At 44.7% G+C, this 72,089-nt stretch overlaps 1 protein-coding gene across 1 annotated transcript; it reads left to right on the forward strand.

The window, feature by feature from the left end:
- Window positions 1–8,202: 8,202 nt before the first annotated feature.
- On the forward strand, window positions 8,203–57,485 carry GYPC (glycophorin C (Gerbich blood group)). Its single transcript, XM_030579429.1, has 3 exons — window positions 8,203–8,575; window positions 46,980–47,030; window positions 53,008–57,485. Exons 1-3 carry the CDS (start codon window positions 8,542–8,544, stop codon window positions 53,202–53,204), a joined length of 282 nt encoding a protein of 93 aa, XP_030435289.1. The 5' UTR covers window positions 8,203–8,541; the 3' UTR covers window positions 53,205–57,485.
- Window positions 57,486–72,089: the final 14,604 nt, after the last annotated feature.

Genomic DNA, 72,089 nt, shown 5'->3' on the forward strand with positions numbered 1-72,089 from the left:
GTCTGTGTCAGCAAAAAGGATGAAGAGTCCCTGCGGCACCTTAGAGATGAACAAATTTATTTGAGCATAAGCTTTTGTGGGCTAAAGCCCACTTCATCAGATGGATTGCATTGCTGGCACATGCCCCTCTGCCATGTACATTGGCCAAACCAGACAGTCTCTACACAAAAGAATAAATGGACACAAATCAGAAGTCAAGAATTATAACATTCAAAACCGGTCAGAGAACACTTCAACCTCCCTGGCCACTATTACAGACCCAAAAGTCCCAATTATTTAACAAGAAAACTTCAAAAACAGATTCCAACAAAAAACTGCAGAACTGAAATTAATTTGCAAAATGGATATCATTAAATTAGGCTTGAATAAAGACTGGGAGTGGATGAGTTATTACACAAACTAAACTATTTCCCCATGCTAATTTTCCCCCTACTGTTACTCACACCTTCTTGTCAACTGTTTGAAATGGGCTATTCTGATTATCACTACAAAAGTTTTTTTTTCTCCTGCTGATAATAACGCACCTTAATCCATCAGTCTCATTAGAGTAGGTATGGCAACACCCATATTTTCAAGTTCTTTGTATATATCTATGTAGATCTATATATCTTCCTACTGCATTTTCCACTGCATACATCTGATGAAGTGGGCTTTAGCCCATGAAAGTTTATACTCAGACAAATTTGTTTGTCTCTAAGGTGCCACAAGTACTCCTGTTCTTTAAGCATCTGTGTATCTGCAAGACTGGAGTCTGAATCATATTTTGCTTTTCATGACATTAAACAACGTATCACATCAGAAATTTTACTATAAAAAAAAGAAAAATAATCCAAGTGCTGTGAGTTTTTTTAATAATACAACTATGAGCAGTGTGAAAGATGCCACTCAGACATCACTGAGTTAGAGCTACCACAGAGTTATTTATGAAAACTCTAATAATAGGAATTGTGCTAAGAAACAGGGCTTTTGGGTTTGCTACAGATATTCACTCGGTGCTTTGTTTTTATCCATTGTAACTAAGTCCTTATTTTAGCACAGACAGGCTTTGTGTTAGGATGGTGGGGTGTGACAGTGACATTTCCACTGAAGTATCTCTGCTTTTATGATGAACATGAAGCAATGAAAGGCAGACGGGAACCAAGACAGATGCCTGCGAGTTCAAACATCAAATATGATTAGCATCTCTGGGCACAGTTATGTTAATCTAATCCTTGCAAAATTTATCAAAAGCATTTCAAGCCCTGGCTTGCTTTGATAGATAACTACAAATTAATGCCCTGATCTTTCAGGCATCTGCGTGGAGTTCATGGGAGGCTGGATGTGGAGGGGAATGGAGGAAAGAACCTCTCCTCCAGTACAGGAACATAGAAGGCAGACGTAATCTGGTACCCTGTTCTCCAGGGTGTGGCGGTATCTAGCACTGCCATAGCTAGAGGAAGAGTGGAGTCATAGTCAGTACCGAGGTGGCATTATAGTTTAAGAGGTGCCTTTTGCAGGCATAGTTAGCTCTTAAGTAATAAACCATATCAGGATGTGCAGGCTGTCGGTACTCACATTAGATATATTACTGAGGTATGAGATCAAAAGTCATTCTTTCAGCCATCTCCAAAGTTCATCAGTAGCCCAGGAATATGCACCTTATTGCTATTATTATACCAATCCTTCATTTTAAACTCTATGGACCAAACTTGGCTCTCAGATTTCTCCTGGGAGCCGATCGAGGTAGCACACATAGAAATTTGAAATGTACCATGTCTACACCTACATTCATCCTATTTGCTTGTCTTGACCCCTGTTTAAAACCTCCAAGACCCAGCACTCCAGGCATGTCACGGTTAAGTTCAGCCTCCTTCCAGGCTAACGAAAGTCCAGCTAAGAATCCAAATTAACATCCAAACATGATCCTTTGGCCCCTCTCGAATGACAATGAAGTACTTGACTCTACACTCCGACTCCAGGGCACTGCTGCTTCCAGGAGGCCCTGCTTTCTAGCTCCAATGCCTCCTCTCCCTGGGGACTCAGCAGGAATTATTCTAGGAAAGTTCTGTGGCCTATGTTATGCGGGAGGTCAGACTAAATGAACATAACTGTCTCTTCCAGCCTTTGAGAGTCCATGAATCTTCCAGGAACCTCCCTGCTTTTTACAGGCCTATCCTGCCCCATGTGGTTCCCCCCCCAGCTTGCCTGCCTGCTGACCTTTTGCAAGTCCTTCCCAGAGAGAGGGAAATCCCCTGGCCATCCTGACCCTTTCACATCTGGGATCACTAACGTGATTAAGCCACCCACTCAGGTTCAGCTAGAGGATAACTGCTATGCCCCAGGCAAGGCTGAGCCCTGATCCCCTGATCCACAGCTGGCCTGTGATAGCCTGATTCTCAGGTTACCCTTTTGCTGCACTTGGGACAGGGAGGAGGGGCTAGGGTGGGGGGGAGCAAAAGTGGCTTTAAACAGCTGCCCTGCAAGGGCCTGTTTGGCCACTGAGATAAATTAGAACAGCTTCGAGGCTGCTCTAGCTGATGCTGTGCTTCTCATGACCTCCTCTGGGCCTTGAGAAGAAGATAAATCCATAGTCCAGTGGACTCTGGCAATCTTCCCACCCCACCCCTAAGCTGCACCCTATACCAGAGGTCTGGGAGAATGGCCATTTGTGGTCCTTACTGCCTCTCTGCACCAACCAGGATGGCCCTCTGTGTGGTGGGTATTCTTAGGGGACTATTTGCTCCCAATTTAAGGCCCTAGTCAGCTGTGGAACCACATAAAATGGACTTAGTGAGATGTTCACTGTCTTCCATGAGCACCATTTTGAAAAACTCAGCCCCGATTTAACAAAATGCTTTGGCTATTTGGGAGCTTAAGTTAGGTGAATGAAACACAGGAAGGATGGGGCAGTGGTTAGAATGCTAGCGTGGATCTATTTTCAATTCTCTGCTCTGCCACAAATTTCCTGCGTGGCCTTGGGCAAGTCACTTAAGCTCCCTGTAAAATAGGAACAGTTGTGGTCTCTCTTTCCCAGTGGCATAAAGGAGACTGAATCTAAAACAATGTAGGCCAAATGAAGCTCCTTGGTGGTATGGACTATTGGGAGTAGTTCCGATGGAGGTAGATTAGTGGGCGGAGTGCAGGTGAGATGGTCAAAGGTGTGTGTGTGTGTGTTTCACCACTGCCATACCAGTGTGATCCCTCTACAATAGAGTGGCACATAGTTTGTAAAGTTTTGGTGCTTCTTCAAATGGTAGTGTCTCATATCAACTTTCCCAAAACAACCAGAATGATAAAAGCGCTACACAGGCAAACAGGGAATTTTGTTTCCGTATTTTCAGGAAGGATTTGAAGGCTTCAGAGATGGACAGATGAACAAATGTCTCCACCAAGGGGAAAAAAAAATCAGTTAAATTGCCCTTTCCTCTCTGGGTTAATGGAGACACTGTGGGCCACGGTGGCTGAGGTATCGGCCAATGAAAGCCCATCATGCAGGCTTCTCAACCTACCTTTGCTATTGGATAGATTGGATGCTTCCAGACAAATACTGTAACCTCTGACCAAAAAAGGCTTTAAACTACTGTTTAGTTGCCCTCTTCCATAAGATTTTCACTGCCTACAACAGCCACTGGATGTAAGGGTGAGAGTGGGGGTCAGACATGGGGGACATGAATGGCCAATCATATTGTTTGAGTCCCTCCACTTCCCTCCATGCTTCCCTGCAACCTCTGCTGCCCTCAAGGCAGTTGGCTCTGGGGTCAGAGGAAGAGAGAACACTATCCCTTTCTATGTTCAGTATTCTTCTCCCAGACTCTTTGGGAAGTGCTATGGAACTGGGTGGGCTCTCTCCACTTTAAAGCTCAGACCCTTCCCATACTGGTGGATGGAAAAGGTCCATCATCCAGCAGAATCGCTGAGGTTCTACTTCATGGTGGTTGAGAACAGGGTACTAGGGGCCTTGCAAAGTGGGCCCCACACCCTTACAAGGGATCCCAGCACAGCGGGCAAGCAGGAAGTGGGGCTAGAAAATCCACTAGAAAGGAAGGATTGCCTAGTGGTTACAGTGGCCTCCATTGCCTTAGAGGATCCGGATTGCATTCACTGTTCTGCTACTGACTTCCTGTGTACTCCCTGGGGCAAGTCACTTGTGCTCAGAGCCTCCAAAGGTACCTGACTCCCATGGATTTCAGAGGTAGTTCAGAGACTGAATATCTTGAGGATCTAGGACTTGGTCTTGCCTTGGTTCTTCATCTATAAAATGTATGGTGATAATAGAAGTTCTCTTCCTCACGGGGGTGTTATGAAGATAACTAGAGCAAACGTGGCCAAGAACATTGTGAGCTACTACGGTAATGGGGACCATATCTCACGCCTTCAGGGCAGGGACTATCTACTACTCTATTTGTACAGTGCCTGGCACAATGGGGTCCTGCTCTTGTCTGGCCCTGGGGCACTACTGTAATAAACATGATTAACAGTAAGTACCTAAAATTAGATAGATATCGGGATCTTCCATTCCTTTGGCTTAGCTGTGGCCCGGCAGGTCAGATTCCTTCCTCACAGCAGAGTTCCCCTGTGTCCAGACATATTACTCAGGATGGGAACTGAGGCAAGATTTGAAGCTAAGCCCAGATCTACGATTAAAATGAGATCACTCTAGCTACGTTGTTGACGGCTGTGAAAACTTTTGCATTCTGTGTGACATAGTTAGATCAACGCACCACCCTGTGTAGGCAGGTGGGTGGAAGAATTTCTCAGAGAAGCAGATGATCTACCCTGCCAGAATAACCCCTTTCACTGACGTAAGACGCATCTACACTATGCTACTACTGCATGGCCTTAGTGTAGACACACCCATGCCTGTCAGCGCCTCAGCCTCCTTCCTTCCCTCTGTGTAGATCCAGAATGCTCTGTGCACTCCGTGTGTTTTAGGCATAGAATGGGGAAGCAGAACACAATGGGAAACAGAATTCTAGTCAGTATTTTCCATTCATTCACAGGTGTCTGTCCACACTACATCAGACCTTAATCTGGTATAAAATGATGTAGCTCTACAGCAGCTAGCGGAGTCACATCAGGGGGTTTTGTCCCTCTGGCACTTGCCTTGACATGCTCTGCATGCCAGGGAGTATTCAAGAGTTCTCTAAACACTGTGAGGGTATGTCTACACTACGGGATTATTCTGATTTTACAGAAACCAGTTTTTTAAAACAGATTGTATAAAGTCGAGTGCAGGCGGCCACATTAAGCACATTAATTCGGCGGTGTGAGTCCATCTACCGAGGCTAGCATCGATTTCCGGAGCGTTGCACTGCGGGTAGCTATCCCGTAGCTATCCCATAGTTCCCACAGTCTCCCCCGCCCATTGGAATTCTGGATTGAGATCCCAGTGCATGATGGGGCAAAAACAGTGTCGCGGGTGATTCTGGGTAAATGTTGGCAGACAATCATTTCACGCCCTTTTTCCCTGGATTGCCCTGGCAGACGCCAGAGCATGGCAACCATGGAGCCTGTTTTGCCTTTTGTCACTGTCACCGTATGTGTACTGGATGTTGCTGACAGAGGCGGTACTGCAGTGCTACACAGCAGCATTCATTTGCCTTTGCAAGGTAGCAGAGACAGGTTACCACCCCCGTTGCACTGTCTGCCATTGTAAATTGGTGATGAGATGATGGTTATCAGTCATTTTGCACCATTTGCATTTGGAAATTGGCAATGACGGTTATTAATCCTTTTGTACCGTCTGCTGCTGTAATGGGTGCTCCTGGCTGGCCTCGCTGAGGTCGGCTGGGGGCGCATGGACAAAAATGGGAATGATTCCCCAGGTCATTCCTTTCTTTATGTTTTGTCTAAAAATAGAGTCAGTCCTGCCTAGAATATGGGGCAAGTGTACTAAAGAACCAGAGAGCACAGCTGCTCCGGGTCAGAGCCCCAGAGATCCCGCAGAAATGATGAGCTGCATGCCATTCTAGGGGGTGGCCCTGCAACAACCCCACCCGTTGCTTCCCTTCTCTCCCAACCCCCCTGGGCTACCATGGCAATGTCCCCCCCATTTGTGTGATGAAGTTATAAAGAATGCAGGAATAAGAAACACTGACTTTTTAGTCAGATAAAATGAGGGGGAGGCAGCCTCCCGCTGCTATGATAGTCCAGACAGGACATTAAAGGGTGTGGGGTAGAAGAGCGCAGCCTCCAGCGGCTATGATAGTCCAGGCAGGACAGAATCTTCTTTAGACATGAGGGGGGGGCTGATGGAGCTCAGCTTCCAGCTGCTATGATGAGGACGGTTACCCAGCCTTCTGTACCGTCTGCCGGGAATGACCAGGAGTCATTCCCATTTTTACCGAGGCCAGCCAGGAGCACTCACGGGCTGATGATGACGATGGAGACCAGTCATTTTGCACCGTCTGCCATCAGGAAGAGGATGCTGGTGTTCAGCGCTGCAGCACCCCGTCTACCAGCAGCATGCAGTAGACATAGGTTGACATTAAAAAAAGACAAGAAACAATTTTTTTCCCTTTTCTTTCGAGGGGGGGAAGGGTGTACATTGAATACATACACCCTGAAACACCCAGGAAAATGTTTTTGACCCTTCAGGCATTGGGAGCTCAGCTAAGAATGCAAATTCTTTTTGGAGACTGCAGGGACTGTGGGATAGCTGGAGTCTTCAGTACACCCTCCCTCCCTCCATGAGCGTCCATTTGATTCTTTGGCTTTCCGTTACGCTTGTCACACAGCACTGTGCTGTGGCCTCTGTCTATCATGGCCTGGAGATTTTTTCAAATGCTTTGTCATTTCATCTTCTGTAACGGAGCTCAGATAGAACAGATTTTTTTCCCCATACAGTGATCAGATCCAGTATCTCCCGTACAGTCCATGCTGGAGCTCTTTTTGGATTTGGGACTGCATCGCCACCTGTGCTGATCAGAGCTCCACGCTGGGCAAACAGGAAATGAAATTCAAAAGTTCGTGGGGCTTTTCCTGTCTACCTGGCCAGTGCATCCGAGTACAGATTGCTTTCCAGAGCGGTCACAATGGTGAACTGTGGGATACGGCCCGGAGGCCAATACCGTCGAATTGCGGCCACACTAACCCTAATCTGACATGGCAATACCGATTTCAGTGCTACTCCTCTCTTCGGGGAGGAGTACAGAAATCAGTTTAAAGAGCCCTTTATATCGATATAAAGAGCTTTGTTGTGTGGACGGGTGCAGGTTTAATTCGGTTTAACGCTGCTAAATTCGGTTTAAACGCGTAGTGTAGACCAGGCCTGAGAGTCTGTTGCAAATGCTGCTGCTGATGTGAGTTGTTTACCATATCAGTGCCTGCAAACAAGGTTTTTTGGGTTGTTTTTTTTTTTTGATTTGTCATGTACATCCCACTCCACCGTTATGGAATAAATATTGTCAGCCAAGTACATAGCAGTGCATTTAGCAGCAAATCACTTAGCTGGCTTAACAGAAACAAACTGCACCACCTTTGCATAATGGGAAATTTCAGTCTTGATTCTGATTTTCCTGCCCCCGACTTTGAGTCAAACTGTTACTGTGTTGTTGACATCGAAGGCATGCTGTGAATTCATACTGACCCACACAGTCCACGAGAACTGAGGATTGATGAGTTCTTGACAAAACCACTTGGGTCTGATTCTAATGAACTATTAGTAATAATAATGATTAATTAATAATTCCTTGTATTTTGGTGGTACCTAGAAGCCTTAACCCAGATAAGACATTGTGTTAGGTGCTGTACAGACAGTAAAAAAAAACACTGCCTGAAGACTGAATAATCTAAATAGAGAAGAAAGAAAATGTATAGGCAGTAAGAAGTACTATCACCCTCAATTTACAGATGGGAAACTGAGGCAGGGAGAGACTTGTCCAAGGTCACACAGGAAATGCGAGGCCGAAGCAGGAATTAAACCCCACTCTCCTGAATACCAAGCTGAGTCTCTTAATCACTGGCTTGATCCTCCCTCTTATTTACACCAGTGTAACTACTCCGATTTCAGTGGATATATTCCTGATTTATGCCAGTTAAATGAGAGGGACAATTAGAATCTCAGGGCAGAGGCTTGCAAGCCAGAATGGAACTTGAAAACCCCAATGTGAAATCATCCCAGCATTCCTCCATTTTTTTGGCAGTGACTTATCCACCTTTGGGTTAATATCCATGGGGCTGGGACGCTAAGCTGGATTGTGATTGAAACCAATCACTTTTAAAAGCATTTTCTTTCTACTTGTTGCTCAAGATTCAAAGTTCCTGGAAGGGAGAGGGGCTGGGATACGTCAAACTTGAAAACAGTTACTGCTATCTGAAAGTGGGGGCCCCTTCCTGCTCATGTGAGCTGGAAGGGCAAAAGAGAATGATACATATGCTGTTTCCTTTTCCAGTTGTGAAGGGGTCAGGAATTCAGCAAGGAGTGTCTGAACAAGTGTTGCATTCTCCTGGGTCCTTAGTCTCTTCCCTGCCTTTCTGGCCGCTCTGTTTAATCCAGCCGGCGATTCTGAACAGGGGGAAAAATCTGTCAGCACAAATAAGGCATTTCTGAAGGCGTAAATTATGAGTGAACAAAACAATGTGACACCACCGCCATGTGAGTACCCTGTTTTTTTCCCTCCCTGCAATAACAGTGAATTTGCATGTCTGTTCTTTAACCAGATGATTTTTAAACATAGTTCAAGTTCTTGCAACAAATTTCCTGGGGTCTCCTTAAAGGAAAGAGATATCGATTAAACTGTGTGTGTGTGTGTGTTTGTGTGTGTGTATGTGTGTAAGTTACAAAGGGAATTGAAACAGACCTCTGCAAAGTTTAATTCCTGAATATAGCATATGAAAATTTGTTACATTTCATTCTAAGTGCTAGTTTAGAGAAAATATAAAGTAAATGCTTTTCCCGTAAGGAATGAAAATATAGAGAATTCAGAAGGCTTAGTGTCTCTCTTCTGAGATATTATTATTTAGACACACCAAGCTGTCTGTATGTAATATGAGACGCAAGCCAAAAACTGTCAGTCTATATTTAAAGTTACAATGCATATTTGCTTTGGGAACTTTAGAAACACAGTCTTAGGGCAACTGAATTGTTTTCTCACAGTAATGTTAGAGGAGGAAAAATTCAACGCTGACATAGTTCTGTTGATTTCAGTGAGTGGCGCAAGAGAGAATTTGGCCCAGGGAGTTCAAGCAACCGTGCCATTTAATCACCCCACAGTAGAATATTTGGGGGGTAATATTAAAAAATTGAGGGCCAGATTCTGATCTGCTGCAAATCTAGAGTAACTCCAGCGACATTTATGGAAATACTTTGGGTTTCAATGGTGTAACTGACAGCAGACTGTGACCCACAGTCCAGATAACTGCTTTGGAAGAGGTTTGCTGTTTTAATCCAACTATAACCAGTTTGGAAACATCACAGCATATTTGTAATGAACCCACCAAAACCGAATCGATCCTCACAATGGATCCCTGTAACAAAAAGCACAACACAGAGGGGATTGCTGGGGAAAGATCCAACCTCAACTCTTGGTCCCAGGGTTGCTGTAGGATGAACTGGTCTATATGAAATTTGAAACTGACAATGATTTTCAAACTTTGAATGAGACAGATGGATTGAGCAGAAATGTTATATTGAAAAGAATCACTGGAATTTTAGCCAAAGATTTTTATTTGCTCTGGGTATTTTTACAAGTAGAAACCAACTTAAAAGCAGAAAAATCATTTCCATCTTTTTTTTCCGGTTCCAATAATTTTGACCCGATTTACGCCTATTCACTGCTAGTAGAAGGAAAAAACATTTGGGCAAAGACTGGCACTTTAGAAGACACTACGGTGTCTCTGAGCTTCTGTACACTTATTTTCAGACTGTAAATTACTTATAACTATTGCTCTTAAATGTCTTGGGGGATGCGGGAGTTACACTCATTAGCTGAAATGCACGTTATTGATTGGCAGTATTGCTGATGGCCCAAGCTTTACTCAGGAGTTTTGCCTGCTTAAAGAGTTAAGAGTGGACTCTCAGGCCATGATTCAGATCTCAATTGTGCTAGTGTAGCTCAGGAGTGCTACCAGTTTAAAAGTGGCAAAAGTGAACTCAAGTATCAGGCCCAATATTTGACGTATCTGAAGTGTTAATTCAGTGTGTCAACATCTCACAATGGTACAGAATGAGAAAACAACTGTATACATTAAATCATTTCATTTTCTGTAACATCTAGGAAGGAGCTCCCAGTTTTTGACCATGTCAGACTCTGCAAATCATTTTTACAACCATAAACTATAGATGGTTACATACAAAACTTGCACCCCTTTACCTAGTGTTGAATTGAAATAATATTGCTGTCTGCTTTCCAGCTCTCTGAATGCAATTTCTCCTGCAGGTTCAGACAGGATGTTCCTGTATCCTGTTTCAGTTTGCATCATGGTAAATGTGATCCACAGTGTTTAAAGAAACAAAATAAGAACCAAATTCAATTAAAGGAGAAGCCTTCTGGTGACTACAAACACAAGTTCAGTGCATTATTTCCATGCAGGCCTGTTTTGTTTTCCTGGCACAAATTGAGAAGCTTTGGCACCAGTCAGTTTCTAATCAAGGAGACGTTAACGTTCAATGTGTACAGAGGTCCTGCACAGCACAGACAACAGATGTTTAACAGAGAGGGACTGTGTCTGGCAAAACAAAGTTGTATGGCTTCATAAGCAGCATGAAAAGTACTGAGGCTGATGCAAATATCCATAAAGCATCAGCAATACATCAGACGAATATTATTCTAATTTTTTGATACCGGCTCGGGATGCCAGATAACAGCTGTTTTGTGAGATGGATAGAATAGGGTTGGGTAACCTAATTACTAGGGTGCTCTGGTGATCCTCTTGCACTGATTGATGAATGATAAGGGATTTTTACTCAGTCTTTCTTTGTATACAAGTATATTCTTGGTGGTCCTGAAAGAGCATAACAAAAAGAGGAATGTTTCCATTTTAAAATTCCCAGCTTTATGAACTTAGAGAATTTATTTTCCTCCCGTATTCCTTTGCCTCTCTTCTTCTGATCATGGCTCCTTTACATGCCATGCAGTGAAGCCATTATTGACCTGCTGTGAACATCCCTGCAATGGTGCTTTTTATCTGCATCAGTTTATCAGTAATCTCATGCTTATTTTTATTATACTCAGCCCATGAGATTTCCCCATATCCCTCCCGCACCCCCTAGGAAGGCAGTGGGTGTGGACAGTCACCATGTGGATTGTTGTTAGAAAACCTAACCTGGACTCTGGAGATTTCCAGTTCCACGGTAGAGCCTGGGCCTGCTAAACTTTTTCAGGTGAGTTGAAGGACAAAGCCGTGGCTGGGATGATTTAGTTGGGGATTGGGAGCAGGGGGTCAGACTAGATGACTTCCTGAGGTCCCTTCCAACCCTGATAGTCTATGATTCTGTGACTGCTTGTGTGAGTGAGAATTACTCGCAGGAATAAGGGTTTGCAGAATGGGGGACCAATCCTGCAAGCTGCTGAACTCTGTCCGTTCCCATCTCCTTCACCGGGAGCTGAAGGTGTTCAACAGCTTGGAGAGGAGGCCCTCAGCAGGGACAGGCCTTTGAGCACCAGCCTGTGTGTATGCTTCTCAGGGTGTAGCCTCTAATGCCCCACGTTGGCTGTCTGGAGCAGCAGAAAGGGGAGAACAACCTCTATGAAGCTATTTCCTATCCTATGCTGATGGGTGTAGAGTGACTGGAGCTTTGGTGCTACCAATGCAAGGCACCATCCAGCACAGATTGGAGGAGGAAGTACTAGCGAAAGGGCTAGTGCCTGACCTCCCTTCTGGAGCCAGGGGAAACTCAAGGACCAGAGTCACCAGCTGGTCTCTTGCATTGCCCTTCATTCGGGGCTTGTGGCAAAGCCACAGTCAGTCCCTGAGGAACCTTCATTGGACAATCTGCTGACTTGGACATAAACTTGCTTTCGTTGCCTCTCATTAGTGGAGGCCCTGTCTGGAACAGTAAGTTTTGAATAAGAATGGAGGCTACTGATTGAGGAAATGTACTTCTCTACTAAGTACTGAGTATTTAATGAGTCAGGAACCGTGGTGGATTACACTGACCCCATTTTTTAAAAGAGAAGGCCCAAAATGTACCCACAAATGCACGTGAAATTGAGCGCCTGTGTTTGTGTGCAGAAGAGAAGGGGGATTTGATAGCAGCTTTCAACTACCTGACGGGAGCTTCCAAAAAGGATGGAGCTCGGCTGTTCTCATTGATGGCAGATGACAGAACAAGGAGCAATGGTCTCAAGTTGCGGTGGGGGAGGTCTAGGTTGGATATTAGGAAACACTATTTCACTAAAAGAGTGGTGAAGCACTGGAATGGGTTACCTAGGGAGGTGGCGGAATCTCCATCCTTAGAAGTTTTTAAGCCCTGGCTTGACAAAGCCCTGGCTGGGATGATTTAGTGGGGAATTGGTCCTGCTTTGAGCAGGGGGTTGGACTAGATACCTCCTGAGGTCTCTTCCAACCCTAATCTTCTATGATTCCCATGACTCTGCATGCAAATTGAATATACTTAGTCCATTCTATGCAGGCTCTTATATCGTGCCCATCTTCATAGGTATCTATATGGAAATGTGCAAATGCAAAGATTTGATATATGTCCAAAATTGTGGTAATTGGACACAAATGTAAGTTAAAAAATACCCATGCAAATAACACTCTGCTCTTCTTAAGGTGCATGACACTTGACATTTATTGGGATCACTCTGCCCCGAACAATTAAAACAAATATTATATAGCAGATTTGAATGATCCAGGTTATAACTAGCTAAATTCATAGGCCTATTAGCACTACTGCATGGAACATCGTAACCTTGTCACATAGCTGTTATCACTGCATCTTTCTGTCTGGGCTCTCATGGAATACTGTACATCCATCACTGCTCAGATGATAGATAGAAATTGAGGTCCCATTTTCAAAAGTGAGTTAGACACTGGGCTCCTAAGTCCCATGAAACTTTGGAAAAGAGGACTTAGATTGATAGGATCTATCTATCTAAGTCACTTAAGTACTTTTGAAAATTTTACCCACAGGCTGATAACTGTTCCTGCAAAGTACCTAGTAGAGGAATGCTGACATTTGCAGAAATCAGGATTGGTTTGCAAATTATTTATGAACAGAAAAAATTAAAGGCTATGCTGGATAATTTATTTGCAACCAATAATTCAACCACGTTCAGCAATGATATTGCAGCACAAAAACAGCAGGCTGGCAGATCGCAATGTGTGGCAGAAATAAGATCCATATTCCGCAAGTTTCTCCAAGAATCAGCATCATCCAGCTCACACCAGAGTCCGATCGAAAGTGATTATCCATTCCATACTCTCCTATTGCGTACCCACAGTGGTATGCCTTGTGCGTATTTTTGCCAGTAAGACATTTGACTAAGTGATTTTGTTTTAATTAATCTTCTAATCTACGAAAGAGACCAGCCTCTCGCATCTTTTCTCTTTTGACATCTGTTTCACAACGGGGTTCTTTCCTGATGAAGCAGAAAACTTAGCTGAAAATCACAAATGGGTTAAACTCGTTCTGCTGTATTATAAAGTTTTTAAGTGATTTCTCTCTCGCTTGCTTTCTTATTTTTAGCTTATAAAAAACCCTGTTATTTCATGAGGGTCTAATTCTTTCTTCTTCAGATAAGCCCTGAGATGGAGTTAAGCTTTTTATCACTAAGTTGCAGGGGGGCTTTCAAGCAGACCCTGAGAAAGCTCCATGACACCCTGTGACTGATAAGCGACTGTTTCAGTTTCTTAATGGCAGCGCTCATGTTTAAAATGTCCTACTTTATGGGACAGTCCACATTATAAAGAGAACATGTGACAGGCCATATATTGCAGAGTCAATACTAGCTCTCTGTGTGTGTGTGTGTATTCCCTCTAAGCTAGAAGACCTACAAAGCCTTCTGATATAGATACTGGTTTTAAACAGAAAATATCTTTTAGTCACTTAGTACATGGAACCTACCAAATGGCCTTCAATGTATGCGGGTATCTTTCTCAATTCTCATGCTTCTGCTTGTAGTGAGTATGTTTTATTTCTCTATTCATGACGCTATTCGCCACCCAACGTCTACATGCTCGCACTTTTCTCTTTTATAGCTTAGATGCCTCTAAAAACTGATAACAAATAAGAAGATGCCATCTGGACAATGTACAGTCACTTTAAAAAAAAACAGCAAGGAGGAAATCAGATTCTAGGCTGTGTAAAGAAGATGGTAGAAAGTAACATGGAAATATAACACATTTTTGTAAGATCCAGTTGCATATTAGCATCCTTAATAGCACAGTCTCCAGGCCTCCAAACAAAAAGGCCTCAGGAAGAGCAATAAATGGAAATGACTTGAGGAAGACTAAATAATTTCTTCCTCAGCAGAAGTCAAAGACCAGGATTATGGATTAGAAAGTGCTGGTCACGCTTGCCTCTCAATGAAGTTAATGGAAATTGTTTGTGGACCAGTCACAAGGGGTGTATCAGTGGTTGGAGATGGTGTGGCTTGACCATGCGGCACTCTAGTGAACTCCAGCTTGTGTTAAAACTCCTAGGGAGCTGTTACAAACCATGGAACACAAAGCAGCTCTGAACATGGATATCTCAAACAACTGTTTATGTCAATCAAATTCATGCTGCTTCTTGTCTGTATGGGGAAACTGAGGGTATGTCTATACTACTCACCAGATTGGCGGGTAGTAATCGATCTATTGGGGATTGATTTATCATGTCTCATCTAGACACGATAAATCGATCTGCAAATCGACACCCATACTCCACCTCAACAGGAGGAGTAAGTAGCGTTGAAGGGGGGGGGGCGCGGCAGTCGACTCGCCGCCGTGAGGACGGCCATGTAAGTTGAACTAAGATACTTCGACTTCAGCTACGCGAATAGTGTAGCTGAAGTTGCGTATCTTAGTTTGACGCCCCCCCCCCCCAGTGTAGACCAGCCATGAGCAGCATAGCTATTGCAGAATAACTATTCTGGAATAACTGCCATCTGGAAACTCTGTTCTGAAATAAAGCTGACTTTACTCCAGCGTAATTGCTCTGCTTTGGAAGCAAAATACTTATTCTGGAATGAAATCACTTTCATTCTGGTACAGAATATTGACATAGGGGAGTTATTCCAGAAAAGGTAAATTATACCAGAATAGCTATAGCAGAATAGTTATTCCAGAATATCTATTTCAGTCAGTTTCCCTTGTGTAGACAAGGCCTTATTCCCTGTTCACAAATATTTGCCCAAATGGGGTTGTGTGGTCCATGCCAACCTCTGTATTTTCATGCAAATAAGAATGCTTGTTTTCTGGTACTTATTCAGAACTTTCAGTTATCCAGTCAAGAAGCAGAAGCAATACAATGTGACCAACTATCACATAAAGCGAATAATGTGTAGTCCAGGTGTACAGTCTATGAAGAATTTAGCATCTGAAATGTGCATGGCTAAATATTTGTTGAAAGGTTTCATATGATTAATAGATTCGCTTTGTGGATGAACAATACATGCCAGATAATTGAACTGAATCCCTGTCTAGGGATTGGTCCTGCTTTGAGCAGGGGGTTGGACTAGATGACCTCAGGAGGTCCCTTTCAACCCTAATATTCTATGATCCTATGATTCTATGAAGCAGGTCCTGAAGTTACCGTATGAGCTCATTGACAAAAAGCACATTACAAGAAAAGACGGTTACTCACCTTTGTAACTGTTGTTCTTCGAGATGTGTTGCTCACATCCATTCCAGTTAGGTGTGCGCGCCGCGCGTGCACGTTCGTCGGAAACTTTTTTACCCTAGCAACTCCAGTGGGCCGGCAGGTCGCCCCCTAGAGTGGCGCCGCCATGGCGCTCTATATATACCCCTGCCGGCCCGCCCGCTCCTCAGTTCCTTCTTGCCGGCTACTCCGACAGTGGGGAAGGAGGGCGGGTGTGGAATGGATGTGAGCAACACATCTCGAAGAACAACAGTTACAAAGGTGAGTAACCGTCTTTTCTTCTTCGAGTGATTGCTCACATCCATTCCAGTTAGGTGACTCCCAAGCCATACCTAGGCGGTGGGGTCGGAGTGAGAAGTCGCGGCCCGGAGCACCGCAGTTCCGAAGGCCGCATCCTCCCTCGACTGCTGGACCAGGGCGTAGTGGGAAGCAAAAGTGTGGACCGATGACCAGGTCGCTGCCCGACAGATTTCCTGGATGGGCACACGGGCTAGGAAAGCCAGCGATGACGCCTGCGCCCTGGTAGAATGCGCAGTCACACGGCCCGCAGGGACATGGGCCAAGTCATAACAAGTCCTGATACAGGACGTAACCCAAGAGGATATCCTCTGGGAGGAGATAGGAAAACCTTTCATACGATCTGCTACCGCCACGAAAAGCTGGGGGGATTTTCGGAAGGGCTTAGTCCTGTCTATGTAGAACGCGAGAGCCCTACGGACATCCAGCGAGTGGAGCTGCTGCTCCCTGCCTGAGGAGTGAGGTTTGGGAAAAAAACCGGAAGGAAAATCTCTTGGTTGACATGGAAGGCTGAGACCACCTTGGGCAGAAAAGCAGGGTGTGGTCTCAGCTGCACCTTGTCCTTGTGGAAGACCGTATATGGGGGGTCTACCACAAGAGCTCGGAGCTCCGACACCCGTCTAGCTGAGGTGACAGCCACTAGAAAGGCAGTTTTCCAAGAGAGGTAGAGCAGGGAGCAAGTAGCTAACGGCTCAAAGGGGGCCCCATGAGTCGGGACAACACCAGGTTAAGATCCCAGGTGGGAGCAGGGGGACGGACGTTAGGGAATAAACGTTCCAGCCCTTTAAGGAATCTCGACACCGTCGGGTGAGAAAAAACGGAGCGACCGTCCGCACCCGGGTGAAAGGTGGAGATAGCAGCTAGGTGGACTCGCAACGACGATAAGGCCAGACCTTGCCCTTTGAGGGACAAAACGTAGTCTAATATTTCGGAAACCGAAACTTCCATAGGGCGGAGATTTCTCTCTACGCACCAACAGGAGAAGCGCTTCCATTTCGCTGAATACGTGGCTCTTGTGGACGGTTTCCTGCTGCTCAAGAGCACCTCTCTCACAGGCGTGGAGCATCGCAGCTCTGGGCCAGTCAGCCACGCAGGAGCCACGCCGCTAGGTGCAGCGACTGCAGGTCTGGGTGACACAGGGTCCCGTGGTCCTGGGTAATCAGGTCCGGATGAAGGGGCAGGGGAACTGGGTCGGCTATGGCCAAGTCCAGCAGCATGGTGTACCAGTGCTGCCTGGGCCACGCCGGGGCTACCATGATCACGAGCGCCTTGTCCCTGCGCACCTTCAGGAGGACCTTGTGGACTAGAGGGAACGGGGGAAATGCATAGTACAGGTGGGTCGACCACCGGATGAGGAAGGCGTCCCCTATCGACCCCGGTTCCCTGCCCTGAAAGGAGCAGAATGCTGGGCACTTCCTGTTCCCCCTGGACGCAAAGAGGTCCACCCGGGGATAACCCCACCTCCGGAAAATGGAGAGAGCGACATCCGGGCGAAGGGACCACTCGTGCGACAGGAAGGATCTGCTCAGTCGATCTGCCAGAGTGTTCCGTACTCCAGGGAGGAAGGAAGCCCTGAGGTGAACGGAGTGGGCTACGCAAAAGTCCCAGAGACGTATCGCCTCGTGGCACAGGGAGGAGGACCTGGTGCCGCCCTGCTTGTTGATATAGTACATCGTCGTCGTGTTGTCCGTAAACACGGCGACACAACGACCCTGAAGCTGATGACAAAACGCTTGACAAGCAAGGCGGACCGCTCTCAACTCCCGTATGTTGATGTGGAGCCCCACCTCCTCCTGGGACCACAGGCCCTGTGTCCGCAGGGTCCCCAGGTGGGCCCCCCAGCCCAGATCTGAGGCATCCGTTGTCAGGGATACCGATGGCTGAGAGGGGTGAAAGGGAAGACCCGCACATAACACGGACTGGTCCAACCACCAGCCGAGAGAGTCCAAGACCTTCTGGGGGATTGTGACTAACATGTCTAAAGGTTGCCTTTGCGGCCTGTAACGGCTGATAAGCCACAGCTGGAGAGGCCTCATGTGGAGCCGAGCGTAGCCGGTCACAAAAGTGCACGCTGCCATGTGGCCTAACAGGGTTAGACATGTCCTTACTGACGTCAACGGGGCTGACCGCAAACGCTGAACGATCGCCGCCATTGTCTGGAACCGTTGCAGAGGCAGCGAGGCCCTGCCCATCGTGGCGTCCAAGACCGCCCCGATAAATTCCACCTTTTGCATGGGCCTCAGAGTGGATTTGTCTGTGTTTATCAGGAGGCCCAGACTTGCAAATACGGCGGTGATCAGGCGGACATGGCTGCTGACCTGCTGCTCCGACGTGCCCCGAATCAACCAGTCGTCCAGATAAGGGAACACGTGGACACGGTTGCGTCGAAGATGCGCCACGACAACTGCCATGCATTTTGTAAACACCCTTGGGGCCGTGGACAGGCCGAAAGGGAGGACTGCAAACTGATAATGAAGAGCCCCCACAACGAAGCGGAGAAAGCGTCTGTGGCGCGGCCAAATGGCAATATGAAAATACGCGTCCTGCATGTCGAGGGCGGCGTACCAGTCTCCCGGATCCAGGGATGGAATAATGGTCCCCAGGGATACCATGCGGAACTTCAACTTCACGAGGTATTTGTTGAGTTCTCGCAGGTCGAGGATAGGCCTGAGGCCCCCCTTGGCCTTGGGGATCAGAAAGTAGCGGGAATAAAACCCCTTGCCTTTCTCGTTTTCCGGAACCGCCTCTATGGCTCCTTTGCTGAGGAGCGTCTGCACCTCCTGTCGAAGGAATTGCTCGTGAGAGGGGTCCCTGAAGAGGGACGAGGAAGGAGGGCGGGAAGGAGGAAACGAAACAAACTGCAGGCGGTATCCCGTCTGCACCAGGTTTAAGACCCAGCGGTCCGATGTTATTTGGGACCACGCCGGGAGGAAAAACGAAAGGCGGTTTGAAAACGGGGGGAAAGGATCCATAGGGGAAACTGCTACAGCGCCCTCGGGCGCACCTTCAAAATGAAGGCTTAGGACCAGGCGGGGGTTTCGAGGAGCCTTGGTTCTGCCCCCCTTGGTTCCCAGACTGCCTGCGCCTGCCGTTCCTGCCGCGGCGCCTGTAAGGGTCCTGCCGCTGGCGGAACTGGGAAAACGGCCTACGGTACGGCTGCTGCTGTGGCCTAAAGGGTCTACGCTGCGTCACGGGGGTGTGCATCCCGAGGGACCGCGCAATGACCCGGTTGTCCTTCAGACTCTTGAGTCTGGGGTCTGTCTTTTCCGAAAACAGGCCCTGGCCTTCGAAAGGAAGGTCCTGTATCGTGTGCTGGAGCTCTGGCGGAAGGCCGGAAACCTGCAGCCAGGAGATGCGACGCATCGTAACTCCCGACGCGAGGGTACGGGCAGCCGAGTCCGCAGCGTCCAAGGATGCTTGTAAGGCCGTGCGCGCGACCTTTTTGCCCTCGTCCAGGATGGCCGTAAACTCCTGGCGAGCATCCTGTGGCAGCAGCTCTTTAAATTTGTCCACTGCCACCCAGGAGTTAAAAGCGTACCTGCTCAGCAGGGCCTGCTGATTAGAGACCCTGAGCTGCAGGGCCCCAGCCGAATATACCTTACGGCCAAGGAGGTCCATCCGCCTGGCCTCTCTGGATTTGGGGGCCGGAGCCTCCTGGCCGTGACGCTCCCTATCGTTCACCGACTGCACCACCAGTGAACCGGGAGTCGGGTGAACGTGCAAGTATTCATACCCCTTGGAAGGGGCCATGTACTTTCTCTCGACTCCTTTCGCTGTCGGAGGGATGGAGGCCGGGGACTGCCAGATAGTATTGGCATTGGCCTGAATGGTCCGTACAAAGGGCAGGGCGACCCTGGTGGGAGCATCCGAAGAGAGGATGGTAACAATCGGGTCCTCTATCTCCGAGACCTCCTCTGCCTGCAGACTCAGGTTTTGGGCCAACCGCCTGAGGAGGTCCTGGTGCGCCCTGAGATCCAGCGGGGGGGGACTGTTGGAGGAGGTACCCGCCACCGCCTCATCCGGGGAGGAGGATGAGGAGACCCCAGGCACGATAGTGTCCAACTGAGGGTCTTCCTCAGCCCTCGCCTCTACCTCCGGAGCCACAGCGGAGTCCTGCTGTTTGGACCCTTCCTCCGCCTCCGGGGAGGGAGGGGGGCGAGACAAGGAGGCTTCAGGGGCCCTACGCTCCGCATTCGCCGGTGTGGGAGGGAGCTGCTGGGGGCCCTGGGCCTGATGGTACGCCCAGGGTGTCCAGAATCCCCACTGTGGTGGGCCTTGGTCTTCCAGCGGCGGATCCCCGAAGAGCGCCGCCTGCCGGTCGGTGCCGAGCGCATACGCACTGTCCGCCTGCGAAGATACGGACGGCTGTCTCGAGGGCCACGGCGGGGCCGACCCCGGATGGTACGGGCCGGCGCGGGTCGGCACGGAGGATCGTCTCGGTGCCGGGGACCGGTGCCGGGAGTCGTATCGGTGCCGGGATCGGGACCGGGACCTGGATCTGTCACGGTGCCGGGATCCTGATCGGTACCGGGTGTCGCTTCGGTAGCGGGACCTGCCACCGGCTCGGTGCCGGGAGGTCGACCGGGACCTACCACCGGCTCGGCGCCGGGAGGTCGACCGAGACCGGGACCTGCCACCATCTCGGTGCCGGGAGGTCGACCGGGACCTACCACCGGCTCGGCGCCGGGAGGTCGACCGAGACCGGGACCTGCCACCAGCTCGGTGCCGGGAGGTCGACCAGTGCGGCGAGTAGCGATGGGACCTGCTCCTGGAGTCGCGGTGCCGGTGACGCCGACTGGAGCTTGACCGCGACCGTCCGGAGGTCGACCGTTGCCGCGAGTGCGACCGGTGCCGCTGAGGGGAGCGGTGCCGGGACTGCGAGCGGCGTCGGGATCTGGAGCGCCCAAGACGTCGGGACCTAGATGGCGAAGGACTGTCTCTGGGCGGCGCCGACATCATGGGCTTGCCCCTGGACACGACCCGCACCGGAGGTACCGGGGGTGGCAGCCGAGTGGGCTCCGTCAGGGCAATAAGGTCCCGAGCCGAGGCGAAGGTCTCCGGTGTTGACGGGACCACTATCTCAACCCCAGATCTCATGGGGGAGCTCGGCGGCACCGGACTCAACGGACCCGCCAGGCCCGGAGTCAACGGTGCTGACGGTGCCGGCGGTGCCGCGGCCGATGTCGAGGCCGGGCGCTCAAGCCGGGTCTGCCTGGCCGGAGTAGCAGACTTCGACGGCCTAGGCTGTGATTCCGGTGCCGGAGAAGGTCGGTGCCGAGGAGTCTTCTCGGTGCCGGAGCGATCCGGTGCCGGTGCCGAGACCACGGTCCGCGAAGTCGACGGGTCAAGTGCCGCCTCCATGAGGAGAGTTCGGAGCCTCTGATCTCTCTCCTTTTTTGTCCTCGGCTTGAAAGCCTTACAGATGCGGCACTTGTCAGACCTGTGCGATTCCCCGAGGCACTTCAGGCACGCTTCGTGGGGATCGCTGGTGGGCATGGGCTTCTTGCAGGCCGCACACTGCTTGAAGCCCGGCGAAACAGGCATGAGCCTGGCGCCGGGTGCCGGGAAGGGCTAAGCCCCCGGCCAAGAACTATTTAACAACTATTGACTAAACTATTTACTTAACAACACTAATTAACACTATATAGAACTAGAGATAAGCGATTGAAAACTAGGAGAGCTAGGGACGTGGAGGACAGCTAAGCCGCGCTCCACAGTTCCAACGACCGACACGGCGGTAAGAAGGAACTGAGGAGCGGGCGGGCCGGCAGGGGTATATATAGAGCGCCATGGCGGCGCCACTCTAGGGGGCGACCTGCCGGCCCACTGGAGTTGCTAGGGTAAAAAAGTTTCCGACGAACGTGCACGCGCGGCGCGCACACCTAACTGGAATGGATGTGAGCAATCACTCGAAGAAGAACAATAAAAACAGTGAGGAGTCTGGTTGCATCTTAAAGACTAACACATTTATTTGGGCATAAGCTTTCACTACCGAAGTGGGGTTTTTTTACCCACAAAAGCTTATGTCCAAATAAATCTGTTAGCCCACATCCAGACTACCCCGCCGTATTGGCGGGTTAAAATCGATTGCTCGGGGATCGATATATCGCATCTAATCTAGACGCGATATATCGATCCCCGAGCGCGCTTATATCGATTCCGGAACTCCATCAACCCCAATGGAGTTCCGGAATGGACACGGAGAGCCGCGGACATGGATCCCGTGCCATCTGGACGGGTGAGTAATTCGATCTTAGATATTTGACTTCAGCTACGTTATTCACGTAGCTGAAGTTGCGTATGTAAGATCGATTTTCCTCCCCTAGTCTGGACGAGCCCTCAGTCTTTAAAGTGCCACCAGACTCCTTGCTGTTTTTGTTGACACAGACTAACATGGCTATCCCCTGATATAAGAACAATATTACCAACTCCAAGCAATCAAATATTAGGGGTCAGGCCGCAACAAACTAGGAGATTGGCTTGAAAATCATGAGACTATTTTAGAAAAATAAATGTTGAATTATTTTTATTTTCCTGCCGGTTCTCCTTCTGGAGTCTTTAGGGTTCAGCTGAGGCCCATGTTCAAGCTTTTCTTGGCAACCAGGAGGGCTAGAAATTCATTTTTAATGAAAGCTGAGGTTCTTCTGCAATCTATGTATTCCAGGAGCTGGTGCTTGCAAGCCTTGCAATAAAATCATGAAGTGGAAACGTTGTAATAACCAGAATAAACTAGGTTTCAGAGTAGCAGCCGTGTTAGTCTGTATCAGCAAAAAGAACAGCAGTACTTGTGGCACCTTGGAGACTAACAAATTTATTTGAGCATAAGCTTTCATGGGCTACAGCTCACTTCATCCGATGCATAGACTGGAACACACAGTAAGAAGATATTTATACATACAGAGAACATGAAAAGGTGGAAGTACCCATCTGTATCTGTACGAGTTTTTTCATGAAGTTGATGGATTTCCACGCCAGACGGCTAAATTTCAGGATTTGTTCTTCAGGCTGTGTTTGGTCACCTATGTCAGCTGGCATTATTACTGCTCCCCAATTGGTTGGCCATTGCATAGCAGGCTGGGGGCAGCAGAGGATTAATTTTTCATTGTGTTCATCATGGAGTGATCACATGGAGTTTCAAGTGATCTCAGAACCATCTGTTTCCCGATTTAGCCCTACCATTGATTTGCCTGTTGCTCCCCTGTAAACCTCCCATTTTTTCTAATCTCATCCTCTCTTAGCTCCTAGGGAACTTCTGCCGTATCCAAACTGGGGGCTCTTGTGAAGATCATAACTGTTAATGAAGAATTGTTTCTTCCTGTCCTTCAAGGGCATTCCATAGGTTCAGAAGTGAGAAGAAAGGAAGGGAAGCCAAGACCAGATGCTGTGAAGACATAAATCTTCCTTTTTCAGCCTAGAATTTCTTTTCATTTGGGAGTTCTCCTGCCTCCATTCCCTTCTCCAAAGATTTCTATCTTGGTCTCTGGAGCTTACTCTACAGCAGAAAATCTCTCATCTCCACTTTCTTCCTGCAGTAAGGTAGGAGTTCTCATATGCATTCTGGGGCATTTTTACTCCCTGTGTTGCAGGACTAACAGAGTTCATCTTGACCAGGCTCTCTTTCATTTTCACTGCTCGCCAGCGGGTTTTGCTTTTGGGATTCTAAATGGCACTTTGAGCTAGTTTTATTTTCCTAATCTCATCACGCTTAGTTATTTTAAATAACAGTAATATCTAGCTTTCATATTGCATTGTTCATCAGCAGATCTCAAAGCAGTTTACAAAGACTCATTGGCTCCATTTTACAGATGGGAAAACTGAGGCACAGGGGAAGTAATTTGTTCAAAGTCACCCAGCAGGATAGTGAAATTGCTGGGATTAGAACTCAGGAGCCCTCATCCAGGGCTCTAACCATGAGGCAACACAGCCATGCTGCAGTAAGGTATTGACATTCTGGTAAATAAGCATATGGAGGCAGAAGTTCTATAGTACTGCATATTGCAGTACACATGTAGGATTCGACTGTAACTACAGTCTGTGCTGAATAAAGAGTGCTAAGTACCTGCATCACCCCAGAACTGACCTGGAAACAAATTGTGATTCAGGTTGTGTCTACACTAAGGAGAATACACCAGCTTGGCTACATTGGTGTAGCTGTACTGGCTTAACTGCTTAGTGTAGACACATACAGCGATGGAAGGGGTTTTTCCAGCACTGTAAGAACACCGTCTCCCCGAGCAATGGTAGTTACATCGATTAAAGCATTTTTTCAATTGACATAGCTGCGTCTACAAGGGGGTAGGTCTGCCTAGTTATATCTGTCCAGGTGTGGTTCCCAGATGTTGACCCAGATGACTGGAAGAAAGCTAATGTGCCAATTTTTAAAAAGAGTAATTGAGATGACCTAGGTAATTATAGGCCTGTCAGATTCACATCAATCCCAGGCAAGATAATGCAGCAGCTGATATGGGCCTGAATTAATAATGAACTAAAGAAGGGTCATTTAATTAAAACAAAGCAAGATGGGTTTATGGAAAATCGACCCTGTCAAACTAACCTGCTACCTTTTTTTGATGAGATTACCAGTTTGCATGATAAACGTAATAGCGCTGATGTTATATATGTAAACTTCTGGGAAGTGTTTGACTTGGTGCTACGTGACATTTTGTTTAAATCACTGGAACAGGATAAAATCAATCAGGCACACAGTAAATGGGTTAAAAACATTATCTAGATTACATGATACACGGGGCGCAAGCAAACAATCTGCATTTTAATATGGTTAAATGTAAATGTTAGATATGGGAACAAAGAATGTAGGCCATGCTTACAGGATGGGGGACCCTATGCTGGGAAGCAGTAACTCTAGAAAAGATGTAGGAAGTCATGGTGGATATGAGTACTCAGTGTGATGTTGTGGGCAAAAGGGCTGATGGGATCCCTGGATACATAAACAGGGGACTCTCCAGTTGGAGAAGAAAGGTTATTTTATCTCTGTATTTGGCACTGGTGCGACCACTGCTGGAACCCTGTATCCAGTTCTGGTGCCCACAATTCAAGAATGATGTTGATAAAGTGGAGAGGGTTCAGAGAAGGGCCCTGACAATGGTTAAAGAATTAGAAATCATACCTTATGCTCGTAGAATCATAGAATCGTAGGACTGCAAGGGACCTTAAGAGGTCATCTAGTCCAATCACCTGCACTCATGTCAAGACTAAATATTTTCTAGACCATATAAAAAATATATGCTCAAGGAGCTCAATTTAACTTAGCAAAGAGAAGGTTAAGGGTTGACTGGATTACAGTCATTTTTAATCTGTTTCTCACTCTGAATTGGAACAAAACCAAATTTTAAAATGTCAGAATTCTCTGCAAAATGGAATTACTGTTCTCTGCACAGCTCTGTCTCTATCAGGGAAAACTTAGGCTCATTATCCTGAGGTCTTGGCAGGTATATAAAGGCATTAGGGAGGGTTTGCCATATTGTTATAGCTGTGTCAATCCCAGGATATTGGAAAGACAAGCTGGGGGAGGTAATATCTTTTACTGGACCAACTTCTGCTGGTGAGTGAGACGAGCTTTCGAGCTTAGAGAGGGTCGAATCTTTAAGTCTACACACATGTTCACTTGGGGAATTGTTACAACTCCATTGACGTCAGTGAAGTTATAACAGTTTCCACCAGCTGAGGATCAGCTCCTGGACTCTGAGCTGACTCTCATAGACCTCAGTGGCTTTGGATCAGGGTCTGGCTGATTTGGAATCTTAGTTCTTTTTTCATGTTAGCCTGCTTGCCTTCCGCCAGGCCCTGGCTGAGACAGAAAGAGTTCTGGAGGCTAACTGGGGCTGTTCTGCTGTGGGGGACATACCAGGGGCCAGCACAGTTCAAGAGGGGGAGGCTCTGACAGAGATTTAGAGATGCTTCCCCACTGAGAGAGGATGGCTCTGGTACGCCAGCCAGCTCCCCCTGCGGGGGAATGTTCCCTGCAGCCCAGGCCGGTGCATGGAGGAGCAAATCTCACCTTCCTGGATCAGTCGCAATGAATGGCACCCAGGAGATGAATGATTTTAGATTCCTCCTGCATGTCACTACCTCTCGTTTGTAAAAGACCCTTGCGTTCCCTTCTGGAACCCATCATGCTGCTTGAAACCATGTCAAAGGCTCGTCTTCCTCCTCCCACACTCTTCAGGAGTTTTTTGAACTCTGCACGCACACACACACCCGGAGGACAAAATCACTTGCCAAGTCCCTCTGCACTTTGGTACCTCCGCAACTCAGCTTAGCTCTCGATGAATACAGCCTTTGATCTGATAGCATCTGACTCAGGTCATAGGACTTGTGCCTGGCTGGAGCAACAAGGAGAGGGCTTGGTGGCTGCTTGGAGAGCTGCTTTGCAGAGTAAATACAGACTGGATGAATGCTGGGGGATCAGGGAGAGGCAGAGGAATAGATTGAGTTCCATTGTGCAGTGCTGGTTTAAAAAAAAAAAGAAAAGTCGCCTAAGACAAAGAATTCCCCCTCCCCACTTCCTGGCTTAAATTTCCTTTAAGAGGAGGGTCATACATTCTGCCTTGGGTTGTTAACAACATTATCTATACAGGAAGTGAACCCTGTGTCATGTTTTCCCCTATAGGCAGTAACTGAACAGATAGTAGCATGGATTCCATGTGTCTGCTCAACTGTGCTGCTTTTCAGCAGACCCTCTCCCAAACCAATGAGGCAGCACCACCGAATTCCCTCTCTGTAAATGGTCTGCAGATAAGCACTATGGCTTACACATGGTGGCAGCTACCCAGAGGTGGCCAGTCGCAGCCCGCAGAGGTGAAATCCTAGCCGTCTCTTTGCATTTCTACAGAACTATTTTCGTCAGGGATGTAATCGCAACCATAGCTGGGTATCCACAGCACATGTCCAGTAATTAAAGATTGTGTTCATGATTAATTCCACAGGAGTCGTGCATAGTGTCCTTGTAAGTCAGAAGTAACTTTGAAAACAGGAATAGAAAGGCATCAGCAGGAATCAGTGAATGGGTATGTTGCAGAGTACAATACAGGCATGAGATGCCTATGGGTAGTAAAATCTCAGAGCTTTGAGCCACGACAAAGACGAAGGTCTGTCCTTGAGTCACCATACTGCATTGTACACCTGGGTTTACAGTTCCTGGACTTAGGTTGCACAGCCTTGCTAACATGTCCACACTGCCTTAGCAGACCTTCTGGTTCAGGTCTGTGGCTCGAGCTGCATCCATACACTCATCACATCTGTTCCATAGCCCATTGTGGAGTTATTCCAACCAGGGTGTATCTAGAAGTGACAGAGTACAAGGCATCTCTGTGTAAAGGATAGCAACCCCAGCACATGTTTCCCATGTAGCTTCCTTTAAAGCTTGCACCAGAGGAAGCCTTGCGGAAATTTGAGAAAATCCGACTTATGTTATTATTCTGTAGCTTTTAGCTGACTCAGCAGCAAACAGCAAAGGAAGAGGTTTGCAGGATGGCTGACAAGAGCCTTCCTGATGGGTTATTAGTGACAGCTTCTACCCAGCTTGACAACTGATTTTCTTTTCCACTGTTTGCAGTTTCTAGGTGTAGAGGCTGAGATCAGGGTGTTTGAATGTCTCTATTGCAGGTAGCGTAGGATGATGGGATAGATCCTTTGCTGGTTTGTATGTTGGTGTAGGAGCTATGCTGAGGTAGAGCAGCTGAGGATCTGGCCCAGCGACTCCTTTGCTCACCAAAAACAAGGGGTCAGATGTTGTTGCTACTGAAGTAAGGTGTGTGTGGAGGGGGGCGGGACAGGAAAGGACTGCCCCTGGCTTCAGTGGGAGTAGAAGTAGGTCTTAAGAGTGTAACAATTGCCTTGATACTAAGTGGCATCTTTAAGCTTTGTTGATAAAATCTCCAAAGAATGCTTCTCCTTAAGGCGCAGCCGCACATGGTAGGTATTTACTGTGAGAGCAATTCAGCTGTCTGAGCTTAACCCTACTGGGAGTTCTGCCGCTGACTTCAGGGTGAGCACAGGCTCGTGAAACAAACCCTTGCGAAAGCGCCGCCTAGTGGGGAGGGCAGGGTGCCAGTGCAACCTGGAGCACTGCTCCTTGGCAGACTTCCTGCATGGCCATATGCAACAGCTCTTTGGGTGCAAAGTGATATAGGGCGAAAGGACCCACCTCCATGCAGAACCGGCTCTCCAGGCCCTGCCCCCAGAGCACAGGGATCACAAGCCCCATAAAGACTATTCCAGAACCGAGGCTAGAGCAGCATTTACAGATGGGATCCACTCTCCCTCTGCTGTCAAGGTCATGAAGTCCTCTGTCTCTCCTGAGCCCCCGTCAGATACTTGGGCTGAGAACTGCGGCCCCTTGAACATACCGTCGGTCACCTAACTGAAATGCAGATGCAAATGACCTGATATTCAAAGTCAAAGGGTGAGATTGGATTGTGAGATGAAAGCTGACCCTTACTTGTTACGGGTTAAATTCACTCCACTGCAGAGGGCCCACACAAACCGTGACATGCCACTTCAGCCCCTACCTGAATAGTCCTCTGTTACTAGTGCACCAGATGTGGGCGTTTTAGCTAAGGGGAAAATCCTACTCTTATGACGTGGGGGGAATGGTTGTATGGAGGGCCTCTGAGTCATCCCACTGCTACAAAGTAGAATGACTTTCGTTCAACTATACTATAACAGGATTCAAAACAGAATTACATATGTTCATGGAGAATAGGTCTATCAATGGCTATTAGCCAGGATCGGAACAGATGGTGTCCCTAGTCTCTGTTTGCCAGAAGCTGGGAATGAGCGATAGGGGGTTGGATCACTCAATGATTGCCTGTTCTGTTCATTCCCTCTGGGGCACGTAGCTTTGGTCATTGTCAGAAGACAGGATACTGGGCTAGATGGACCTTTGGTCTGACCCAGTATGGCTGTTCTTAGGGTGGGGGTGGGGGAGGTACAGAGAATATGCTCCAGAGTTCCCTACAGTGTCTGCTGCTAAAGAAAACACAGGCCTGATCTTCAGCTGGATCCTCCTTCCCCTGGTAGCTATTGACTAATTTACACTAGCTGGAAATGTGTCTCTCTATGCAAAGGAGTTGCTAGAAGCATAACCTTCTCCCTGATGAACTAAATCATACCCCTGTGCAGCCCTGCTATGCCATCTGATACATTGGTCCTACACCCCCAACCTACTGGTCAAGAGAGCACTAGGCTGGAATCCTGCTCAGCTACTGAGTGGGGACACTGGGTGGAGAAAGACGCTTCCTTTGCCCCATTCCCTCGCCTCTCCCAGCGTACCTGCAGGGTTCTACCTGGCTGTGTGGTATGATTTACACATCTCAGGTGACAAGGGGCAAAGGAATGTTTCTTCTCGTCCTCCTACATCTCTGGACTGTTTCCATTTTCCTGTCCAATCCATCAGGAACAGCAGTTTTCTTTGCCAAAGACACCTGCCACCCTGTCCTTCTGCCGAATATGACAATGAGCAGAGTCCAGCAGCACCACCTCAACCTTGCAAGGTCCCAGGCAGTTTGGGTTGGTCCATCAAAGCACTTAAGCACATGCTTAATTTTAAGCATGCATACAGTCCCATTAGATTCAATAGGGCTTAAAGTTAAAGCAGGACTGAGCCCTCAGCCCCTTCGTCCCGCTTGCCCTATTTTATATATGCAGTAATTCATTCTTTACCGCTGTCAGTGGCTCTGAATCATGGCTTGTGATGGGGGTAGCTTGGAGGCAGATTGCCCCAGGCAGTGCAAGCCTCGTGCAGACACGAGGCCCCCAGAAGTTATGCAGTGACAGAGACACTGCTACACCCTTGGAGCTCCTCCTCCACTCTACGCTGGAAGGCCCACTTTGCCAGCTGTGTAGGGTGGAGGAATGGCCCTATCAACACAGCCCGCAGGGGCTTAGAGCTGTCCACCCTCACTGAACCCTTAATACTCTCATAGAAGCATTTTGGAAAGGGCTCTAAAGATGTAATGCCCATCTAGGTGCTTATTAACGATGATTATTTCCATCATTATTACAAAACACTTCTGCAAATCCAGGAGAATGCTTCCTGCTGGCTGCTGCATCAGGGATGGTTTCCCCTCAGGTGAATAACTCAGAAGAGAGACCTCCACGCACACACAAACACTCAATAAATGGCATGATTTGGGCAGGGGTCTAGCCTCTTTCTGTGCTTAATTCTTGGAGGTTTTGGTGCTGCTTAGTAGCCAGGCAGCAAACTAGAAAGCAGCAGCCTGTGGTGAGAAAACAGCCCCACACAACGAAAAATCAGAAGAGGGTGGGGGATGGAACCAATGAGCCCCAAACACAAAGAACATTCATCATGCAGAAAGGGACCACCTTGTCTTCTGCTTCTTGGTGTCCCAGTCTGTAATTCAGGCCTGGGAGTGTAGCATCAGGCAGGCCTGTAAAAGGAGCTAAAATGTGGCTCTAAAAAGGCATGCGGGTGTGTGGTGTTTGTTCTTGACCCTGACTCACAATGGATAAATACTTTGGCTCAAGCTGTGCCCTTAGATAAGCACAGCACAGCTACCACTGAAGTAAACAGGAGTTGCACTCGCATGTAGGGAGGGTGGAATTTGGCTCGTAAACAAGCTTTAATGTAAGTACGGCATGGCTGAACTCTAAGTTGACTTCATATTTTCCAGAGTTGTGGCAGCCCTGTGTGTTCCCCGCCCACACCCGCAGCAGATGTTTCAATGGGATAACTTAACCTGCATACACTGTTCCAAAGCAGACCTCTTTGGAGGCAATGGTATTGGTTTCAAGATACAAAGTGATATGAAAAATGTGCAGTCTCTTCCATGGATGGTTTGGATTAGAGAGACCCAGTGTGGTAACATTAGGTAGAACAGGCTGTGTTCTATTGGTCTGTGAGTTGGCGAGTCAGTGAGAACTACCAGGAGTGTCCGAGTCTACGGACTCTAGAAAAGAATCCTCTTTCTGGTCATTAGTTCTGTCCCCTCTCTGACATCTTTCCAGCTGTGATTGTGAAAAGCCCTCAACATTGACCTAACTTTACTTCCATTAAACTAAAGCTGGACTGGAAACAGTTTTTCTGTCCCATGAAAAAGGTTGAGGAGTAGACAATTTTTCCTGCCTCCAAGTGAGATGGAAAGTCAAAACCTCAAAAACTTTGCTGAAGAGACAAACTTGAAGAGAAAAAAAATTCAACTAGAGTTAACAACAACAACAACAACAACAACAAAATTCCCATAATTTTGAGACTTTTTGTTTCAATTTTGACATTTTTTCTTTGGTTTATGCTTGTTTTAGCGTAAATTTTGAAATGAAAAGTCATTCTGAAACAAAAAACCCAGACCTTTTCATTGAAGAAAAAAAAAAATCTCAACATTTTTTCAGATTGGAAAATTTGTTGAAACCAACTGTTTCTAGCAAAAAGTTTCCATGTTGATGAATTGGCATTTTTCAGGAAAAAAAAAATTACTGAAAAATCCCTGACTAGGTCTACACGCAAGACAGTGGAAGTTTAGCCTTTGCTTTCAATGGGAGCAAGATTAGTTCTACACAAAATGCTTTGGAAAATTCCACCTTCTATGTACAACACTGGTGTTTCATTTTGTCCACTGAATGGTGCTGAACCAGTGCCCTTCATAATACCCGCACAAATGGAGATCAGTGATGCCTGGTCCTATTCAGTCATGTGACAGGCAGAATTCCACTCTGTTTCCATATTCCAAATGAATTCAGCAACTTGGAGTATTTTATTTTATGTTATTATTTTTGGTAGAGAGTTTACTGAGGAACTCTTCGATTTTTTTCATTGGGGCCCTGGTTATCTGGTTTTATCCTATGATGGTTGTTTAATACTTTTAGAAAAGAAGCAATGGCTTTCAGCCCTGGCCATTATAAAATATGCTCATGAGAGAAGTGCCTCAGCAAGCATTTGTTGTTATCAAAAAATACTAGACCATATTCTCCCCTAAGTTAATCGATTAGAACCCCATTGAAATCAACAAGGCTGATCTGCTGTCAAAGAAAGAATAAATGCACATTCACGCAACCCCTTTCCCTGTCTACAACTGCTAAATTTGTTATATTTTGTGAGTTACTTGGACAAAAAGGAACAAAAGACCACATTCTGCCACTCCTGCACTGCGTCCCAATTAGACTATTCACAGAGTAAGGCACTACTCAGCATGAATAAAAGTGACTGAACATTTTCTGAATTGTTTTCCCAAACAGCCGCAGTTGAAGGCAGTGACGTAACTTGTTTCACCAGTCAGTGCATGACCTCCACCTACTCCTGAGTGAATAGTTTAGAATGCTGAGAGTTCTCTGCACTTCCGGATGATTCCTGGGGCTTATCTAGAAGAACACTTAAGTTTGTGGCAAGTTTTCTACGTAGCCTGCCACACTGTTTGTATGGATCCTGCTGCTGCATACAAAAAGTTTCTCAGTGCGCTTGAATCTGCCTTCCTTTGAAACAGGAATCGACTACCCTAAATCTTTCTTTGCTCAGATTTTTAAACTTTATGAGCTCATTTCCAGCTAGGACACTACCCACCCTCTAATTTTCAAGGCATAATTTTGCCTCCATAAATACCACTTTAATTTTTTAAGCCAGATTTAGGCACCCAAGTCTATCTATGTAAGCACCCAAACAAAGGCCAAAATGAATGAACACTGAGGCCAATGGAGAGGCTCCCACTGACTTCACTGGGTGTTTGAAGTACACAGTAATTAGCTCTCGAAGTGCTACCATTCACTTGCAAATTGTTAAGGGTGGGAAATTATTTGTGGGTGTAAAACAGTGCTCACAACAATTCAAGGCCATCACTGAAAATCTTCCAATATATGCTGCTGATACAGGATTTTAAGGTCAGCACTGCTAATGTTTTCAACAGTTAGTACCAGACAGTTGTCCAAGAAAAATATTTGCGTTGGCTTTTCTTTTATAATAATTATCATACAATCTGAATATGATGATTCAAATAAATGATAGATGCTAAAGAACTTTTGCTAATAAAGGTCAAATAAAAGGTTTATTTTTTTCCTCTTTTTAATGCCATTCAGATTATAAAAGCAATTTTCAAATGCAGCAGATATTCAAATGAAATCTGCACATACTTTACGAAAGCCTTGGAAAATGAGAATGTTGTTACTTCAAGCTGTTATTTGCCTTGTAAGTTTCCAGAGTGTCTTGGAATGTCTTATTTTCCTTTTCATATGTTCAACATTGAAAAAATCAGAAGCTTCTATTTCCACTACAGATATCTTCATTAATAATATTATGCTTGTCAGCACCTCAGGACAGGATTTCATGTCCCTAATGAGCATATGCCAGACATCCTGATATTTCATTTGTGATGTTTTTAGTAGACATGGCCTGAGGTGAGAATTGGCGCAGGACATGAAAGTAGTTGAATGCAATTTCATTTAAAATAAACACGGAGGGGGGGAAATTCCTTTTCCCAAGAGTAATCACCTGTGGGTCTGCTCTGCTACAAACTATGGGGGTAGGGTGACCAGATGTCCTGATTTTATAGGGTCAGTCCCGATTTTTGGGTCTTTTCTTATATAGGCTCCTATTCCCCCCCACCATCCCCGTCCCTATTTTTCATATTTGCTGTCTGGTCACCTTATATGAGGGTGAACCAAAGTGCATATTTTAGCAAAGCTGCTACTGTGCTTTATATATACGCACTAGCAGCCTGATCCAGTGCCCACTGAAGTCTAATAGAAAGATTTCCATATGTGTCTGTAGGAATACATGTATACAAGTGTTCAATCAGGTTCTAGGTTTTTCCAGGGCTCACCTGTAAGTTGAGCACAAGAACAAGTTCTGTATTTTTATTCATCACCTTTTGCTGAAGAAGCCTTCATATTTTATTTCCTTGATTGTCAATGTTACTTTTAAAGATGCTGCTAAACGCATTTGCTGGAATTATTTAAAATCTTTCTTATCATGACCATTTGAGCGCTGATGCATTTTAAATAAGCCAGAAGAACAAAAGAAGGATATCTTCTCCTCTTCTCTTTGATCCCCATCCATCCGCTCAGCAGCAACAGTAACAAATTAAGCTTTTTCACCGCTTTCTATCTTGTACTAGCTTCATGGCTTCATTGATCTTTAATCATTTTTGTTCCATGTCATTTTTCACCATGTTTACCCAACACATCCTCAGTCTTCCTCTATTTCTAGTTCCTTGCACTCTGGCATGCATCGTTATTTATGGTATCCCCTTAGGGGTCCACTCTTGACATGTGTCCCTCTTTCTTGAATCTCCTATAACAGCATTATTTCTTTCCTGTTTTCTTATCTCTTCTTTTTTATTTATTTATTTTTTGCAACCTTGAAACTCTCAGCATTCCTCTCAGTCAGCTCATTTCTGCAGTCAAAATATTTCGGTCACCGGCTTTCTTCACACTCTAGCATTCTGACCTAGACAGCAGTAGCTGCATGACAGTTGTCTCATATACACAGGGTTCTGCTTTAATTGAAATGTCTTTGACCTTCCAGATCTTGCAGAGCTTTCCGAATATAGTAGAGGCTAGACCGAGTCTTTTTTTTTATGTCATCTTCACAATTCTCATTCTTTATACTAGTCCCTCAAGGATATATTACATAAAACAAAAACCAAAAACTAAATAAAACAAAAACCAAAAACTAAATAAAACAAAAACCAAACGCTGTGTTAAAAGAATGTTAAAGTTGCAAAGACATGTTCTTACAAGTTAGGAAATGCCAGAATTAAAGGTTGCCTGTGCAGCCTCAATTCTGCTCCCACCGTGTATGCATTATGAAACAGTCTTTAATTACATGGTCACATACTATTTTTTCCACAGGACCCCTGTTTTATCTACAGGCTGTAGTCATATAGGCTGCGAAGTACACACACACACACACCCCATATGTTGAGCCATTCCCTTACCCCTGCAGAACACCCATAGATGTCCACAAGAGATCTTCCTGTGTATTCAGAATTTAAGGCCCGATCTAAAGTCCACTGAAGTCAATGTAAGTCCTTCACTGGGCATTGGATAGGCTTTTAGGTCGGAATTCAGGACTGGGTGCATTAAACCTACCCAAACCTGTGAGGTTCAACACATCTTTAATTCCCATTGAAGCCAATGTGGTTGAGAGTACCCAGCAACCCTGAACAGGTGCTCACCACCATTCTCCAGTGTCAGGCCACTGTAGCACTTCTGGGATTAGCATTCACAGTGTAACCCCTTTGGGGGTTAGAAAGCATGGCCCCTTTAAATCTTTTTCCCAGAGGAGTGGGGGAGAGTGAGGAAAAAAGGAGGGAAACTCCACGGGGGTGGCTCTGGAGCTAGAAGGGAGAGAAGTGAAGCAGCAGAGAACCTGCCTGAAGCCTGGGAAAGCCAGGGCGGCCGATCGGGGACACCCCAGGACCGGAGCCAGGAAGAGCACTGGGCCAAGGAGGAATGTCTCGAGAAGGACAGGCCGGAGCTGGACCCAGTATCACGGCTGCCCAGAGCTGCATGAGGCTGTGATACTGGGGCTTGTGACTCTGCATTGGGAACAAGAAGGGAGGCTGTAGCTAGTTAAGTGGAGAGGTGGTTGCTCTGTGGGGCTTTGCAGAGAGTGGCGGAAGAGGGCCCTGGTCGGGTTTGCTGGGGAAAGTTCACTGGCGCCGAAGATGACCAGGAGAAACCAAGACTCACCAACGGACTGGAACTTTGCCCAGGACTCCCGAGCTCTGAGTGCAGACACATTGCTCAGTGTCTGCCCTTCCACACTGTGCTACCACTGGGCCTGTGGAGCCTTGGCTTGGATGCAGCCCTGTTCTACTGCTCTCCCTGTCTTTCCCCTTGTTGTTTTTCTCCTCTCATCCCTCTGTAAATAAATATCTCCCTTTGTTATATCTATTGTACTTTCCCTGTGGGTGGGTGCGTGGGTTCACTCTGGGGGGTTTCGAACAGGCGCCCCTGGGGTGGAAGGGATTTCTCCTGCTGCATTCCTGCACGCGCCTTCTCTTGGCCAGAGCTGCCTGCAGAGCAGACTCCATCTTGGCCACAAGGGCGCTAAAGTTACACTTGGTGGCCCATATGGGGACTTTGCAGTACACACACACACACACACACACACACACACACACACACACACACACACACACACACACACACACACACACACACACAAACACTTACTTTACGCACCTTGGGCTTTCCTTCACAGAGCAAAGAAACTCTTGAGTGACTTTCATCTCAGTTTAAAAAAGCAATGGAGAGAGGATTATTAGAAGACCTGTGCCGAGGGACAGGAATCCCAGTAACCAAAGCTGTGCTGATGGTGGGGTTCCCAGAAGAGATGGAACCAAATGAAATTAAGGAGAGTCTAGATGCAACTGAAATACTGGGGAGGATAAAGGTCCACACCCGTATTTACAACCGCAAAGTGAAGGGCATGGTAGCACTATGTACTCACTCCAAGGAAGCAAATCTTGATAAAGTGCCCAAAGAGGTGCAAGTAGAAGGTATCCCCTGGACAATTCTTGGGGCATAGCAGTCTCCTCCTAGTGTGCCTGTGTCACTTGAGGTGGATTCTTTAGTGCAGAAATTGCAAGCTCTGATGGTGGATTAGAAGCGGACAAGAGAAGAATTAATTTTGGCATTAGGAGGGGCTCCAACACCTGCAGCACCCGGCCTGGTGGGATGGACCAAAGAGCTGGGAAACGCTCTCAAAGACACATTTAAGCCAGTATATGAAAGTGCTCCCTACAAGCGGTTACGTTCATTCTCGGAGGTGTCACCTGTACCCTCAGGGGAGGATGATGATGAGACCTGGAGGGATTGATCGGTGCCACTTGTCCAAGAGTGGGAATGCTCTGATGCTGAGAAGCGGAAACATGTGCTTGAGAGTCTGAGGGGACCTGCCATGAGACTTATCCGAGCCCTGAAAGACTCCCAACCAGCTGCCACAGTGCAAGGCTATTTAACTGCTCTTGAGAGTGTCTACGATGCTACTGATAGCAGTGAAGACCTGTATTATCGTTTCCGCCATACCTATCAGGAGACCCATGAACGATTGTCGGATTTCATCAGGAGACTAGAGGATTTGCTACAGCAGTTTAGTAGTGTGGAAGGAGGGCATCCCCACCAAGCGCATTGATTCCGCTAGATTGGACCAAATCCTTCAGGGCACCCGACAAGATGGGTTGACGTTGCGACTGCAGCTGAGGGAGTGGGCCCCAAACCCACTCCCATTCCACAAGCTCATTCAAGACATACGTGAAGAGGAGGAGTGATGGTTGCAAGTGGACGCAGTGGTGCAGCCAAAGATGGCAGGGAGTCACACCACCACAGTGCTTGGAGAGATGGAAGACGCCCCGTCAGTGGCAGCAGCACTGAGAGATTTGACCCGAGAAGTGGCCATGATGAAGGCTTAGGGACGTAGCCAGCGAGAAGGTTTCTGTTATAACTGTGGAAGAGATGGTCACTATGCCTTGAACTGCCAAAACAAGACAGATCATGCAAGGGTATCTCAGAGATTGCAGCAGCCCATTAGGAAGCTTCAGGGAAACACCAACAGAGCTTGGGGAAGGAGCAACTCAAGACTCTGAAATTCCAAGGCTCCCCAGAAAAAAACACAAAGGGGTTACACTAGCATCAGTCTATGCAGTAAAAAGCACATAATATATTATCAGCAAAGAATCCTGTGGCACCTTATAGACTAACAGACGTTTTGGAGCATGAGCTCTCGTGGGTGAATACCCACTTCCTCAGATGCATGTCTGAAGTGAGTAAAGTAGATCTCCTGTCTTATTCTAGTGAAGTCCGTTTGTATAGAAGTTTGGTTATTAATGAGAGTCTCCAGGCTGGAGAACTCTTTTTTGATGTTTTCCTGTTTGCTGTATAGGATGCTGATCAGGTGGTTCCTCAGTTTTTTTGATGGAGTATGGCATAATCTCTCACTGTGGTCTGTGTAGTATGTAGATAGCAGTGGATTTTTTACCTTTAGTCCTTTTGGTATGATGTCCATCCGTTTGCATTTGGAAAGGAAGATGATATCTGTCTGTATTTGTGCAAGTTTCTTCATGAGGTTGATGGATTTCCACTCCATACGGCTAAATGCAGTGCCTTGCATGGTGTCAAGTATCAGAGGGGTAGCCGTGTTAGTCTGGATCTGTAAAAGCAGCAAAGAATCCTGTGGCACCTTATAGACTAACAGACGTTTTGGAGCATGAGGTACGTGATGCATCTGAGGAAGTGGGTATTCACCCACGAAAGCTCATGCTCCAAAACGTCTGTTAGTCTATAAGGTGCCACAGGATTCTTTGCTGCTTTTACAGATCCAGACTAACACGGCTACCCCTCTGATACATAATATATTATAACAGCTGGACAAAATCCAACATCACTGGCAGTTCATTGTCCCCACAGCCCCACCTCATTTTGCACAGGAGTCCATCAGAGTTTAGGATAATATTCTGAGAAAACTTAAGCATAACACTGTGTGGAAATAACATAGCAGATGCCACAGCAGTTGGAGGGCTCTCAGTACCTGGAAGCACATGGTAAGCACATTGAGAATATCAGTCAATGCGGAGAGACGAAGCTTCCAGTTCTATGTACAAGCAGCCTCTTTTCCTAATGTTATTGTTTCTGACATTCAGATGACGATGAAGATAACTCTGCAATTTCTTTATACCCATAGCAGGAGGACAGCTGGGGTTGGTTCTAGCAGAAATTCTACAGTGACACAGCTAGACACAATGGGTTTAGGAATATGACTATTTGTCTTATTCTAATAAAGATCCTAGTAACATGGTAGCAAAGATTGGCTCTTTGTGTGTTTATTTTGACTAATGTCCTAGGACAATGCTCAGGAATGTCTCTTGAGCACAGGTACCTAATTAGTAGAATGGGTTGATACATGGGAAAAAGTGTTGTGAAAAATTTATCCCTTTTCTTCATTAAAAAATGTCAAAATTGTCACCCAGGTGTTCTAGGGACATTTATGGAGCCTAAATTCTCAGTATTACCAATTTTCTGCCTGATCCTTTACCACTGACTTCAACAGGGCGCTGGATGCCATGCTTAGGTCCCAACTAATCAAATACCCAGACATCCTTCACTTGAAAAACATTGGTTGTCCCAATGAGGTCAGTGAGGATACTCACGAACTTTGAGTTATGACCATGATTAAGGATCATGCTTAACCTCGCCTTCATATTGTTCCTTTCCATAAAGTTATTAAGGAAGTGGTATTATTTTGCTGTTCCCAATGGCTGCTCTTTTCTTCACTCTGACCAGAATTAGCACTCTTGCTGTCCAGCCAGCCTCCACTAAATGGCACAAGTACTTAAAAATTACTCTCCACGTCTACATTTAGGGGGCAAAGAACCAAGTTTGCCTCACATTCACAATCAATAGATGATCCCAGATGGATAATGAGTTATTTGACACCCAGGCAATCTTGGCTACCTTTAATTGTTGCAAGGTCTCTTTTAATCTATAAAATGTGAAGATATTTAGTCTAAAAGACCTTGTTTTGAGAGGTAGGCAATAAATTCAGACATTTCCACCGCAATTCAGATTCAAAAGGTGAACTGCTGAGATTGTATGGACTCAATTAACATAATTATACTAATTCTGCAAACACCCCGTCGCTTCATTGTACTACATTAGCTGAGAAAACATTCTCACATAGCCAGCTCCTTCCTGTTTCATTGTGATATTGTTCCAATTAAGCATTTACATCCCCAAACATTTAAAGGTCTGATCCTGTCCCCTTCAGAGTCAATGACAAAACATCCACTGAGTTGGCAGGGAACAAGATTGGGCTGTATGTGTTTTAATTTTAGAACAAATCACATGCTTATCTACATTTTTATCTTTAATTCTAAATGCAACCCATTTTGCCACTTAAACGATCATGCAGTTTCTGTTGTTTTTTCCCCCACCTCGCTATTATCTTTGTAATAATTTAGCATATAAATGAAAGCCAAATTATTCTGTCTCATGTCCAGATTGACAGATGAGATACTGTTCCTTAATTTTCAAAGAGCAGCACGGATGAGTTTCAGTATCTAATGGGAGATGGTGATGGGTTTTTCAATGAAGAGTGTCAGATTGATGAGTTTAGACTGATGACCCTTCATGAAAGGAGATGCTAGCTCCAGTGGGGCAGCACATGCTTAGTGGAAAGTATTTAAACACATGATGGATAAAGATTTTTAACTCTAGAAAGGCATGTATCTATTGTAACAGATATTTCACAAAACAAGTCCACAGGCTGCTTGGAGAGATTTTTAAAGGAAGTTTGCTCTGTTCATTCTTACACATAGAACCTCAGTAAACCAGATTTAACTGTAGCTTGCAAATCACATCAGTAAACTAAGGTTAATAGATTAATGATCATGAATGTGATGTATTGGGAAGACACAAACATGAAGGGCAAGAAGGGTATACAGGAATTGCATAAACAATAGGTTGTTGTATACGTTAAGATTGTGTTACTTCTTGGGTCTTAACTAACTGGGGCTACATCTTCACTACCCGCTGTATCGGCGGGTAGCAATCGATTTCTCGGGGATCAATATATCAATCCCCAAACACGCTCCTGTCGACTCCGGAACTCCACCAACGCCAACGGCGGTAGCGGAGTCGACAGGGGGAGCCGCAGACGTCGATCCCGCGCCGTGAGGACTGTAGGTAATTCGATCTGAGATACTTCGACTTCAGCTACGTTATTCACGTAGCTGAAGTTGCATATCTTAGATCGATCCCCTCCCCTAGTGTAGACCAGCCCTGGTAGAATGGATTTTGCATTGGTGATGATAATAGAGTCCAGCTAACTCAGAGACTTACTTTTGGAGCTCAAGCGATTGTTGAGTGCAGGAAGGTACCCAAGAGAAGAAGAGTTCATGAGAGAAGAAAGATTATAATAATAACCAAGAGTCATCACCCACTGGACCAGGGATAGATTCTTCCTCACTTGATGGAGGAATTTTCTACAGCACTCAATGTTGGCCACACTAACATCTTCTCACTGAAGCCAATTAGCTACTTTTCCATTGACTTCTATGGTCGCAAAGTTAGTCGAATACTGAGCTCTTTCGAAAATCCCAGCTGAAGTCTTTAGAACAAAATGGGATACAACAAAAGATTTTGTCTTTTAAGTTATTGAGCTTGATGCAGGTATTATTAGGTTCCGTTCAATGTTTTGTATTATGCTAAAGGTCAGATTAAATGCTCTGGCCTTCCAACCTATGAATCTATAAAAGTCTTAAATGGGAAACAGGGATCCAGGTATTAAGAATGGAAAAATCCTGCTTTCATTTACATTCAGAGCTGGTTGAATTATTCACTTCAAGCCACTAATCCATTCAGTTTGGCCCTCTCTCCCGTCCACCTAAACAGAGCACGATATCTATGAATCAATCTCATTTGTTTGATGCTTTGTGCAGACATATTTCAACCTATGGATTCCTTGAACGCCTTTTGCTGCAATCATTTATTTTATATTTGGAATTTGCTCTGGGAGCTGTGTGAATGGACACAAGCCACACGGGATTGTTTCTGTTTCCTTATTGGAAGAGCAAACTTTGATAGATTAGAAAGTATTCAGCAATTTGACACTGCTAAACAAAAGATCCAATTGCAATATCTAATCCTCAGGGGCATTATGTGGACTTGCAACATTCCTTGTAGATTTTTGGGACCCCTAATCAGTGCATGGATTAAAATGTAATCACTGAATTGTATTTATGGACTGATATACTCTTGCTCCATGTACTGTGATCCTTTCTCCATGTACTGGGATCCATTTCCCACAGTCTTACTCCAGATATTTCAAAAAGTCACTCCCTTCCCCTATGTTCCATGATGATATTTGATGTCTGCCTCTGTCTGTCTCTGGGACGTGGCTTGATGAGATTGGCAGCAAAGCATTATCTCTTGCAAAACCTGTTTCTGAAACTTCATCCCTCAGAGCCGGAATGTGATGAGTTTCATATAATGCAACAAAGATACTGGCCTTTGGCTGAACATTTAGTTTGGCTGTTTGGTTTGTTTATTGTTGTGTCTTGATTTGTTTAGTACATTGGGGTGGGTAGGAAATTTTATGAAGAACAGGAGCTTTTCCAGCTCTCTTCATTTCTGTATGTTTTAATAACCAATGCTGCTGTACGGTGCCCAGATGCAGTATTTGAGTTACAGTGCTAGATAACACATAATGGGCCAGATTGCACCTAACAGACATGCAAGCCAGCGTAACTGTGGGAGGCACTTTTGCAGGGGCAATTTACTAGGCAATACCTGAAAACGTCTCCCCTGTGTAACACAGGAAAATAACCAAATGGACACGACAAAAAGACTCATGAAACACGAGCGTTTGAGTCCTCTGCACTTGCAGATGACTGGAATAAAGAATTCATATAGTGTCACCCCTTGTAGTCCTTACCCAGGCAAAAACTCCTGGAAGAGCATGGGAGTCTTTGCAACTGTAGGGAATTCAGCCCAATAGTAACAGATTATACTTCTTGTGCATAGCTGAGGCAGTTTAGATCCTACAGCTGCTCCAGCTGATGGCGGTCACCTCTCTTTCAGACTCAGAGCAGGTCATCTCATTTCATGAGTGCAAACCCACAGGGCTCATCAGCTCCAACACTTTGACCAGTAATGGTAACTTTGTATAATGCCCTCAGTCCTGTTAATAGAGCAGGTCTAGGGACCGAATGGCTAGGCAGCAGTTCTGCAGAAAAGGACTTAAGGATTACAGTGGACAAGAAGCTGGATATGAGTCGACAGTGTGCTCTTGTTGCCAAGGAGGCTAACCTCATTTTGGGCTGTATAAGTAGGGGCGTTGCCAGCAAATCGAGGGACGTGATAGTTTCCTTCTATTCAACATTGGTGAGGCCTCATCGGGAGTACTGTGTCCAGTTTTGGGCCCCACACTACAAGAAGGATGGGGAAAAATTGGAAAGAGTCCAGCAAAGGGCAACAAAAATGATTAGGGGGCTGGATCACATGACTTATGAAGAGAGGCTGAGGGAACTGGGATTGTTTAATCTGCAGAAGAGAAGAATGAGGGGGGATTTGATAGCTGCTTTCAACTATCTGAAAGGGGGTTCCAAAGAAGATGGCTCTAGATTGTTCTCAGTGGTACCAGATGACAGAATAAGGAGTAATGGTCTCAAGTAGCAATGGGGGAGGTTTAGGTTGGATATTAGGAAAAACTTTTTCACTAGGAGGGTGGTGAAACACTGGAATGGGTTACCTAGGGAGGTGGTGGAATCTCCTTCCTTAGAGGTTTTTAAGGTCAAGCTTGACAAAGCCCTGGCTGGGATGATTTAGTTGGTGTTGGTCCTGCTTTGATCAGGGGGTTGGACTAGATGACCTCCTGAGGTCTCTTCCAACCCTAATATTCTATGATTCTATGAGGTCCGGTAGTTCCCTCACATGCTTTTTCACTGAGCTGCCAGCTGAGATCCTCAGCTGAGGAAGAGGCCTATTTATGACAATGAAGTTACTTTTAATTTACACCAGTGTGAGTGAGGAGGGAAGTGGGCCAAATTTCTGATCCAAATTCTCTACTGCTGTATAATTTGGCGCAGCTCCAGTTTACCCAATGAAAGGATAACTGTGGGAGGAGGACATGTTAATGCAAAAGTGGAGACTCTCCTATTGGCAATCATTGAGAGCTGTGGTGATTATAGATATATAACTGTTTTCACTGGCATAGTTCCACTGACTTCAGCAGAGCAATACTAATTTCCACCAGTGGAGGATCTGGGCCACATTCTTCCAAAAGCTTAAAAAGTCCAATGTCAAAATTAAATCTTAACGCGGAGATACCTTATCAAAAAGCACTTCTGTGTCAAGGGCTGGAGATAAGGCATCGGTTTGTTATCTGAATCAGAAGGGCCCTTGGGAATGCCAAGAATGATGGAGAGCTACTCATATACTTTTATAATTAAAGCAAGGAGGAGTTGATCTGGAATAAATATTTGGAAGCATCCCTTTGTAGCTTGATATTGCAGTAACCTAGGGAAACATTTCAGGATTCACACGTCGCCCTGCTAATTCCCCATGGTGGGCAATGGACTGGTGTGTAGTGAGGTGGTGTGGCCTCCCACAGACCCAGACGCAGAGGAACCCCAATGCTTGGGTACTACAGGGAACTGATCTGTTCTGAGCCATGAGGATTTGGAGTGGACCTGGTTGTAATAAAAGTGTGCAGATTGCATAGAATGTGGTAAACCCTTCATCAGCACACAGCTTGAATGGGATCGGGGAAGGATGTGCTTAGAAGAATCCTATTCCTAGACCTTCCTGAAGATACTTTGGAAACCGCCCCCCCCCCCCAATGGTGCAACTCTATGGGAGGGCAAGATCTGAGTCTGTCGGGGTATGTGCTTCATCTCCAGTGAGGCTACTGTGCTCTGATATAGGGGCTGGAAGCAGTGGGCCTGCCAATGTGTTACCATTGCCTTTCACAGGTCTGGGATGTTCTGGAAAATATCACAGTCTTGGTGCTTCTGTAGGAGGACCTGGGCTTTGGGTGTCTTCCTTCTCCACCTAAACAGACTCTTCCCAGATACTCGGGTTGTACCCTGATGGATTGAAATCTACCATCCTATACAATTTGTCTTATTTGTCATCCAACAGAATTTGTAATTATATAAACAATACAACAACAATCCACATGAAGGGAGCCTGTATGTACTCCAAAAGTCAATCACTTTGTTTGTTGCTCTAAAAGATCTGCTATAGTTCAAAATACGAATTATTTCAGGGAAGTTCTAAAGCCTGTATTATGCAGGAGGGCAGACTCAGGCCTGGTCTATGCAAGGGGAGGATAACGTAGCTGAAGTTGACACACTTAGATCTACTTACCACCGTGTCTTCACTGCGGTAAGTCAACAGCGAATGCCCCCCCATCAACTCTGCCTGCGCCTCTCATCCTGGTGGAGTACCGGAGTCGACGGGAAAGCGCTCGGTGGTCGATTTATCGCATCTAGACTAGACGCGATATATCGACCCCCGCTGGATCAGTCACTGCCTGTCAATCCAGCAGGTAATGTAGACAAGCCCTAACTGATCACAGTGCTCCCTGCTGGCCTTAAAACCTACTACCAGCTGCCTTATCTTTCTTGACTGGAGAAGCTGCCAGTCAAATTCTTGCTACAAATTTACCTCCAAAATTAATTATTAGGCCTGCACGGTAATAATTTCCTTCTGAGAATAAACACAGGTTGAGCAGAGTAAAAAATCAGGAATAATTCAGTTGAAGTCAATGGGGTTACACCAGAGTTAAAAACAGTGGAGCGGAGTATGGAATCATACCTTGTAATGTTAGCTTGTGTCCAGTCAAGGAAGCCAATAGAGAAATATTAGTTTATCTCACTTTACTGTTGCATTAAGTATTATATTAAATCAGAGGTGGGCAAACTACGGTCCGTGGGCCACATCCGGTCTGCGGACCATCCTTGAGCTCCTTGGCCCTCCCCTGCTGCCACCTCCCTAACCCATGCCATCACACAGGCAGCACTCTGAGCGGCAGTGCAGCAGCTTGTATGGCTTCAGCCAGGCAGCATGACTGCCAGACATGCTGCTCTGAGTGGCATGGTAAGGGGACCAGGGGGGTTGGATAAGGGGCAGGGGGTCCAAGAGGGTAGTCGGGGACAGGGGGCAGTTGGATGGGGCAGAGGTTCTGGGGTGCAGTCAGGGGACGGGGAATGTGGCAGGGGGTTGGATAAGTGTGGGAGTCTCAGGGGCGGGGGTGTGGATAGGAGTCAGGGAAAGGGGAGTGGAGGGGGTCGGATAGGCATGGGGTCCCAGGGGACCTGTCAGGGGGGTGGGGGTGTGGATAGGGATTGGGGCAGTCAGGGGACTGAGAGCAGGGGGGTTGGATAGGCAGTGGGGTCCCAGGGGGCGGTTAGGGGTGGGGGGTCCCAGGAGGGGGTGGTTGGGGTGGGGATGGTCAGGGGACAAGGAGCAAGGGGGGGTTGGATGAGTCAGAGGTTCTGAGGAGGGCAGTCAGGGGGCAGGAAGTGGGAGGGGTCAGATAGGGATAGGGGGATAGGTTGTTTGGGGAGGCACAGCCTTCACTACCTGGCCCACCCCAACGTAGCCCTCAGGTCAAAATGTTTGCCCATTCCTATATTAGATAAGGAGGAAAAAAGTCATTGTTTCATTTTGTATTTTCTCCAAACACTATAGCTTTTCATTAGCTGTTTTTCTCCCTGTGATTTTGTGTTTTGGTTTGGTTTTTGTTTTTTTGTTGGTTTGGATTTTTTAGTAAGTGTTATTTTTTCCCAGCAGTTTATGACTTTTTCAACCGAATTCCCGATCTCAGATACCTAAAAGGCCATGGTCATCTTCTTCTTATGCTTTTAAATTCTAAGATTATCTGCTTAGAAGTTATAATCTATTATTTGGCTTCAAAGGTCCACATTCAGATGTGGTACAAGAAAGTGCTACTCCACTGAAGTTATACCGTACTCACACCAGGTCTGGCTTTCCTCCAAATGTACATTTAAAAAATAAAACACAATGATGATGCTGAGACATAATGGTAATTAAAGTCAATGGAACTAAACTAAGTTATATCAAATGAGAATCCTGTCCAAAATAGGCACCCCTTTTTTGTCCCCCATACTGACTTTCCAAGACTAATCACACTGCCCAGATACTTTTAATTTCATCATTCATCAGAGGATGTTACAGATAAGTGATCATAAGAAACAGTAGGTATGTTTCTCTCATGGCCAAGAGAATTTGCACTATGTGTTGGCTGTTTCTTTCCCAAACATTATATTGATACAATATCACTACCATGCACCAGTTCTAATTAGATATTTTATGGATGCTAAATCAGAGATCTCATTTAAGTTCTAAATTTCATGTTACAGAGGTTAAAATACTATTGTACCCTTCAGTAGGGGAGCTGTAGTCACACATCATCCAAGCCATTTAATCTACTTAACTTTTCTATATTCTACTCTATTTGTAGCTGGAGATCTCGGGGGTTCTTCAGCGGCAGTAGATGTGGCAGTCATTGGAGGTAAGTATTAGACTGTATTTGAAAGTTTGATTAGAACAGTGTTTCTCAAACTGGGGTCCATGAACCGCTGGGGGTCCGCGAGGGTACTCTGGGGGTCCACTGGCCCCACTGATCAACTCCACCTCTTCCCTCCCTCAACTCCTCCCCGTCCCTCCCAGTGCCTCCTGCATGCCGGGGAATAGCTTTTCAGCAGTGTGCGGGAGATGCTGGGAAGGAGGGGGAGAAGCGGGAAAGAGGCGCTCAGAGGAGAGGGCAGAGAGGCAGGGAAGAGGAGGGATGGGAAGAGGTGGAGTGGGGGTGGAGCCTGGGGCTAAGCAGGGGGCTTAGGGGTCCATGAAAATTTTTAAATCAAAATGGGGGGTCCTCGGGTTGCTAAAGTTTGAGAACCTCTGCATTAAAAGAAAAGAAAACAGGGCTCTTATCTTATAAAATCCCATGCTTGGTCAGCCTTTTATAGACATCGCTGTGCAGATACTATGCGGTATTCAAAAATGAAAATCAGAAAAGTCCCAAACCAGCAAAACACTTAAGCACAGACTTAATTTGGATGTTTAATGCTTAATTTTAAATTTTCTGTAGTATTTGCATGTGTAAAGTTAAACATATGCTTAAATACATGGCTGAATTAGGGCCCCAGAGTGTGCTCTCTCTTTCTCCATCTCTCTCTCAGGAGACAGGGCGTTACTATGTTCTACAGAGTCATTCTCCACCAAGCAGTACTTGAAGGGTTAAATCTTCCAAGAAGCTTCAGCCCAGCCTCTAATTTTTACCTGTGGCCACCTGAGGAGAAAAATGATAGAATTTAGAAATCTAATGGCCTGGGGCCTGATTCTGATCTCATTTATGCCATGGGGAAGCAGGAGTGACTCCCCATTGAGGTGAATGGAGTTACCTCAATGTGAGACTGAAGTGAAAACAGAATCAGGACACTTAAATCCAATATTTGCACCAGCAATTACTTCACCTGCCATTGCCTGTGCGTAATTTATTAGAGAGGTCACGTTTCAGGTGCAGAATTAGGGGGAATTTTAAATAGATGGCCATGCTTTCTGGGAGGGAATAAAATATTCCAGGATCTGCCTGGATGTTAGGGTTTCAATGCACAGGAGCTGTCCATACGTTAATGATAATTGTCTATAGCTAGACAAACTCAGACTGGCAATAAAGTATAGATTTTTACCAGTGAGCGAAATTAACCATTGGAACAATTTATCAAGGGTCATGGTGGATTCTCCATTGCTGACAATTTTTAAATCAAGATTAGATGTTTTTCTAAAAAAAAGATCTGCTCTAGAGAGGAGCAGCTCTAGGTATTTTGCCGCCCCAAGCACGGCAGGTAGGCTGCCTTCGGCGGCTTGCCTGCAGGAGGTCCCCAGTCCTGCGGATTCGGCGGCACGCCTGTGGGAGATCCGCCGAAGCCGTGAGACCAGCAGACCCTCTGCAGGCATGCCGCCGAAGGCAACCTGCCTGCTGCCCTCGTGGCGACCGGCAGAGCACCCTCCGTGGCTTGCCGCTCCAGGCACACGCTTGGTGTGCTGGTGCCTGAAGCCGCCCCTGGCTCTAGTGATTATGTTGGGGCAGTTCTCTGGCCTGTGTTATACAGATCAGACTAGATGATCACAAAGGTCCCTCTTGGCCTTTTATTTGCTTCGGCACAAGATGTCGGCAGAATTTCTGCAGTCTTGGAGAGGGAGGATGCCACTGAACTGGCAATTCCCTGCTTGTGCTCCAGACAACTCACCTGTACCCCCAAATCCATTCCTGGAAAGTAGAGAAGGAGGTGGAAATGGTGATGTTTAGCCTTTCCCCGACCAGTATCTATATGTCTTTCATTGGCCCTGTGATTCTGGAAGGGGTATGTATGGCCATGGGGCAACCGTTTCCCTCTTTTGTCTCCGAAAGGAACTGCTCTATGACCTTCCACATCCATCTGTGTCTAGATTCCAGATCATGTCAGAACCTCAGTAATCGGCTCTTTGCTGAGTCACACATGTTATAGTCTCACAAATGATGACACTTGCCCCACATTTCAACAAAGAACCAATAGTCGGGCACTCTAGTGAACTCTTACCTCGTTGAGCCAGCTCATCAGCTGGTGTAAATCAGGGTAGCTTCATTGATTAGAACTACGCCAATTTATACCAGCTGGTGATGTGGCCCATTATTTTTACAAAATATATGACAACACATTTCCTAGCGTTCTGTTCAAGCACTCTCATACATTTAAACTAACTACAGTTGTCACGCTAAATGAGCAAAGCACTGAACATGGAGAAATGCATTATCCTGGCCTTTTGATTTTCGTTGTGTTTGTTCACTTCCCTGCTCACTCTCTCATTTCAGTAATTCACCAGGGGTATCCCAATCATTAGTGCAAATTAGTGAGGTTCTGATGTATTTCCCTCAGGTTCTAGCTCCTGTAACTTTAATTTCAGTTTCCTGCTAACCAGTGGAAGGTAAATTGAATTGTACTTCGTCTCCTGGCCTTATTAATAGTGTGCCATATCTAAAGCCTATTAAAGCCCATTGTGTCAAGGGATACAAATGTAGTCCAAAAAAATTGAGAGCGCCTCTGGTGGAATCACATTATTATTGTAACCTCAACTTCTTTACATGAGCAATTCTCTTTCTGAGAGCAGTAACATCAGTTACCATAAAAGCTGGAAGCGCTAGTTAACATAACTAGGTACAACTAAAATGGTGTCCTGCCTTAGTCCTGGAAGTGTTGCCAAAATTCTCCCGTCACCATTGTTTTCATGCCAATATTCTTGTATTACTCGCCTCCATTCTTATGTCCCTACAAGTGAGCTCAGGCTCATTCTGCAATGATGTGATACCCTTGTAAAGCCCATCCACCCTTTTGCTATTTTGACATTATGCACTGTATGCCTCCTATCACCTTTAAAACAAACTTTGTATGTATGGATAATTTAAGCACTATACCCAGATGTACAGACACTTTTCTCAACCTATATATTATAAAATATTTTAACATTAGCTTAAATAAAATTTGTAAGTGTGACAGGGTTCCCCCCCCCCCCGAGTTAAGACAATCAATTCTGCTCATATCCTTATCTAAGGGCTACTTGAACACTACATGTGTGGCAAGTAGGGTGATCAGATGTCCCGATTTAATAGGGACAGACTCTATATTTGGGGCTTTTTATTATATAGGCTCCTATTACCCCCCACCTTCATCCCAATTTTTCACACTTGCTGTCTCATAGACTCATAGACTCATAGGTCAGAAGGGACCAATCTGATCATCTAGTCTGACCTCCTGCACAAGGCAGGCCACAGAACCCCACCCATCCAATTTTATAACAACCCCTATCCCAGGACCAAGTTATTGAAATCCTCAAAATTGGTTTGAAGACCTCAAGCTGCAGAGAAACCACCAGCAAGCGACCCGTGCCCCACGCTGCAGGGGAAGGTGAAAAACCTCCAGGGCCCCTGCCAATCCGCCCTGGAGGAAAATTCCTTCCCGACCCCAAATATGGCAATCAGCTAAACCCTGAGCATGTGGGCAAGAGTCACCAGCCAGCACCCAAGAAGGAATTCTCTGCAGTAACTCAGTTCCCATTCCATCCAACATCTCCCCGCAGACCATTGAGCAAACCTATCTGGTGGTAATCCAAGATCAATTGCCCAAATTAACAATCCTATCATAACATCCCCTCCATATACTTATCAAGCTTTGTCTTAAAGCCAGGAAAGTCTTTTTCCCCCACTACTTCCTTCGGAAGACTGTTCCAGAACTTCACTCCCCTAATGGTTAGAAACCTTCGTCTAATTTCAAGTCTAAACTTCCTAATATCCAGTTTATACCCATTCATCCTCGTGCCTACATTAGTACTAAACTTAAATAATTCCTCTCCCTCCCTAACGTTAAACCCCCTGATATATTTATATAGAGCAAGCATATCCCCCCGCAGCCTTCTTTTGGCCAGGCTAAACAAGCCAAGCTCTTTGAGTCTCCTTTCATAAGGCATTTTTTCCATTCCTCGGATCATCCTTGTAGCCCGTCTCTGAACCTGTTCCAGTTTGAATTCATCCTTCTTGAACATGGGACACCAGAACTGCACACAGTATTCCAGATGGAGTCTCACCAACGCCTTGTATAACGGTACTAACACCTCCTTATCCTTGCAGGAAATACCCCGCCTGATGCATCCCAAAATCGCATTTGCTTTTTTAACAGCCGTATCACATTGGCGACTCATAGTCATCCTGCTATCAACCAGTACCCCAAGGTCCTTCTCCTCCTCCGTCGCTTCCAACTGATGCGCCCCCAACGTATATCCAAAATTCTTATTATTATCACCGTAGTGGCAAGTCAGGGTGTCAATCTACAGCAGACTCGCTTGCTGTATACTAAGTGGCCGTGTGGCCCCAGCTAGCACAAACTAAAAGTCTAATAGTGTGCTTTGACATATTACTGTTTGATATATTGCAGCAGTACATCAAAGAGCACTATGAAACTTTTATTCCATGGTAGCAGGGCCAAGACAGCGTGTGGCAGATTTCCTCCCTGGCTTGCCACACATTAAGTCCCTGTGTAGACATGACCTGATTCTTGCCTAGCAGGACAGGCTTTTCTCGTATTTGTTGTACAGATTTCATACAGCTCATACATTGTGTACACAGTCTAAATATGGTTAAAAATGGGCTTTCCATGGGGTGGTGAGCACAGAAATCAGGAAAGTCTGATTCCTACCTCTTACTTTGGATCAAGAATGTGGGACAGACACAGGGTCACGCTGGCTGCATCTTCTGTGCTTGGGATTTGCCCAGTGGCTCTGCATCGTTCATAGACTTGTGAACCATGCTTATGCCTTAGTATTGCCAACTCTCATGGTTTTGTTATGACTTTTGTAATATTTAGCATATTCCTTAAAGCCCCAGCCCCTGGAGTCACATGAACACAGGAGAATCTTGGCCATTGTTTATAGAACAAAATAAGTTTCTAGCCATCCAGGTGCAGGGAAAAGCTTAATCTGTGACCTGAGTGCACCCCAAAGGCTCAAAACCCAAAAGGCAAATAAAAAGCCCAAATATATTATTTTAAAAAACACGTGACTTTTAAGCCAGTCTCATTGTTTGGGGCAGGGGGAATCTGACTCATGATTTTTGAATGCTTGGGATTGGCAGTACTGCTTCCCCAGCATCTCCTTCCTGGCTTTCTCGCTGTTGCCGAAAGAGACAGTATAGGGAAGAGCTGTGAAATGCTAAGGCATGCAGAGTTTCCCATGGCTTGGCTTCATACTCCTGCAGCAGGAACTGTAGCAGTACAGGTTCTGTGCAGGGCTTTTCCACATGCACATTCAGGTTGCCTTTAGGAAGCAGCATTTCTGGTTCAGATAGAGGCACTACAAGCTATTAGCTAGTCCTGGGGGAGCAAGCATCTACACAGGATTCCTCAACTTCACCAGTCACTAGAAACTGTTTGTTTAATTAGAGCACAGGATGTGGAAGCTAGTAAATACAGAACAGTGCAGGGACATCAAGGGGTCTGTTCCTACCCCATGCTGGGTGCCACCTTAGAAACATTCCATGCCTTCAATAAGTCACAGGGAATTGAGAGCATTCAGCATGGTGCATGATCAGAATCACCTGACAGTAAGTTGAATTAGCACCAGCATGCTAACCAGCTCACACATTTTTTTCTTTTAGATTGCCTTGTTTCTTCTTAATTTGGGATGAATTTGTATCCAAGTATTGAATATTAGCCAATTCATTTGGAAGCAGTCTGAATTTTTGCATGGATTTCTGCAATACCCTTACTCAGGCCTGGATTGCTGAAATTCTGCCTATTGAGATATTTATACCCCTATCCCTGCCATGTCTGAGTGCGTTATGATGTATTATCCATATACTTCCCCCCTACTGAATACCCCTGATTACATTATGTCCCGGTGTAAAATGTAGGCTGTACAGGATTGCTCGCTAAGCAATTCAAATGGTTCTCCCCTTCTAGGTGTCATTGCAGCAGTGGCTATTGTCCTAATCTGCCTGTTGATCGTGATGCTTCGATACATGTACAGGCACAAGGGCACCTACCACACGAATGAAGCAAAGGGAACTGAATTTGCCGAAAGCGCAGACGCTGCGCTGAAAAATGATCCGGCTCTCCAGGAGGCTGTGGATGAGAGCAAAAAGGAATATTTCATCTGAGAGCAAAAGGGAAGCCACACTGAGACTGCCTTAGTGGTTCTTTCCCCAAGGGAATCGGCCAGAAGTGCTACATCAGCGAAAGCACTAAGATATGGATATGGCAAGGATAGAACCAAGCATCCTAACTGAAATGATACTCCCCCCCAAACACACTCCCAATGAAGAACAGAATGCCAAATACCTGACTGTTGATTTTATTAGCCACACAGCTGGTCACAGTTGAATTCAATATCAGATCAGAAGAAATAAAATCTCAGTCTGAATGATAAACCGATACCAGCTAATGATATCAAATGTCAAACCTCGACATTTGGTCAAAATTGCAGATGCCAATGGAAAACATCCTCTTAGCATTAATGATGCCTCCTACGTCAATATTATGTAGAACTATCTGAAAATGCATTTTCAGTGGTAATAGAACAAGTGTTAAACCCGATAAAAGCTGAGGTTAGTGGAACAAAAATTGGTCTATAGTCCAGAATCCGCCTCCCCTTAAATGTGCACTTTGCCAGGTGTGATTTTTTCCTCCCCAGCCCTCTTCCTTCTCCCCCTACCCCTCAACTTTGTTTTTAAGTCAAGGACATGACACACACAACCCCTATAGGAAATATAGGGAACACTTAAGAGTGAAGGATTTTTAGCTGGCTCTGCATGGTGACTTGAGGATTGCAAAGTGTTAGAATTTACAGTATATAGTAGGTATTGACCACTAGACTTAAGAAAATGATCCCAAATAGCTATTTGGCTCCTTTCATGCATACGTAAGTAGGTCAATAGTTATTGGCTAGTGCCGGCCGCCTGAAACAAATGCTCTCCACTAGATTTGGAATGAGAACTCTGGCCCTGGTGTTTATTTATTTATTTCATATTGGAGAATTCTTTCAAAAGCCTGCTGACATTTGAGGGAATTGAGTCAGAACACAGACATAAATAACAGTTAGAAATGTAACTGTAATGCTACCCTGGAGCAGTCTGTCCATTTGAATCCCATTCTGTTGTATTGATCTTTCTCTCTTTTGTGCCCCTCCCAGCTTTTAGACATATCTTGCTTTTCATGCAGCCTCAGATACAAAAAATTCCATTGAGCATCAGCTTTTTAAAAAAAAATGGACGTGATCTGTAAAATGAAAGATCTTGTTCATCATGTAAGAATTCACTGTGATGAATTTCTTCACTACAGCAAGCTCTCTGTCTCACGGAAACCAACAGGTAGTCCTGGAAATAGGATTACTTGCCCTCTGCACCTGTTTATCACCAGCTAGGTTTATGTCCTTAATTATCCCAAATGAGTGTGAGGAGGAGGGAATAATTAGTAACAAATGTGCCTTCGATCAACTACCCTGTTTTAAATCAATAGTTTTCTATGTTTTCCTGTTTAAAAAATATGACAGAGAAACATCTGCAATTGTGCTTTCACAGCTTGGTGGCTTCATCTTCTCCAAAGATCTTCATTTTATGACGCTGAAGCCAGACTGGCTCCTAGAGACCAGCTTAATTCACCAGCGTTGGCCATACAACTACTAGAGGAGACCAGATCTCCAGGAAAAAATACTTGAGGAATCAAGTAGATTTGGTGAAGGAAGGGAACAGTTTTGTCTCTTTAATTATATCCTCAAGGTTGCTCAGTACCTACAGGAGCAGGACTTTGCAGTAAGAGTCCTAAAGATTGAATGTTGGCTAATGTTGAATCTTTGTGCTGTATGCTTTTAACCAAAGAAAATCAAAACCATGCCAACTTACTAAAAGCTTCGGACCAAATTCCACAGACCATTGTACAATGAAATCATATACATCAGCCCACATGATATTAAAATCCTATAGTCCACCACTAACACAATTCAAAGGTTATGGTGTCATGTACTTGATTTTTTTATTCACGTTACCACTTTAATCCTTTCACTGCTGCTTTTAAATAAGAATAAACTTGTGTGATTATTTTGGGTGGAAGAAACTGATTAACCTTAGCAATGGGAGTGGATCCCCAGAAAAGGAGCTGGGGGAAGGGGGAGGAAAGGGACATCATCTTCTTGAAGGTGCAGAATTCATGTATCTACTATGAAGTTAAATTCTTTATTGACCTAAAAAAATACATAAGCTTACTCCCCAGATAGGCCCAGGAACCCAGTCTGGAAACAATGTATACATTCCCTATGGATGTGAGGATGGGTGAAACATACACCCCAGGTCATTCATGAGACCAGAGACACCCCCTCGCGCCCCCCCCAAAAAAAAAAACCTTCCAGGAGACCTAGTGGGCCAGGCTCTATTAAACCTTTTCCTTAAAGCAAACTTCCTGAGTCAACCTTATATCCCCTTATTTCTACCTTGCATCTATCCAGTCCCATACCAGCCAGCTGTGGCTGCTAAGAAGAACTTATGCAATAAAGGTTTGTTTGAAGCCTTTCTAGTGGCTGACTGAAACTGTAGTAAATTCTCATCTGAGCAGCCGTCTTCTGGATGGACACACAGCAGAAATGAGGTGGTGGTGGGAGGTCCACTGAGGTTGCAAGGAACAAGCCATTTTTCAAGGCTAGGGATTGTTACTAAGCTACAAAGGAACGATGGGATACCTGAACAACTGCACAAGATACACCAGAGTGCGTTTTTATTTATTAATAGGGTGAATGGACTAAGCCAACCAAGCCTGAGTGTCATCTCCAGTTGTGGGACTGATGGCCATCAGGTAGCTGTTAGTCATAAAGGAGTGGTATAAATTGGCTTCAATGGAGTTATGCTGATTTACATCAATTGAGACTCTGGCCCAGTATGTGACTATTTAGGCCTCAAATCTTTGGCTATGGTCCTCCTTAGTAGGTTACTTTCATTACCACATTCACACAGCCAGCTGAACAATCCAAGTATACAATAACTACATCGTCTACCCATCACCAATGAGCCTTTTAGAATATTTTAGAACAGTAACTTTGGCGCTAGTCATGTTTTCAGTTGTTTTTTCAGTGTTCTTTCAAGTTCAGCGATTTTGACTCACGCACCCGGAACAGAGAGCAGAGCAGGGATGTGAGGGGTGTTTTTGTTTGACTTTTTAGGAATCAAAGGTTGCTTTGTGAAGAAAGAGCAACATTTAACAGTATCATGAGACTGGCAGAGCTCTAAGGACCCAATCGCTCATCCTCTGCCCACACAATAGTCCCACTGTCTTCAATCAGTCTGGCCTTAAATCAGTGCATTACAAAATTCTCATAACTTTTAGGGCTAATTTGCAAAACTTCCTTCTCTGTGTGCCATATGCTGTGCTAAACAGAACACTTTGCAATACAGAGGTGCCTTGATGGGTGGCTGTAACTTTGGATCAAAAAGAGCTGACAGATTTTTTAAAATAGCACTAAAAGTTTTCAGTTAGTTACTTATTCCCATTATTCTGTAGCCACCAACTCAGGAACCAGGACACATTTTGTTTGAGCAAATGCCAACTATACATTTGGTATGGAGCTGGGTGGGAATTTTTTGACAAAATGGTTTTCTGTCTTAAAATGCCGTTTTGTCAAAACAAACTTGTTGTGAGAAAGGGTTGGTTTTAACAAAAAACTTTTGTTAGGAAGTTTTCTGGGGTCTAGGATGGAATTTCTAGTCCAAAGCAGAGACACTCCAGAGTACTCTGCTGCTTGAATTCTCCTGAGTGATTTGGAGTAAGGACTTGAACTCAGAATGCAGTGCTGAACCTGAGTCTCACACACCTGAGCTGAACTGAGCAACTAAACCACCAGGCTATTCTGGGGCAGGGGAATTTAGTTCTCTTTCTTCTGGGTTCCCCCCTACCTCCCTCAAAAAAAATCAAAACAGTCTTGGTTTCATCCCAGTGCAAAATGGGAATTTTTTAGAAATTTCAAAATTTTCCACAGGATAGGAAAACCATTTCACACCCAGCTCTAGTTTGGTGCAGATGCTCCTGATGTAGTGCTCTCTAATAATTGACAGTCTTTGGTCCAGCAGGGACTACTTTGTACATAACGCCTCTGTTCCAAAGCACCAGTTGGTCTTCAAAATTCATTTTCGGTGCCTTTGAAACTTTGTATCGAATCCTCAAATATTTGCTATTTTTCAAACTGATGCTGCTGTGGATGCATTAAGGCTTTTTTTAAAAAAAAAATGAGATAATAGCTAGTGTTAAGAAATAAGGCTGATAACTTGATTAGAAAAAGCTTGTCTGGAAAGATTCCTGTTGATGTCAGTGGGCTTTAGATTGGGCCCTGGAGATATAAACAGGTCTCATTGAAACACAGTGTTGTTTGTGAAGAAAAATAAAGCTATTTTCAAAATCCATCCTCTAGTCTAGATTAAATGAGTTACGTGGACATCTGTTGCTCTCCTGGATTTACATGGCACTAACACCTGATCTTATACTAGTCACAGTGTTTAGTCTAGGGCTCTGCAAAAATCACAGGTGCTTAGCTTGAGTGGTGTAACCCCATTACCAGCAGTAGCATTACACCGGCGCTACTGAGAACAGAATTTGCCCATAAGCATTCAGTCCAACTAGTGGCCCTGCCTTCCGCTGTTGATGGGAGTGTTTACCTAAGCACTTCCAGATGCCAACCACTATCGGTGCCAACGTGGGGCAATCTGCCAGCGTTTCATCCCTGAAGCTGTGCCCTACCCTTCATTACATACTTAACGTTCCCAGCACCTTGGCCCACTCTCATCAGGGAACGTGAGAGAGTAACAACCGAGATGAATGCATCTCATTCTCTTTCTAGGCAGTTGGTCAATTTCTGCCACACCTCCCGCCCCACGCAATTCTATTGACTTCAGGTGCAGTATAGTCAATCTGGCCAAATAGACACACAAGCCCACAGATGCCTTCTGAGGCAAAATCATTTGGAGGAGAATGCAAAGCAGACTGTCTCCAGCCAGGGAGAATGCCTGTGATATTTTCCTGTCCAGTACCTGGGAGCCGGAAGACTCACAAAAGGTTCCAGAATCCAGATGTTAATAGCCCAGCAGAGCTGCCTCAGGACAGACAAAGGAAGAACTTCATCTCTACCCTGTTTTGACTCATGTACCATCCACTGCTGTGAAATGAGTGTGAATGGCACTGTTGTGTCTATTTATCCTTACCCAATCTCCAGTGTCACCAGCCTCCAGTGTAGAAGGGCACCATTGGGTTATTGGGCCACCTTTTGGCCATTTTCTTCATTGCTTTATCTAGTTTCAAATAAACATGGCAATTTATACTTAGGGCCAGACTGATCTGGCTGGCTGGCCAAGCTGGATACAGGATGCTGGACCAGACAGCTCAGAGACAGTATGGCAGTTCCTATGTTCCAGATGAGCTTAGTGTGGTAATGTTATGGGTTCGGTGATGAAGTTGTTGGATTCTTGCATAGTCTTGTAGTTCTATGGCTTGTGTTATACAGGAGGTTAGACTAGATGATACCAACCATCCCTTCTGGCCTCAAAATCTATGAATTTAAATCCACCATTATTCTACCAATTTCAACAGTTGCTTTGGGATTACACCAGAGTAACTGGAGCAGAATTTGGTCTGTGGCATAAGCAAGGCTGGGAAGCCTTTGTAATGTAGATTCAGAAACAATGCTCACTGGATCTTGCTTGTGCTTCTCCAAGTGAGATAACCGTGAATTGCTTGTCAGTCACTTAATCACATTTATCCTATTAGCTATATTTTTTTATCATAGTGGAGTGAAAACAGCAAGCTTGCCAAAAGCTAGAGATCAGTCATAGCTTAAATACCACCCTGCCATTTACATTAGAAAAAGAAAACCTGCTGCTGCTTAGATCTTTTCATCTTTCATTACAGACCCTGAATTTGATTTCTGTGCAATTTAGCTCTGTTTTAATGCTATATCTGCAAGCGTCTCTGGGACCAACCCTGCAGTCTGTCATTCTCGATTAGGCTGCACATTTTTATGGCAACATACAGAAACATCTGGCCACGTTTGCTCTCACTCACTCCTGATTTACACAGCTTGGCACTCCATTAACTTCAGGGTCTCCATTGACTTAATGGAGTTCCTCTGAATTTACCATGATTAAAATAGATTTTTAAAAGGAGTTCTCGCTATACTCACTGTACCAAGCCAGGGATATGGCCTATTGTCTTCTTGCTGGTACCAAGCATCCAAGATACCTGTGCATATCCCAGACTGCTGAATGACATCAACGAGGAAGCAGATGAATGTCCAACTTTATGCAGCTTTCTTCATTCAGAAGCCTTGACTTCTGGAGTGCATGACCATGGAACATGTAGGCAAACATTGCATAGATAGTCTTGAATGGCTGGCACAACTATTATATTTTCTCCCAACACACCTCCCCCTCCTTCAAAAAAACTGTAAAGAATAAATAAATAACTAAGGGTCCAGATCCTCAGTAGATGTAAATCAGCATCTCTCCAAAGACTTCTGTAGACTTGTGTTAATTTACACATGGTGAGAATCTTGCTCAATAATGTAAAGGTCTTATAAAACAAACAATGATAAATCACCCCTATGTCTTTCTTCCGGGCTGGTGCTGGCACCCATCACCATAATATCTAAGGTTTTGTCTTCACTGCATTGTTAGCTCAAGCTATAACTCAAGGTTTTCCCCTTAACCAACTCCTGTCCATATACACACACCTCTACCTTGAGTTCAATGGTGCTTTAAGCCTGAGCTAGCTGGCCCATCCGGCAGGATGGATTGACCCTTGAGTGCTGCCGCTGATGAGATGGGAATGCAGCATCTTGATTTACAACTACTCATCAATTGCCAATCCAATAACTCTGTGCCACTAATCCAAGCCCTCCACCTATTTTGAGTGTTGTTTCCCAATGTGGTAACTCTCCCTTGTGCTAGTCTAGCGCAGGTTGAATAACTTGAGCCCAAAGACGAGTTGATTGGTGCAGTGAAGACAAGCCCTCTGAGCTGAAATGGGTATATATGCAGAACCATATGTACTAAAATGCACTCCTAAGCCTATATCCCCCTTACAGGAGAGCTCAGGTCACTGAAAATAGACATTTTATTTATTTACTCACAAGAAAATCTAGTGAAGTAGGTTCCAGGTTCCCGTTGGCTTCAATATTAATTTGCATGGATGAAAAAAATTGGGAAGCTGAGAGCAACGAGTATGAATTGACAGGAAGCGCAGACAATTGATAAGAAAAGCTAAAGGTATCAATGAAAAATCTATGTTCAGTAGGGTTAAGGACAATGAAAAATAATTCTTTAATCATATTAGGAACAAATGAAATCCAAACAATGCTGTAGGGCGAATACTAGTTAAGGATAATAAAAGTGTCAATCATGATGGAGAAAAGGAAGTATTAAATAAATATTTCTGTTCCGTATTTGAAAAGAAGCAGAATGATATATTCATGTCTTATAGTGATAGTGAAATATTTTCTATTCCATTAATATCTAGAGAGGATGATAATTAGCAACTACTCAAATTAAATGGTTTTTAAATCAGCAGGACCAAGTAACTTGCACCCAAGACAATTAAAAGCATTGGCCAAGGAACTCTGGGAACACTCAGGAAACTCAATAAGACTGGAAAAAGTTAATGTTATGCCAATATTTAGAAAAGCTAAAGAGAGTGACTTGGTAACTATAGGCTGGTTAGCCTGGCATCAGTCAAAATGCTAATATGGGATGCAATCAGTAAAGAATTAAAAGTGTTAGCATAATTAATACCAGTCAAGATGGTTTGATGGAAAACAAGTCTTGTCAAGCAAATACTATTGTGTTTCAATAACATTACAAGTTTGATTGATGAAGGTAACTTTGATGACATAATATACTTTGACTTCTGCAAAGCATTTGCCGTAGTCCCATATGACATTCTGTTTAAAAAAAAAATAGCACTCTGCGAAATTATTGTAGCCCATATTAAATGGATTAAAAACTGGTTAACTGATAGATTACAAAAAATAATTGTAAATGGGGAATCATCATTCTATGGGGGTGTTTCTAGTGGCATCCCAGAGGGATCCGTCCCTGGCCAGAATTTCACTTTTGTGTTTATTATTCTTGGGGAAGTTAATTATAGTCTTTATATATCTCAGTAAGAATACACTAAATCAAAGGATAAACCTTTATAACAAGTCAGCACTCAGGACATTTGTATTTTCTTTCATTGCTCTTTTTTGTTGCAAGAATATATATATCTGCTGGCAAGTTGAAGTGGTATTTATGTAAATGTTTGCAATTCAAACCTACTTTAACCTGACAAAGAAGATCATAGAAAAATCTAAGTTCATTGATATATGCCTCTACTTCATGGCTATCTCTGATACTTATGTTAAAGTAGACTATTATGTTTTTAGTCAACAAAGCTATTAATCAATTGCTGATATTAATGTATTATATTTTGAATGGGAAAAAGAAATTTAAAGCGAAGAGTATACTTTTTAATTAAAATTGTCACTTTCTGTATCTAAGGAGTGTGTTTCCACATTTTTGTTCTCTTTTTAATATAGATCTGCAACTCTTTGGGGAACAATGAGTTTGTTGCTAAAACAGAATTGCCAATCATGTGGTTTTCTTATGAGTGTAAGTCCAAGAAAGGAACTCCAGTTAAGACAGCCTTCTTCTTTAATAAGATGAGCAAACTCAAGAGATAGAATGCTGGAGAGTGAGGTGGTAGAAGTTGTTACACCAAAGCAGGAATCAATCTTCGAATCAGAAATCAACCAACAATGCCATCAGAAAGAACACAACCTTTCTGATGTCGTCACTGTGGATATTCATGCTGGCATATTTACTAAAGCTCAGGTATTCTGGAAAAGTTTGTGCAGAGACTCCAACTGAGACAGGCTTATAAGGTGACTGACTGATTATTAGTGGTGAACAACACGCCGTCCTCCCAAACCATACCAGATCTGAAGGTGTCTGCTTTGTTCTTTCTGCCTTATGTAAAATATCAAGGTGAATTTGCAATATCCTCAAGGAAAGGCTAATAGGAGTATGCATCTGTAATGAAACATACTTTAGCCTTCTTTATGCAAGTCTTCTTTAATAGGTGGCTTAATGCAACGACGGTTGTGGTTAATGGAAAGACTCCCACTGAATCTAACAGGCTTTTCATGGGTACTTTCTTCATCTTCCCCATATTAATCCCATCAAATGCGGTCTGCTCTTTGAGTCTCTCTCTCCAAAGTGCGCTGTTCAATACCATATCCTCTATCACATGCTAACACGTCATCCTTTATGACCTTCCAAAACTTCTTCTTGGGTTAGCTTCTATCTTTTTCCTTCAGCCTTGATCTGTTGGACTCCCTTTCACATATAGGTTTCAGGACTGCACTTCACATGACCAAACTATCAGAGCCTGCACACCCTCATTTTTGCATGTATGGGTGTTCTTGGAAGCATGTCTCTAACATAGACCAATTAAGGAAAGTGTTTCTCCCTTACCCAGCTACACCCAACTCAACATTGGCATCTCTGTGGAAAAGATCATTTTCTCATCTTTCTTCTTTGTTGCCCCACACACAATGTCAGACACTGAAACTGGACAGACCCCCATTTTATAGACATTCCCTTTTCAGGCTTACTGCTATTTTCCTGCCCTATACTACACCACTTCTCTCTCTCCATTTGAGCCAGGTATGTTTTAATATTAGCTCTAATTTCATCCTCCATTTTCCCAGATTCTGGAACCCAGATACTTGAAATTGCATTTTTGGTATTGTCTGCCCATCTAGTTTCCTTCAGTGTTCACCATTATTGAAGTTACATAACCATATGTTCTGTTTGCCCTCTGCTTATTTTGAGTCTCTTCAACACATCGCTCCATGGGATACATTAATTGGGCCAAATTATGGCCCTTCACAGGCACAGCTGTGCTAGGTAAGGTGGAGAAGTCGCGCTCCGCGTGCTGTGGTGTTTGAAAGAGCTGTGTGTTAAAATGTTGCAACATCCTTTGAGTCAGTGGGGAAGGTGTGATGAAGCTAGCTTCAGCCAGACATTCACCTCCAGGCATTGCCCACTACATGCAAGACTGGTAGAGTGCAAGAATAGTGTTCCTACCGAAGAGTGGCCATTAGATGCTCTGTTGACATGCAAGCCCAGTGTGCAAATCTGGCCCAGCCTATCTATGGGTGTACCTGCCCATAGGACTGAAGTATATCACTCATCTTTATGGTACCTAATTTACACCCGGAGATGCACAAGCAGCCAAATTCTGTCAGAGAGGTTGCAGGCAGGGCCGACTCCAACTTTTTTGCTGCCCAAGCAGCGAAAGGAAAAAAAAAAGTCGGCAGCTCTACCTTCACTCCTAGAGGGACCCACCGCCAAAGATCCGGACATGCCGCCCCCTTCCATGGGCTGCCCTAAGCACCAGCTTACTGCGCTGGTGCCTGGAGCTGGCCCTGATTGCAGGGAGAGTAAGTCAACACAGAGTCTGGCCCCTTTTTTGTGGCTTGTATGCCAGGAACTGTATAAAAGGTCCATTGGACCAAATTCATCCCTTTTGTAACCCCATTGATTTTCACAAGCTTACGCCAGGCTTGGACAACAAAGCTGAAGAAAAATAATATCAAAAGGAAAGGAACTGAAAACCACTCTTTGCTACAACATGTGGCCCCCTGTAGAAACAAAATTCAACTCTGCAGAATGTATTACTCTCCAGAATAAATGCAACTTCTGGATTTTCCACCAGCCTGGAGCTAATTCGGAAGAGACATCTAATACATGAATGTGATGCACGTTGCACTGCTTCTGTCACTAGGGCTGGGAAAGGGGGCTTAGGGTGGAAAGTTCTGGCTGCATTGGATAAGAAAATGGTCCAGACCTTATAATAATCAACCTGCTTCCAGGAAAGCTTTTGATTAATGTTTGTATTTCAGCTAAAGAAACAAACAAAAAATCTCCCGCAGATGATCTTGTCGGAGCTGGCTGATTGGAAGTACACTACTTCCTGATGGCTTGATAATGATCAACAAGATGTAATGGATCTTTCAGCTTTCCAGTATCTTAGAAAGAAAGAATCTAATCTCCCAAGGGAATTGCTAGCAGGATCAGTTGGAATTCTTCCCAATTTAACACATGCCGACAAAATGCAACCCAATACTATGCTCTATGTTACCAGGAAAGATTACCCGTCCCCGCTCTAGCACCAAATAGAGTGATCAATGGCATTTTTACAATGGTTAAGTTTAATCTAAATTGCACTTGATATTGTATTTCTATTAAACTGTACCTCCTGCCACTTCTACAGTGACAAGATGGGTGAGGTAATGGCTTGTATTGGACCAACTTCTGTTGATGAAAGAGATACATTTCTGAGCTCACACAGAGCTCTTCTTTAAAAAGTTGGTGCTTTGTCTCTCTAAAATCCTGGAACCAACTTGGCTACGACAACACTGCAAACAACATTCTTTATAGTGCCTATATTCTCCTTCTTTTCCATTCATAAATTCTTGTTTTATAAACCGAAGCGTGATGCCTGGGGCTCTCCATAGCTTTTTCTAATATTCCCTGAATATTATGTTTAAATACCGTGATGGGCTCGGACACTCTACTCAGCTAACATCTATTCAGTCTATCACCAGCACAAACACAGTTTCAAAAACAGAAAGGGAAGAGTCAAGTAGATTATTATATCTCACTGCTGAGTGGCAAAGGGACACAGAACATTGTACTGTGAGTAACACTAAGGTCTCGAGCAATCTTTTTTTTCCCCCATGTGATGATGACCAGGCACAGAGGCCTGAATGAAGAACGAATGAGCTCAGAGCAAGAGCTTTTACAGACTGAGCTAAAGGGCTAAATACTCTGGCGAGGAGCCAGTCACAGGCTGTATTGGTCAGGAGCAAAGAGACACTTCATACACAAATACAAGGGGGTACCTGCAAATCTTTGCCCATCAGCACACAGCTTTCTTGGAAACACTAAGGCAATTTCCTCTGCCAATGAGCAGTGTTAAAATAAGAATTTGAACCTTCCGCTCTCCCTTCCTATCCACAGGGGTTAATTAATTAATAAATAAATATTTTTATTCCAATGAAGCTAGAAAATCATCTTTGAGAGGCTCTACCCAGCTGCATAATGTGCTCAGGAAATTGCATGAACCCAACATAGCCCTTACCCAGCTTGGAGGATAGGGAAAACACCATGGCTGGCTTTGTAGATGCGAGACCTTTGCTAGCCTGCGCTTTATTGTCATGCTGCCTTTCATGCAGATCCCATCTGCTCAATAAAGCCTTTGTGATTAAAAAAAGATGCACTTCACGGAGCAGTGTAAGAAAAGTGTGTTGGAGGTGAGCATTTTCCAGCAAAGAGGTTGCCTTGGTGACTCTCCGGGCAAAATCATTATGAGAGAAGCTGCCATTCCATCTCTGGAGCATTTGCTCCATTCCCCAATGTCTTCCTATAAATCAAAGCATCCCTGATTTATAGTAAACAGTATTTCCCAGGATAAAAGCCTCCTAAGATTTGTGAAGCATACTTGAAATATAGAAGCAGCACCTCGGCAAGCAGAGAGAGAATTCTCATCACAGAGGAATCCTACGCCCAGGTGGTTGACTCTCAAAATGTTTTATAGTTCAGGCGTGAGATTTTTCACAGGCATGACCTAAGGTCGACCTAAGTTTATGAATAGACCTGATAGACTCCCATGTACCAAATCAAGTTCATCGCTCTGCAGGGGGGCTATGGAATGGCCAATCACTAAGAGATGTTGAGGTAGAAGGAATCCTTCATAGAAATATTGGATACACCCAGACAGTCCTTAAAGAGGGATTGTGAGCCGAATGGCTCAGGTTCATAAGGCTAGCCAGGAAGCCACAACTAACAGGGTTAATGACTCCTGGTCTACACTACAAATGTATGTCAGCATAACTACATCATTCAGGGGTGGGTCAAATCCCCACCCCTGAGCAATACCGTTATACTGACCAAGTTTCCAGTGTAGTCAGTGCTATGTCCTTGGGAAGGCTTCTCCTGCTGACATAGGTACCACTACACAGGAAGGTGGAGAACCTCCACCGATGGGAGACGCTCTACCATCAACATAAGAAGCATCTTCACTAAGAGCTACTGAGGCACATCTATGCCGCTGCAGCGCTAATAAGTGTAGACAGCCCTGAGACATTGCAAATGCAGGGGCTAGGGATTCTGTCCTATGAGCGAGGCCTTTCTCTACACATAGGTTCTGTATGAGTTTAACTAGTTCCTACACTAACAGAAAAATGCCTTCTGTCAGTGTAGGTTCATCTACCGTAGGGGGCTATACCGGTTTAGGTATGCTGGCATAGGTTCTAGTGTAGACATATACTCTGTGAAGACAAAACTGTGGCTCTCAAACATTTGATCCCCACAAGTCTAGAAAATCTCCCCTTTTAAATTTCCCAACTTAGCACTTCTACAGCTAAAGGGCAAATGTGGATTTCCACTGCATGTTCAGATGCAGGGCTTTGTTGTTCAGATGCATGGCTTTGGTTCAGCCCTTTACAGAAACTTGGAGCCAGATCTTCAGCTGGTGTAAATTGGCATAACTCCATCACTTCAACAGAGCTCCCCGACTTCAAAAGCACTGCACTGATTTACTCCTGCTCAGGATCTGCCCCATAAGTCTACTGCAAAATTCAGCTCTGGATCAGAACATAAATAAAGCTTGGGGGTATTTGAACCTAGGGGTTTAGGCTGAACATGATTATGACTGTTTCCACCAACAATCTGGGTTGCGAAGAGTGGGCTGGAGGGTTAGATGGCCTCAAGCACAGCAAGTAAACAACATCAATTGAATGCAAAGATCATCTGACCCTTTCTAAATTATATTTGGCAGAGTGTCTTAAACGTGCCCAAACTCTGGCTTTTGTTTTATCTTTCTCAGGCACAGTTAATCTGACAAACTGCTCCGGTAATTAAGAGCCAAAACAAACTTTCATACATTCTGTTGAGAATTTTTTCTTTTTAGTGGAATAAATGAAAGAATCAACTATTGTGCATGAATTACTTCACTAAACAATTTCTTAAGGGTTTCTTGTTTTTGGAGAGGAAATCATCTTCAAACATCTGGGAAGACAGCACAGCTTGCTCTCTAGTCAGGCTTGGAGCTATGGGACATACCTGACTGCATAAAAAAGGTTCTCATAAAGCTGAATCATTTGGGCAATTAACACTCAAAGCAATTTTCACATAAGCCCTTGATATATATAATTTTAGTTTTGCATACATAACAGGCTGGCTTTTGCTGTCTGAAAACAGCTCTGGCAATGCAGTTACCATGAGCCCGTGAAAGTTTATGAAGGGGAAAATACTACTTTTGATAGAAAATATTTTGCATGCTTCTTGTGTCCATTGGAAATGGTTGATTTATTATCCTACTATTGGAAGGAGGGATAGCTCAGTAGTTTAAGCACTGGCTTGCTAAACTTGGGGTTGTGAGTTCAATCCTTGAGGGGGCTGTTTAGGAAATTGAGGTAAAAAACTGTCTGGAGGTTGGTCCTACCTTGAGCAAGGGGTTGGACTATATGACCTCCTGAGGTCCCTTCCAACCCTGATGTTCTAGGATTCTATTTACTGTTTGAGGTAGTGGAAGTCTGTTGTGCATGAACAGATCTGGAGAGCTTTGAATCAAGCCCTTGAGAGCTTTGTTGTCATAGATGTTAAAGCCTGAAGGGAATCACTGTGATCTAAACTAATCTCCCACATTTACACAGGCCCTAGAATCTCATGCATCCATTGCTGCATTAAGCCCAAATTGGAGTTGAATGGGAGCATCCTTTAGAAAGGCATCCAGTCTTGATTTGAAGTGGATCTTTGGCACAAAGAGCAACAACTTACTTCCAGTAATGGAAAACCAGAAATATAAATGATAAAGAAAAAAAATGCAGGTTTTAGAAATCAAATGATTTTGAATCCAAACTCCTGCCACAGTCATTATTTTGGAAAACAACAGTATTAAAAATCCAATGTCATTTAACTTGCTGCCCAGTACAAAGGGTTCAACGTAATTTCACTCTGTCTCTGAAGTCATGAGATCTATGAATTATTAGATGGGTGTGTAATGCTTGGAAATCCCTACCAATGTTTGCATGGCATAGACAGGGATTGTGTCGGGTAGATAAAAAAGATAGTAAAATGTGATGTTAGCCACAAGAGATTAGAAAATAAAATTTGCTCCAACTTCTCATCCATAACCTGAATACCTCAGGGCTGAGACGTCACTTTTAATCTTATTTTACATTTCAGAGTCTTCTACTAACATCTTCCCCCCCTGCATTTTGCAATCTGTATATTGCTGAAGTACCAGGATCAGTCACTATATAGATAGTTGAATTCATTTTCTACTGTTTTTTTTCCTTTAAAAAAATTAAATTTGATAATGAATAAGCCAGCAGACAGCAGAACTCCCCTAAAATAGGCTTATCTTCCACTTCTTAGTGAAAGTGATTTTCAGATTGCACCCAAAGGTGATTTGGGGAAGGTTATTTAAGGTATTTTCTCTTCTAAGAGCCCAATTCAGTCTTCTGATTGCACAAAGGACATGATTCTGGTCTTATACTGTGATAACTCAATTGACTTTGACAGAGTTACTCCCAGTTTATATTGGTATAATTGAGAACAGAATCAAGCCAAAGATCCCTGCATTGATCATTACATCCCAGGGCAGAACTGGGCCCTGTCTTTGAAGGTTGTGGGACTTCTCCTGGCAATAGCTGCTGATTAATGAGAGTCAGAGCCAGCTAGTGCATTTAGCAAGCATTGTATAAAGCATTGCTTTCAGGAGCTAAGCATATACAGCTGGGAGATCTAGAGAAAGGTAAGAAAGTCTCTATTCACTACCAAGTAGGGCTAATGATAACAAGGGATTTATTTATGTTTTACAAATGAAACTGACAAAGGGACTTTTCAATCACCAACCTCCTCAAACAAAATAAATTCATTTATACCTAAAACACACTAGGCTAAAGGCAATCAATATTCCTTCAGAGTTATTTTGGGCCTAAGAGACTAGCTCCTAGCTTGGGTGAGGCTTCTTGTGTATGGTCCTCAACACTCAGCAGGTCCTGCTTCTTAAATCCAAACCAGTTTCTGGACACCTGAACTGCATTCTCCAGAATATTGCTAACATCAGAAAAGCAAGTATCCTACAGCTCACCTGTGGTTTGCAATCTAACACAGCACCTGGACTTAACTCCCTGTGCAGGCTTCCAGCACACACACAGCTAATCCTCCAGCCCCCTGACTTGTTTAGCTGCAAATACTTGCCTGTTTAGCAAACAGCCTCAGCTGGGGAGAAGCTTTCAAAAAGGGGTTTGTCTTCCCAGCTATTTGGCTTTGATAAGGGAGAGGGAAACAGATTCAGTAGCTGCATTGCTACCTAAAGTAAAGGGGGATTGAGAAAAAGAAAATGCTACTCAAACACACGCGCCCAGACTAGAGAGAGAAATACCTTAAGTTACTTTAGGGAAGGGTAACTAAAAAAAAATCTAATGAGAAATGTACCCTGAGACAGGAAAAACTTTGTAGCTGTATGAACATTTCAGAGAAATGGTCTTAAGTAAATAGGATGAAATTCAATAAAGACAAATGCAAAGTGCTTCACTTAAGAAGGAACAATCAGTTGCACATAATACAAAATGGGAAATGACTGCCTAGGAAGGAGAACTGTGGAAAAGTTTTGTGGGTCATAGTGGATCACAAGCTAAATATGAGTCAACAAAGTAATACTGTTGCAAAAAAAGCAAACATCATTTTGGGATGTATTAGTGGCAGTGTTGTAAGTAAGACATGAGAAGTCATTCTTCTCCTCTACTCTGCTGATTAGGCCTCAGCTGGAGTGTTGTGTCCAGTTCTGGCCACCACATTCCAGGAAAGATGTGGACAAATTGGAGAAAGTCCAGAGAAGAGCAACAAAAATGAGAAAACATGACCTATGAGGGAAGATTGAAAAAACTGGGTTTGTTTAGTCTGGAAAAGAGAAGACTGAGAGGGGGAATGACAACAGTTTTCAAGTACATAAAAGGTTTCTCCAAAGAGGAGGAATAAAGTGTTCTCCTTAAACTCTGAGGATAGGACAAGAAGCCGTGGGCTTAAATTGCAGCAAGGGAGGTTTAGTTTGGACATTGGAAAAAATTTAATAACTGTCAGGGTGGTTAAGCCCTGGAATAAATTGCTTAGGAAGGTTGTGAAATCTCTGTCATTGGATATTTTTAAGAGGAGATTAGACAAGCTGCTGTCAGTCTGGTCTAGATAATACATTGTCCTGCCATGAGTGCAGGGGATGAAACTAGATGACCTCTCGAGGTCTCTTCCAGTCCCATGATCTATGCTACTGCAATATCTGCCTCTTGCTGACTAACACAAAGTTCAATTACTGGACCCATATACCTTGTATGAGGCTTGTCTTTCAACCTATCCAATCACTAGTTGGTTCCAGCTAAGCAGTCCTCCTTGTCCCAATGAAACCCATTCCACGTTCAGGTGTGAAGCAAAGAGTGTTTGGCCCTGAGTGTCATAATGAAAACTTGTAACCATAAATGCCAATTCAGTTCTGAGAATCTATTTTTCCCAAATGAAATAGTGCAACACGAACAGGTACTTTATCTATGAAACCACAATAGATACATCTGAAGAAATTTAGCAGGAAAATTCTTTTGATTGGATATTTTTACTTATTATTCAGAAACTGTGTGCTAATAAATGATCTGCTTTCCAGGCTTGACAGCTAAGTTGTATAAATAGGCAGCAAGACATTAATGGGCGTATAAGAAATCTGATTCAACAAAATAACTGTGTGCATTCCACAGTTTAATGTGAGATGCTGCAGAGGAATTCCTAGAACGTCCCAATGTGGAGAATGTACTTTTAAAAATAGGTGTTTGGCTTTTACCCTTTTAATATCTTTAGGTATCCATCACAACGCATTGTATTGATCCAGAAGTAACTAGAAAGGTAAAATCCTGTTGGGCCCTACAACTTTTTATTTTGTAAGGATTGCATTATGAAGCTTAGAAACATCAAAGAATCCTCCCTCCCACACCCAAAACATACAGGGCCAGTGCCTGGAATGCAATGTAAATTCTAGCCACTGAGGTGCCACGGCATAGGGAACATGGTCAGGGTGCTACATTGTCCACCAGCGACCATTTCAGAACCTGGGGGCGATTAGCAACTGGTGTTAAATTAAAACCGCCTGCCAGCTTTTGAGGCTCATCCCATGTGAGATGACTCTGCATCAGAAGTGGGGAAGTGCAAATCTAAACGTGTATAGGTCAAAGCTGGAACAGGATTTGTTATGCTTTTTTCTCAATGTCTGTCCCCTGTCCCTATTTTCCCACTGAGGCTAGTCAATCTTCCCATAGACTTTATAGGTTGCCATTAATGATCTGGAAGGAAATATAAAATCACTGCCAATTAAATTTTCAGGTGATGCAAAGAAAGTATTTGCAACTAAACAAGCCAGCTGGCTGGAGGATTAGTTGTGGGCTGGAAGTCAGTGTTTAACCATTGTAACAAACTACCAAGGGAAATGGTGGATTCTCCATTTCTTAACGTCTTCAGATCAAGACTGGATGCCTTTGTGGAAGATATAATTTAGACAAACATCAGTTATTGGGCTCAATACAGGGATAACTGGGTGGACCTTAGGGACCTGTGATATGTAGGAGGTCAGACTGGTTGATCTAATGGTCCCTTCTGGCCTTAAACTCTATGAATCTGTGAACATTTCGGACCTCATCCTCAAAAGCAAAGCTTGCTCACAAATCTGAATTATCTCTATTGAGAGCAGGCCCTACAAGCATTAATAAACCACGGCTCTAGATCAACACAACTTCAAACACATGACCCCACTAATAAGAGCAATGCAAACAGAATATGTCCCTGAGCAATGCCAGAACAAAAGGCTCAGTGATCAACGTCTGGGGTTAAATGATACCTTGAGGCATTGGTGTTCATGTGGCTATTTACAAA

This window comes from Gopherus evgoodei, chromosome 11 (assembly GCF_007399415.2).
Source record: "Gopherus evgoodei ecotype Sinaloan lineage chromosome 11, rGopEvg1_v1.p, whole genome shotgun sequence".
Classification (NCBI taxonomy): Eukaryota; Metazoa; Chordata; order Testudines; family Testudinidae; genus Gopherus; species Gopherus evgoodei.

What these genes read in the sequence shown, in the direction of transcription:
- GYPC (XM_030579429.1), top strand. Translation starts at nt 8,542, where the DNA reads ATGAGTGAACAAAACAATGTGACACCACCGCCAT. An exon ending in CAATGTGACACCACCGCCAT is followed by an intron (nt 8,576 to 46,979) that starts GTGAGTACCCTG and finishes CTCTATTTGTAG; the next exon opens with CTGGAGATCTCGGGGGTTCT. An exon ending in AGATGTGGCAGTCATTGGAG is followed by an intron (nt 47,031 to 53,007) that starts GTAAGTATTAGA and finishes CTCCCCTTCTAG; the next exon opens with GTGTCATTGCAGCAGTGGCT.